Source organism: Hordeum vulgare, chromosome 1H (assembly GCF_904849725.1).
Source record: "Hordeum vulgare subsp. vulgare chromosome 1H, MorexV3_pseudomolecules_assembly, whole genome shotgun sequence".
NCBI lineage: Eukaryota > Viridiplantae > Streptophyta > Magnoliopsida > Poales > Poaceae > Hordeum > Hordeum vulgare.
In genome coordinates this window covers 515,860,153-515,932,241 of record NC_058518.1, presented here as the reverse complement: position 1 = coordinate 515,932,241, position 72,089 = coordinate 515,860,153, and the positions used below count along the sequence as shown (strand labels likewise).

The following is a 72,089-nucleotide window of genomic DNA, read 5'->3' as shown; positions in this document are numbered from 1 at the left end:
ATGATTGGGGCATGAATATAACATTGATTTAAGCCTCCCCCAAGCTTGAGTGATTCTTTATCTGTCACGAGGCCAAAAAGTATAAATATAATTCCGATCACGATGTACTAAATGCATAGGATAAAACTTTTGATGAAATTCCAATTTCAACCGATTGTAGTCCCATGATCCAGTATCATCACATAGCCTATACCATGTCAACGCCTTATCCTTCAAAGATAAAGGAAAGACCTTCTTCTTGACCTCATCCTCGGGCAAACCTGCAAGCTTAAAGAAACTAGAAACTTCATCTACATAGATTAAATGCAAGTCTGGATGTGATGTTCCATCTCCTGTAAAAGGATTAGCCAGCAGTTTCTCAAGCATACCCGAAGGAAATTCAAAGCAAATATTTTCAGTAGGTGCAGAAGATTTAGGAGCAACTCTTTGTGCTTCCGTTCAAGGTGAAGATACCCCGAAGAAGCCCCTCAAAGGATTAGTATCCATAGTGACAAGTGACAATAAATTTCAGCACACTATATGAATGTTTCCTTACCAAGTTCCACTTACCAAAGGCGCTTCACTCCCCGGCAACGGCGCCAGAAAAGAGTCTTGATGACCCACAAGTATAGGGGATCAATCGTAGTCCTTTCAATAAGTAAGAGTGTCGAACCCAACGAGGAGCAGAAGGATCTGACAAGTGGTTTTCAGCAAGGTAAAATCTGCAGGCACTGAAATTGTCGGTAGCAAGTGATTGTGTGGTGAGATGATTCGTAGCAAGCAACAAGTAACAAAAGTAGAAATGGTGTAGAAAAGTGGCCCAATCCATTTTGTAGCAAGGGAAAAGCCTGGAAAAAGTCTTATAGGAGGAAAAACGCTCCCGAGGACACACGGGAATTTCTGTCATGCTAGTTTTCATCATGTTCATATGATTCGCGTTCGTTACTTTGATAGTTTGATATGTGGGTGGACCGGCGCTTGGGTACTGCCATTACTTGGACAAGCATCCCACTTATGATTAACCCCTCTCGCAAGCATCCGCAACTACGAAAGAAGAATTAAGACAAAGTCTAACTATAGCATTAAACTAGTGGATCCAAATCAGCCCCTTACGAAGCAACGCATAAACTAGGGTTTAAACTTCTGTCACTCTAGCAACCCAACATCTACTTACTACTTCCCAATGCCTTCCTCTAGGCCCAAATAATGGTGAAGTGTTATGTAGTCGACGTTCACATAACACCACTAGAGGAAAAACAACATGCAACACATCAAAATAACGAACGAATACCAAATTCACATGACTACTATTGGCATGACTTATCCCATGTCCTCAGGAACCAAGGTAACTACTCACAAAGCATAATCATATTCATGACTAGAGAGGTAATGAGTAGCATCAAAGATCTGAACATAAACTCTTCCACAAAGTAATCCAACTAGCATCAACTAGAAAGAGTAATCAACACTACTAGCAACCTTACAAGTACCAATCGGAGTCGCGAGACGGAGATTGGTTACAGGTGATGAACTAGGGTTTGGAGATGAGATGGTGCTGGTGAAGACGTTGATGGTGACGAGTCCCCTACGATGAGAGGAGTGTTGGAGAACGTCGCATGGGAAACAAAAAATTTCCTACGCGCACGAAGACCTATCATGGTGATGTCCATCTACGAGAGGGGATTTCCGATCTACGTACCCTTGTAGATCGCACAACAGAAGTGTTAATAAACGCGGTTGATGTAGTGGAACGTCCTCACGTCCCTCGATCCACCCCGCGAACCGTCCCACGAACCGTCCCGTGATCCGTCCCACGATTCGCTCCGATCTAGTGCCAAACAAACGACACCTCCGTGTTCAGCACACGTACAGCTCGACGATGATCTCGGCCTTCTTGATCAACCAAGAGAGACGGAGAGGTAGATGAGTTATCCGACAGCATGACAGCGCTCCAGAGGTTGGTGGTGATCTAATCACAGCAGGGCTCCGCCCAAGCTCCGTAGAAACACGATCTAGAGGAAAAACCGTGGAGGTATGTGGTCGGGCTGCCGTGGAAAAGTTGTCTCAAATCAGCCCTAAAACCTCCGTATATATAGGTGGGAGGGGAGGGGCCCAAGGGGTTCGAACGAAGGGGGGAGGAGGAGTCCTCCTTCCAATCCTAGTCCAACTAGGATTGGAAGGTCGAGTCCTTCCCTTCCTTCCCACTTCCCTTTTTTTCTCTTTGATTTTCTTATCTCCCTCACAGGGGCCTCCTTGGGCTTGCCCACCAGCCCACTAATGGCTTGTGCGGCACCCCTAAGGCCTATGGGCTTCCCCGGGATGGGTTGCCCCCCCCCCCCGGTGAACATCCGGAACCCATTCGTCATTCCCGGTACATTACCGGTAACTCCGAAAACCTTTCGGTAATCAAATGAGGTCATCCTATATATCAATCTTTGTCTCTGGACCATTCTGGAAACCCTCGTGACGTTAGTGATCTCATCCGTAACCAACCATATAAGTCAAATACGCATAAAACAACGTCGAACCTTAAGTGTGCAGACCCTGCGGGTTCGAGAACTATGTAGACATGACCCGAGGGACTCCTCGGTCAATATCCAATAGCGGGACCTGGATGCCCATATTGGATCCTACATATTCTACGAAGATCTTATCGTTTGAACCTCAGTGCCAAGGATTCATATAATCCCGTATGTCATTCCCTTTGTCCTTCGGTATGTTACTTGCCCGAGATTCGATCGTCAGTATCTGCATACCTATTTCAATCTCGTTTACCGGCAAGTCTCTTTACTCGTTCCGTAATACAAGATCACGCAACTTACACTAAGTCACATTGCGTGCAAGGCTTGTGTGTGATGTTGTATTACCGAGTGGGCCCCGAGATACCTCTCCGTCATACGGAGTGACCAATCCCAGTCTTGATCCATACTAACTCAGAGGACACCTTCGGAGATACCTGTAGAGCATCTTTATAGCCACCCAGTTACGTTGTGACGTTTGATACACACAAAGTATTCCTCCGGTGTCATTGAGTCATATGATCTCATGGTCATAGGAATAAATACTTGACACGCAGAAAACAGTAGCAACAAAATGACACGATCAATATGCTACGTCTATCAGTTTGGGTCTAGTCCATCACATGATTCTCCCAATGATGTGATCCAGTTATCAAGCAACAACACCTTGTACATAGTCAGAAGACCCTGACTATCCTTGATCAGCTGGCTAGCCAACTAGAGGCTTGCTAGGGACAATGTTTTGTCTATGTATCCACACATGTATCTAAGTCTTCATTTAATACAATTATAGCATGGATAATAAACGATTATCATGAGCAAAGAAATATAATAATAACTAATTTATTATTGCCTCTAGGGCATATTTCCAACAGTCTCCCACTTGCACTAGAGTCAATAATCTAGTTCATATCACCATATGATTTTAACGAATCCAACACCCATATAGTTCTGGGGTTTGATCACGTCTTGCTCGTGAGAGAGGTTTTAGTCAATGGTTCTGAAACTTTCAGATCCGTGTGTTCTTTACAAATCTTTATGTCATCTTATAGATGCTGCTACTACGTGCTATTCGGAAATACTCCAAATATCTACTCTACTATACGAATCCATTTCACTACTCATAGTTATTCGGATTAGTGTCAAAGCTTGCATCGACGTAACCCTTTACGACGAACTCTTTTAACCACCTCCATAATCGAGAAAAATTCCTTAGTCCATTAGTTACTAAGGATAACTTTGACCGCTTCTAGTGATTCAATCATGTATTACTCTCTGTACCTCTCAACGGACTTTGAGGCAAGTCACACATCAGGTGCGGTACTCAGCATGGCATACTTTAGTGTCTACGGCTAAGGCATAGAAGACGACCTTCGTCTATTCTCTTTATTCTGCCGTGGTCGGGTTTTGAGTCTTACTCAAATCCACACCTTACAACACAGTCAGGAACTCCTTCTTTGCTGATCTATTTTGAACTCCTTCAATAACTTGTCAAGGCATGCATCTTGTCGAAACTTCTATTAAGCGTTTCGATCTATCTCCATAGATCTTGATGCTCAACGTTAAAGTAGCTCAATTCAGGTATTCCTTTGAAAAACTCCTTTCAAACAACCTTTTATGCTTTGCAGAAATTCTACATTACTTCTGATCCACTATATGTCAACCACATATACTTATCAGAAATTCTATAGTGCTCCCACTCACTTCTTTGGAAATACAAGTTTCTCATAAACCTTGTACAAACCCAAAATCTTTGATCATCTCATCAAAGTGTATATTCCAACTCCGAGATGCTTGCACCAGTCCATTGAAGGATCGTTGGAGCTTGCATACTTGTTAGCATCCTTAGGATTGACAAAACTTTCCGGTTGTATCACATACAACCTTTCCGTCGAGGAAAACAATGTTTTGACATCCTATGTGCAATATTTCATAAATAATGCAGCAACTGCTAACATAATTCCAACAGACTTTTAGCATCGCTATGAGTGAGAATGTCTCATCATAGTCAACTATTTGATCTTGTCGGAAACATCTTTGCGACAAGTCGAGCTTTTCTTAACAGTGACTTATCATCATCATCGTCTGTCTTCCTTACAAAGATCCATCTTTACTTAATAGTCTTACTACCATCAAGTTCTTCCAAAGTCTATACTTTGTTCTTACATATGGATTCTCTCTCGGATTTCATGGCCTCCAGCCATTTGTCGGAATCCGGGCCCACCATTGCTTCTCCATAACTCGTAGGTTCATTGTTGTTCAACAACATGACCTCCAAGACAGGGTTACCGTACCACTTTGTAGTAGTATGCGACCTTGTCGACCTACGAGGTTTGTAGTAACTTGATCCAATGCTTAATGATCACCACCATCAGCTTCCACTTCAATTAGTGTAGGCGCCATAGGACAATTTCCTGCGCCCTCTACACATTGGTTGAAGTGATGGTTCAATAACCTCATCAATTCCTACCACCCTCCCACTCAATTCTTTCGAGAGAAACCTTTCCTCAAGAAAGGATCCTTTTCTAGAAACAAACACTTTGCTTCCGGATCTGAGATAGGAGATGTATCCAACTGTTTTGGATATCCTATGAAGATGCTTTCTTCCGCTTTGGGTTCGAGCTTGTCAGATTGAAACCTTTTTCACATAAGCATCGCAACCCCAAACTTTTAAGAAACAACAGCTTAGATTTCTCCAAACCTCAGTCTATACTGTGTCATCTCAACGGAAATACGCGGTGCCCTATTTAAAGTGAATGTGGTTGTCTCTAATGCATAACCCATAAACGATAGTGGTAATTCGATAAGAGACATCATAGTATGCACCATATCAAATAGGGCGTGGCTATGACGTTCAGACACGTCATCACACTATGGTGTTCTAGGTGGCATGAACTACGAAACAATTTCCACATTGTGTTAACTGCGTACCAAAACTCGTAACTCAAATATTCATCTCTATGATCATATCGTAGACAGTTTATCCTCTTGTTACGACGAACTTCACTCTGAAACAGAATTGAACTTTTTCAATATTTCAGACTTTGTGATTCATAAAGTAAATACTCTTGTATCTACTCAAATCGTCAGTGAAGTAAGAACATAACGATATCCACTGCGTGCCTTAGCACTCATTGGACTGCACACATCAAAAATGTATTATTCCAACAAGTTACTCTCTTGTTTCATGTGGCATGTTTTGCATGTCTCAAGTGATTCAAAATCAAGCGAGTCCAAATGATCCATCTCTCATGGAGTTTCTTCATGCATTTATACCAACAGGTATGGTTTGCATGCCTCAAACGTTTCAAAAATGAGTGAGTACAAAGATCCATCAGCATGAAGCTTCTACATGCATTTTATACCATCATGACTCAAGTGGCAGTGCCACAACTAAGTGGTACTATCATTATTACTTTGTATCTTTTGGCACTAATATTATGAACATGTGTAACACTACGATCGAGATTCAATAAACCATTGAGGGTAATTATTCAAGCAAATAGAACAACTATTATTCTCTTTTAAATGAATAATCGTATTGCAATAAACACGATCCAATCATGTTCATGCTCAACGCAAACACCAAATAACAATTATTTAGGTTTTACCACCAATCCCGATGATAGAGGGAGCGTGCAACGTCTGATCACATCAACCTTGGAAACACTTCCAACACTTATCGTCACCTCGCCTTTAGCTAGTCTCCGTTTATACCGTAGCTTTCATTTCGTGTTACTAATCACTTAGCAACCGAACCGGTATCCAATACCCTCGCGCTACTAGGAGTACTAGTAAAGTACACATCAACATTATGTATATCAAATATACTTCTTTTGACTTTGCCAGCCTTCTTATCTACCAAGTATCTAGAGTTGCTCCATCTCAGTGACCATTCTCCTCATAACAGAAGCACTTAGTCTCGGGCTTGGGTTTAATCTTGGGTCTCTTCATTAGTGCAGCAACTGTTTTGCCGTTTTCACGAAGTATCCCTTCTGGCCCTTGCCTTTCTCGAAACTTAGTGGTTTTACTAACCATCAACTATTGATGCTCCTTCTTGATTTCTACTTTCGCAGTGTCAAACATCGCGAATTGCTCAAGGATCATTGTATTTATCCTTGATATGTTATAGTTCATCACGAAGCTCTCATAGCTTGGTGGCAGTGACTTTGGAGAACTATCACTATCTCATCTGGAAGATTAACTCCCACTTGATTCAAGCGATTGTCGTACTCAGACAATCTGAGCACACGCTCAACGATTGAGCTTTTCTCCTTTACTTCATGGACAAAAAATTTTGTCGGAGGTCTCATACCTCTTAACAAGGGCACAAGCATGAAATCACCATTTCATCTCTTTAAAACATCTCTTATGTTCCGTGACGTTTCAAAACGTCTTCGGCGCCTTGCTTCTAAGCCATTAAGTATTTTGCACCGAACTATCGCGTAGTCATCAGAAACGTGTATGTCGAATGTTCACAACATCCACAGACGACGCTTGAGGTGCAGCACACCGAGTGGTGCATTAAGGACATAAGCCTTCTAGGCAGCCACGAGGACAATCCTCAGTTTTACAGATTTAGTCCGCAAAGTTTGCTACTATCAACTTTCAACTAAATTTTCTCTAGGAACTATAAAACAGTAGAGCTATCGCGCAAGCTACATCGTAATTCGCAAAGACCATTAGACTATGTTCATGACAATTAGTTCAATTAATCATATTACTTAAGAACTCCCACTCAAAAAGTACATCTCTCTAGTCATTCGAGTGGTACATGATCCAAATCCACTATCTCAAGTTCGATCATCACGTCGGTCGAGAATAGTTTCAGTGGTAAGCATCTGTATGCTAATCGTATCAACTATACGATGCATGCTCGACCTTTCGGTCTCATGTGTTCCGAGGCCATGTCTGCACATGCTAGGCTCGTCAAGTTTAACCCGAGTGTTCCACGCGTGCAACTGTTTTGCAACCGTTGTATGTGAACATTGAGTCTATCACACCCGATCATCACGTGGTGTCTCGAAACGACGAACTGTCGCAACGGTGCACAGTCGGGGAGAGCACAATTTGAGCTTGAAATTTTAGTGAGAGATCACCTCATAATGCTACCGTCGTTCTAAGCATAATAAGGTGCATAAAGAATTAACATCATATGCAATTCATAAGTGACATGATATGGCCATCATCACGTGCTTCTTGATCTCCATCACCAAAGCACCGGCACGATCTTCTTTGTCACCGGCGTCACACCATGATCTCCATCAACGTGTCGCCATCGGGGTTGTCGTGCTACACATGCTATTACTACTAAAGCTACATCCTAGCAATATAGTAAACGCATCTGCAAGCACAAACGTTAGTTTAAAGACAACCCTATGGCTCCTGCCGGTTGCCGTACCATCGATGTGCAAGTCGATATTTAACTATTACAACATGATCATCTCATACATCCAATATATCACATCACATCGTTGGCCATATCATATCACAAGCATACCCTGTAAAAACAAGTTAGACGTCCTCTAATTGTTGTTGCATGTTTTATGTGGTGACCATGGGTATCTAGTAGGATCGCATCTTACTTACGCAAACACCACAACGGAGATATATGAATTGTTGTTTAACCTCATCCGAGGACCTCCTCGGTCAAATCCGATTCAACTAAAGTTGGAGAAACCGACACTCGCCAGTCATCTTTGAGCAACGGAGTTACTCGTAGCGATGAAACTAGTCTCTCGTAAGCTTACGAGTAATGTCGGTCCGAGCCGCTTCGATCCAACAATACCGCGGAATCAAGAAAAGACTAAGGAGGGTAGCAAATCGCACATCACCGCCCACAAAACCTTTTTTATTCTAGTCGAGATAACATCTACGCATGAACCTAGCTCATGATGCCACTGTTGGAGAACGTCGCATGGGAAATAAAAAATTTCCTACACGCACGAAGACCTATCATGGTGATGTCCATCTACGAAAGGGGATTTCCGATCTACGTACCCTTGTAGATCGCACAACAGAAGCGTTAATAAACGCGGTTGATGTAGTGGAACGTCCTCACGTCCCTTGATCCGCCCCGCGAACCGTCCCACACACCGTCCCGCGATCCGTCCCACGATCCGCTCTAATCTAGTGCCGAACGGACGGCACCTCCGCGTTCAGCACACGTACAACTCGACGATGATCTCGGCCTTCTTGATCCAGCAAGAGATACGGAGAGGTAGATGAGTTCTCCGGCAGCGTGACGGCGCTCCGGAGGTTGGTGGTGATCTAATCTCAGCAGGGCTCCGACCGAGCTCCGTAGAAACGCGATCCAGAGGAAAAACCGTGGAGGTATGTGGTCGAGCTGCCGTGGAAAAGTTGTCTCAAATCAGCCCTAAAACCTCCGTATATATAGGTGGGAGGGGAGGGGCCTTGGGGTTCGGCCGAAGGGGGGAGGAGGAGTCCTCCTTCCAATCATAGTCCAACTAGGATTGGAAGGTGGAGTCCTTCCCTTCCTTCCCACTTCCCTTTTTTCTCTCTTTGATTTTCTTATCTCCCTGCGCAGGGGCCTCCTTGGGCTTGCCCACCAGGCCACTAAGGGCTGGTGCGGCACCCCTAAGGCCTATGGGCTTCCCCGGGGATTGTTGCCCCCCCAGGTGAACATCCGGAACCCATTCGTCATTCCCGGTACATTCCCGGTAACTCCGAAAACCTTCATGTAATGAAATGAGGTCATCCTATATATCAATCTTCGTCTCCGGACCATTCCGGAAACCCTCGTGACATCAGTGATCTCATCCGGGACTCCGAACAACATTCGGTAACCAACCATATAACTCAAATACGCATAAAACAACGTCGAACCTTAAGTGTGCAGACCTTGCGGGTTCGAGAACTATGTAGACATGACCCGAGGGACTCCTCGGTCAATATCCAATAGCGGGACCTGGATGCCCATATTGGATCCTACATATTCTACGAAGATCTTATCGTTTGAACCTCAGTGCCAAGGATTCATATAATCCCGTATGTCATTCCCTTTGTCCTTCGGTATGTTACTTGCCCGAGATTCGATCGTCAGTATCCGCATACCTATTTCAATCTCGTTTACCGGCAAGTCTCTTTACTCGTTCCGTAATACAAGATCCCGCAACTTACACTAAGTCACATTGCTTGCAAGGCTTGTGTGTGATGTTGTATTACCGAGTGGGCCCCGAGATACCTCTCCGTCATACGGAGTGACAAATCCCAGTCTTGATCCATACTAACTCCACGGACACCTTCGGAGATACCTGTAGAGCATCTTTATAGCCACCCAGTTACGTTGTGACGCTTGATACACACAAAGTATTCCTCTGGTGTGGGTGAGTTATATGATCTCATGGTCATAGAAATAAATACTTGACACGCAGAAAACAGTAGCAACAAAAAGACACGATCAATATGCTATGTCTATCAGTTTGGGTCTAGTCCATCACATGATTCTCCCAATGATGTGATCCAGTTATCAAGCAACAACACCTTGTATATAGTCAGAAGACCCTGACTATCCTTGATCAGCTGGCTAGCCAACTAGAGGCTTGCTAGGGACAGTGTTTTGTCTATGTATCCACACATGTATCTAAGTCTTCATTCAATACAATTATAGCATGGATAATAAACGATTATCATGAACAAAGAAATATAATAATAACTAATTTATTATTGCCTCTAGGGCATATTTCCAACAAGGAGTGGTTGTGATGACGATGGCGACGATTTCCCCCTCCGGGAGGGAAGTTTCCCCAGCAGGATCGTCCTGCCGGAGCTCTAGATTGGTTCTGCTCAAGTTCCGCCCCGTGGCGGCGGCGAATCCACGAAAAAGCTCCTCCTTGATTTTTTTCTGGACGAAACCCTCCATATAGCAAAAGAGGGGGGCAAGTGGGCGAGCAGGGTGCCGACAAGCCCCCATGGCGCGACCTGGGGGGGTGGCCGCGTCGTGCAGGCTTGTGGCCACCCCCTGGCGCCCCTCTGGCGCTTCTTCGGCCCAGTATATTTATAAATCAGGAAAAAAATCCTCGTTGATTTTTACGGCGTTTGGAGGTGCGTAGAATAGGTATCTCAACTTTGCTCCACTTTCAGACCAGAATTCCAGTTGCCGGCATTCTCTCCCTTCATGTAAACCTTGCAAAATAAGAGAGAAAAGACATAAGAATTGTACCGCGAAGTGGAATAACAGCCCAAGAAGCGATAAATATCAACATGAAAACATGATGCAAAATGGACGTATCAGCGGCCAGGGGGTACCCCGCGCCCAGAGGTCGCCTGGGCGGCCCCTGGCCCCCCTCTGGCCCATCTTTGGTGATCTGGAAGCTTCCGGTACGCTGATTTTTTATGTATTTTTGTCGGGATCTTTCGGGCTTCGAAAAATTGGGTAAAAGGCCCTGCAAAATAGACATCAGCAGACAAAAACTAGCACTGGGTGCACTGAGTTAGTAGGTTAGTCCAAATATGTGTAAAATGATATAAAAGTGTAACAAAACATATAACAATGTCACCCAAAAGATCATGGAACAAGCAGAAATTATAAATATGTTTGGGACTTATCACCGACCTTCAAGGCCGGCTGGACCAAGCCATCTTGGAGCGCGACGCCTCGCAACAAAATCGATCAAGGTGAATGACGAAGATTTCAGTCGACACAAAGTTCTATCAAACTCAGAAGTATGTCCAATGTTAGTATGGCTCGACAAAATCCGCATCGACCCCTTCTTCCCTGGAACCCCGATCCATTCAGGGGCTAATGATGGGGGTATGTACCTAGGGTAGGGTCACATGCCTGATCTAAGTGTCCTGCCTAAGGGTACCTCATTATTAGCTGAAGGGTCATAAAGAAGATTCTGACTGGATGGCCATGGCACCTAAAAAGTCACTCGGTACAAAGTCACTCGAAAAGTATTTCCCTTCACTCGACAACCAACTTTCACTCCGAAGGTTCGAGTGGACACAAAATACCAGAAGCCACCTCCATGGAGGCCAACGGGCGTACGCTCAGCTAATGTTCATGAATAGTATTAATTACATACATACGTTATCAGTAACGTACACCTTATACCATATTGATCGAGCCCTTAGATGCTGAGGCCTTGATGAGGGGTAGCACACTCTATATAAGCCACCCTCCCCTCTGACACAAGGGTTCACACCCCCTGTAACATGCATTCCACACTACAAGAGCTCCCGAGCACTGAGACGTAGGGCTATTACCTCTAAGAGAGGGGGCCTGAACTCATACATCTTGTGTACAAGCTTGCCGTAGCTAGGACTCTGCCCTCTCCATTCGTACCCTACACCTCTATTGTCAGGTTTATTCCCACGAAGTAAGGCCTTAACTAATATAGTTTTCCCATCTATCAAAAGATTTTATCCTCTTGCAAACAACTTTTATCGAAGGCGAATACATTTTATAGTGTTGTCACTACCCATGAAAATATTTATGAGATGCAGCAAACTAATAAACTTGGGGTGATTTTGCATCCGCTCCTGGAGTACCTCCCAAGCTCTGCGTCGGCACTAGAGCGAACATCGTGGCAACGGCGGAGCCCGAGGACACAAGTCCCCACGAGAATGCCACCACCGCCACACCATTCTGGCTTGAACATGCCGGTTTTCAAATTCATCCGCAACCACAGGGCTAATCGCCACGCGAGATAAGGATCTAAAGATTCTTTATTTAGTGCAGCCATCGTCGTCGCCGAAGCCAAGACGATGAACAACCTAAAAACCTAAGCCACCAAGGCCTAAAATGATCCACACACAGAAATCCGGCGACCCCCCTCACCACCGGCGACCGAGGTCGTCGATAAAGGGGAGACATAGAATTTGTATTTTGAGTCGACCAATTTGGTACCAATAAATTGATTCTGTAAAATTTGGGTCGACCAATAAATAAAAAATTAATGATATTTCATCTTTGTGAGATTGTCAATTTGGTACCAAAGTTGTATTTTGAGTACCGAATTAGTGTAGCTACCATTCATGTCTCACCACAATCTGATTTTTTCTGGTTTTGAAACATATATTACGACACCAATAGAAAACATTTCTTTATAACTTGTACCTATTTTCATTGGCTTCGGAATATTAAAGTAATTTGGAATGGCAGCCAAAATCGACGACGGAGGAGACTCTCTTGACGGCTTGGCGAGACCGCCTCTTTTTTTTCCTCGCCATGAAGAAAGAAAAGCATACGGTCTTGTAGAAATTCACATTTGTTGTACGCTGGTAGGTAGATCACATATATATATAACTACATCACGTAAGTGGGAGGTTGGAGTGGGAGAAAATAAAACATTTTGTTTTGTGCCACATCGAACCGATGCTATTTTTTTCCGCTAAAAAAAAAGATGCTGTTTTTAGGAAAAAAGAATGTTTGAATTGCTTGTCACGTATTCCCTTCGTTTTAAAATTCTTGCCTTAGGTTCGTATAAAATAGATGTATCTAAATATTAAAACATGACTAGATACATTCATATATAGATAAATTTAAGACAAAGTATATCAAGTGGTTTGGACCGATGCTATTTTTAGGACAGAAGATGAAGGAAAACCGAAATGAGAGAAGGGAAAAGAGTCATGTCACGTGAGGGAGAGGGAGGATGACCTACGCGTGGGAGGGTGGGTACTTGTACATTGTGCCGTCATCCGTCCGTTTGGTTGGGTTGCCTGCCCATATACTCTACTACTAGTGTAGGATGGAAGCGACTCGACTGCTGGCCGGATGCCCCACGCGCAGTTGCCCGTTTTTCTTCTGTCCAGTCAAAAGCGCAAATGTCCATGCATGCATGCAGTGTAGGCCCTCGTGCTCCACCGCTCCACGCTCCCATCCCATTTTTGTTCTTTCTTAAAGCATCTCTCCTCATACCGCTCTCAAACAGAAATAACTATGTTGAGACGGAAATGCAACCAAACACACCCTACGGCTCATACGATGCACCCACGAGTTGCTGCGCGTACCGCCGCATGGGACGGACGAGATGCGGCGTCGTAACTTAGATTTTTCCAATTCTGTTTATATGAACCGGTGAAAAACAAACCGAATAAGAGCCTCATCCCCCGTCCGCATGTGGATCTATGATCTCTTCCACTTTAGACAACATAATTCCCTCCCTAGCAGGGATAAATTCCCTAGAAGCACTTGATGGAGTCCATGAATCTTCCCAAATATTTATTTGTGAGCCCGATCCAACCGGCCATATACACCCTCCCTTAAAAGATTGAATGCCAAAAACAACACTTTGCCAAATGTATGATTAACCTTTCTTTGGGTCAGACTTCAAGATATCACCATCGGGATAATATTTTGCACTTAACACACGCACACAAAGATATTCGAGCTATTGATTAGTCGTCAACACTACTTGGTTAACATACCAAGATTTAAACTTTGAAGGTCTCTAAAGCGCAACCTCCCCCCCCCCCTCTTCTTTGGTACACACAACTTCCATCATGAAAATGAGTACATATTCTTCTTTTCCTCCCCATAAACGCACCAGAAACCAGAGATTTAATTACTGATAGATTTACAAATTCTTTTGGTAGCTTGAAAACTGAAATGGGATAAGAAGGAATTTTACTGTTCTACCATTTTAGCAAAATATCCTTGCCTTGCCTAGAGGGATTTTTTTTTCCTTCCACCAGCAGAGGATTCGAGGGTTGCGCCCGGGTGCACCTGGCGGGGAAGGCGATGGTGGGAGCGACGGCTTGCAGAGGCACATGTTGAGACATACACTGGTAGAAAAATGACTAGCCATAACTTTTGTTGATGACGTGCAGGCCATCTCCTCCCTTCCACCCCCAAAGCAAGCGGGCTAAAACGAGATGCTTCCGGAACATAGTATGTTAGCCTAAAAAGGAAAAGGCTAAGTCCTATTTGGCACCCGCTACACCATTGCCTTCGTTATTGGTACAAACGGATGCAAAGAGAGATGCTTCTTCCTCTTCAAGTTGGAAGTGCAAGAAGAAATGCGGTAAATAGGAGTTCCATCTACCACGCACTCGCCCCACACTCCAGCTAACTTCAGCATCCATACTCAGCTAGGAGGAAGGTGCCGGAGACACTATGAACACACATGTACTTGGTTGACTTCACGTCCCGTCTCACAACCGGGTAAGATCAAATAAACAAACAGCTTGCTTGCCCAATCCCTATTGAGAGGATTTCTTGAGCTTGAACTTCCTTTTGTAGCTCCGCTCACAAGGACTTCTTTTCATCCGCAATGAAGCTTATACCACCACTTGGTCAGTAAGGCCTGATTCAAAAAAAGATCAATCACCCCCTTCCCCTCTCACACGCGTTTCTAACAAGCCAGCCCATATAAATCTCCTTCTAGCCGGTTTCTTTGTGTTTTTCTAGTGGTTTTCTATGTGCTTTGTTTGGCTGTTTTTTTGGTCGTGCTTTTTCCTTTTTCAGTTTTCCTTTTTCCTTTTTCTGTTAGTTATGTCATTTTCTTTGTTCTTTTACATTGTATTTGACTTTTTGCTTACATTTTAAACTTATGAACATTTCTACAAATTGGTGAACTCTGTTCAAATTCGTCAACATTTAAATTTGATGAACGTTTTTAATGCATGAACATTTTCACATCCATCAACCTTTTTGAAAACTGTAACCTTTTATCTTTTATGATTTTTTTGAATCTATGAAATCCGTAAAGATGTTTCAAATCCATGAACCTTTTTCAAACCCGTGAACATTTTTTAAAGTCATGAACATTTTTTCAAATCCGTGAACTTTTTTCAAATCAATGAACATTTTCAAAGCCGATTTTTTTCCAATCCATGATATTTTTTTCGAAGTCATGAACTTTATCAAATCCGATGAACGTTTCTGAAATCCGCAAACATTTTCAAACTTTCGAACTTTCTTTTCAAATTCATGACCCTTTTTTCAAACCTGCAAACTTATTTCAAGTCCATGAACTTTATTCGAATCAGTGAACATTATGAAATCGCATGAATGTTTTTCAAATTTGGGACTATTTTCAAACTCGCGAACGTTTTCTGAATTTGTGAACCTATTGTAAAAGCCGTGATTTTTTTTTCAAATCCAGGAAATTTATTCGAATCCATGAACTTTGTCAAATCCCATGAATATTTTCAGATCCTTCAACTTTTTAAAACTCGTGAACTTATTTTAAATTCAATAACCTTTTTTCAAACCCGCAAATTGTTTTCCAAATCTATGAACTTTATTTGAATCGAGGGTCCTTTTCAAATCCCATGAACATTTCGAAAATACATAAACTTTTTCAAGCTCGCATATATTTTTCAAATTCATGAACCTTTCTATAAACCCAAAAAAAAATTCAAATCTAGACCGGCCTCCAGGCGGACACGGGACGAGCTGGTTTTTAGTTTTGGGAATTAAAATCAAATAAACAAGATAGACAATGAAAAGATGTGGTGATGCTGGCATCATACTTAGATGTGATGTATTATCTGACATCAAGATGTGACATAGATTGACCCTTGTTTTAGCCTTGTAACTAGCAAGACAAGGGTGATAACAACCCTCTTACCAAGTTGGGTGCAAGTACTGTATTTGTTTGTGTATATGTACCGTCGGTGGCGAATCTAGCAGGGGGCTTCGACAGGCTCGAGCCCGCCCTCCAAAAATTAGAAAAGATAAATTGCTACTATTCTATATTTTTTTGGCCCCATTTGAACTAAAGAATTGAGAGTTTTTGATATTTTATACACACATTAAACTTTGAGCCCCCTTCATTTCTTCCAAGATTCGTCATTGTTTACTGTCTATCTTTCTAGTTTTCTAATTCCTACTCATTTGATTAAACCTGGTTTTTAACAGAGTGAAATACTTTGCTTCTATGCTATATCACCCATCCTCTGCATTGATCTGGATAAACTCATGAGCAATGCTGCACATGAACTTTGGAGCTTGTGGTAGAGAATGTAGCTACCTAGCTCTAGGGTTAGTCAATGCATGGCGGATCGATGTCCAGTCCATTGGAAATCACGTTGGTGACTTTTCACCGGGGAAAATCAAGTATATATTTTCCCATGTTTACAGAAAGAGTATTACATGTGGCCACCGGAGTAGAAGAAATCCAACCCATGAAACAATTATCAAACACTTGTTGGTAGCCGAATAATTTTGCCCCGGAAATTAAGGGACACATAGAGGCATAAATAAATTAACAGAAAGTAGCGGATTATAACTGAAAGAGCTACAAATAACATCAATCCCCATGCATATACTTGGCAGACTCTCTTGCTTTTTCTTGCGAATGGCGTCCGACCTTTAAAACATGACCTTGAAACAACATTAAAATAAATAAAAATATAATGCAGACATGAGCTAGCTAGCTGAACATTTTATATTGGGTTTCTTGACGACGGGATAATTAAAGCAAGCTAGATTATTTCCGTAAACCGTCCCTAATTACTTTTCCTGTTAATGACATCCTGAATTATAGGCCCGAGTATCTCAGGCCTCACTGGTTTGGGCACAAAGTCATCGGCACCGGCACTCATGAACGCCTCCATGGCGTTATCATCAGCGGACACCCCGACAATCTTCACACCGGTGGCTCCCATAGCACGGATCTTCTCTACTGCCTGTCAAGTAACATGTAGAAGAAAATATTGTGTCAATGAGGTGGCTATCCAATATACATGCGTCATGTTCAAGCTAAAAAAGGAAGTGAAAGAAATGGGAAATGAGCTAGTGATCGAGCATATATATATATATATATATATATATATATATATATATATATATATATATATAGTACCTCAGGACCGGTCATTATGGGCATGTCCTTATCACATACTACAACAATATCAAACTCGTTGCCCTCAAGGAACATATCAACAGCTTCTTTCCCATTCTTCGCCATGGTGATCTCGCAATGAAACTTCCGCAGCATCGCGGAGGCAACCATGCGTTCAACTGCCATATCATCAATAAGCAATGCCTTGAGGGAGGATGCCATGATCAGCTAGCTTATTAAAAGAGCTGCAACAAAAACATAATTTATAAAGAGATTAGTTATATTTGTGATCCACATGTTTCATCGATCTCAGCTGGTATATAGTAAAAGATTTGTTTTGCAAAATCATGCATGCATGCATAATAGACTTACTCCCTCCGTTCCTAAATATAAGACCTTTTAGAGATTGTACTATAAACTACATACAGATGTACATAGACATATTTTAGAATATAGATTCACTCATTTTGCTCCGTATGTAGTCTTCTAGTGAAATCTCTAAAAGGTCTTGTATTGTGGAACGGAGGGAGTAGATCAGAGGTATATATGCACATTTTCTTAATTAGGATTTACTAGTTTATTGAATCCTCTATCAGGCGAAGAGATGGATATTTCCCCCCTAGATTACATAGATGAGAATAAAAAGAACATGAAGAAAAAATCACAAACAATTTATTTGGATTGATGACAACAATGGAAGAGATTAATTGTTTAACACTTGGATGGATAATTTCTCCACACAAAAAAATAAAAATATCTGCAACATGCATGCGAGATCCATATGCATGGCTTCTGCCAACAATATCAGAGCACCTAAGTCTTTTTTTTTTTTAGGATAGTACGTAAGTCTTGTTGCATGACGCACACACGTACACTTTCTTAATCGGTATCTAGTAGTTTATAAAATGAGGGAACAAGAAAATGAAAACTGTAGATTGCATATGAGCCTATGAGGACAAAAGGAACATCAGGAAAAGAAAAGAAAAATATTTCCCCATGTGAGCCTACGGTGTATATATTTTGGATGTTAACATATCATGTAACAGAGAGATACACAGTACATAGATGGATAATTTCCCATGTTTTTATTTTTGCAACATGTGTAGCACCGAAAACAGCACGAGAGTTACGTACGGACAGACGAAGAAGAAGAAGAAGAAGAAGAAGCAAAGAAGACAAGAAAAGAAATGGCAAAAATAGATGCATATCTGTGCTGCATGGCTGTCCCAAAACTGTGCTGCATAGATGAAAACCGACCAAGATATGCACTAGTTTCAGATGTATATCGGCTTGTTGTATGCATGCATGGCGAGAACAAAAAGAAGGCAGAACAGAGGAATGAGAGTAGCTATGAACCTTGGAGCTAATTGTGGAGGATGTATATATATATATGTTTACATGCAATACAGAGCAGAGATACCGCGTATATATCTGGATCCCCACAACGGGATGGCACTTCATCTCGAGATCAAAATAGATCGCGTCAATTTATTCTTTGTTTAATTATGGCAGGAAAACCAGATGTATTTTGCCGCCGAGTATATGGAGGAGTATATTGCATCCAGTGTATGGAGGAGTAGTTAGATAATTCCATGGATTAACCAATTCGGCATTCCCTATATATGCATGGGCCTACTAATGAAAATCAATTTTTTGCGTTCCGTTTCTTTCTTACTCCAGGTGTTAATTGCTTACATGAATTGCTAGGTGTTAATTGCTTTTTTGTAGACAATTCGAGGTTTAAATTTGTTTAAACATATAGTCTTTTTGTTGGATGAACTAGAGGCCCCTCATTCCAAACATTCAAAAAAGATGTTTCTACAATAGTAATGCTCTTATAAGAGTTCTAAAGTAGTACTATATATATCAATTAGTGATGCTTACATGAATTTGAATCAATAATCTCAATGTGTTATCTAGGTCAGGTAAAAATGGATCCGCAAAATAGATAACTTTCAGAAAGATGGAAACTCACATCATCAAATCCTCTCCATGGTGTTCATCAAGCACCAATTCCGAAGGGCCAGATGGCTTCTTTCTTTCGGGATCTTAGATAATTTCTTTCTAGATCTTAGACCTTGCCGCCAAACATGCCATCGGCCATCCCACTTGAGGTGGGGAGCAATGATCGATTGCAAGAACAATCGGCGAAACAAAAGCAACGCTATGACATTGTTCGATACTCCAACTCGAGGCCATCATGGGTGGTGCCAAATTATTGAACAATATTTGGCATAGAGTTACAATGCCTTCAAACGATATGAGCTACCGCATTGTAGAGGTGCCATGGGCTAGCTAGCTATTGAAAATAATCTCAAGATGAATGGTGTATATTACGCGATGCGGCTTGGGTGGATGGGGTCAATTGGAGGTTGTGGCGACCCTAAATTTGGTCAATAGAAGCCCGTGAAGGACATGGGTCATCTGTGATGCAAAGGTGTCAAGAATCTCAAGATGATACATACATATATATATATATATATATATATATATATATATATATATATATATATATATATATATATATATATATATATATATATATATATATATATATATATATATATATATATATACTACGGAAGACCGGGTTGGGGTGGGGGTTGAGACCGCCCGAAAGGTGGCGGCGGGGGAAAATTAGTTTAACGAAATAATATCAGATGGATAGGAAAGAAAATTGAAGCATATATGGCATTCAATTGTAGCGAACCAGCTAACCCTTTGTCAGGCTGTGGAATGTGTAATCGTGGGGTATTACATAATTCTATGTTGTACTTAATTGCAATTTACGATAATAAGTTAGTGTTCTCGCGAGTAACAATTGGCCCAACCCAAACAATGTTGCTTATATGGCTACTGATGAAAATGGATTTGTATACGCAATTATTTGAGCCGCTTAGCCTTGAAATGCATCTTACTTTTGACAATTGTCGTGTGTGTGTTTGGTGGGGTGGGGTGGGGGTGGGGGTGAGGGGAGCTTGATCTAAATTTTCCCGATGTCACGTGTGGATCAACTTGGTCTTGAACAAGTGGTGCGGAAGTACACAAAGAACCTTTCTTAGTTTTGTACTTGTTGATTGTTAAATTTTAATTTGTGTAGATCCGGACAACGAAAATAAAGTGTGCTTTTAAAAAGGGCACTTGGTGCCATGAAATAAAACAAGCTACTAGTTGCGATCACAGAAAAATTGGTCCACTCCGACGAGAGGCTGAGGTACATAGGTCCTCTACGATGCACTGGTACATAGGCCCTCGAGGATGCAAAAGTACGTGATTTCAACTTGGTTTCATTGAATTATTGGTAATTTTTTAAGAACTTCCATTTCAGTACTTATTGGTCCACTGAAAGAGTCAAACAAGTAAGCAACAAGAGAGGTGAGGAAAATGCCTAAGTCTAGTTAGAGAGGTGGCAAATATACCAAATATTTGTGAAATATACAACACCCTTCCTTTTGGTTCGGATAACCAAAAAATGATTTTGAAGGTCTACAAAAAAGGGGCAGCCCGGTGCATGTAGCTCCAGCTTATGCAGGGTCAGGAGAAAGATCCAACCAATTTGGGTCTATAGTATGCAGCCTTTCCTTGCATTTGTGTAAAAAGTTGTTTCTAGGGCTTCAACCCGCGACTACATGAAGAGAACAAATAAGGCATTGTATCAAGAAAAGAATAATAATATAAAATATGGCCTTGAATAGAAAAATACAAAATCTCAAGTAATTACACGTAACACAAAAATGGACTAGGTTCATGATATGAAGCGACTACACCTATAAAACTTTAAGACGGAATAAATATGATCCTTGTTACTCCCTCCGTTTCGGTTTATAAGTCATCTTAGGTTGTGCACCGCAATCAAGACGGAGAGGAAAACAAGAAACGAGGTGAATTAATACGATTGCATGCAATGAATTGACCACTGCATGTCGTGCTAGTTAGTCTCAGGTCATTAAAAACAAACACGCCTCACGTTTTTTACTGGTTGATTCCTTTATTCAAGTAAAAAAAAAAAACGAGGTGAAAGTCAATACATCGTGCCTTAGTGTTTTGAGATTATTTGGTTTTCGTAAGATGACTTATAAACCGAGACGGAGGGAGTAGCATGTATACTTTCTTTTCCTACGAGGCGTTCGATAATTTTTACTTATACTCCCCATATATTCATTTTAAGCTGATTCAATGGATTTTTCCTCACATTGAATTAACATAAACTTTTATTCTAAAAACTCTCATACGTACGAGAAAAGGGAATGATCCATTGGACATAAATGATACAAGAATGGTAAAATTCTCTTTAAACGGAATTATAATCGATTGAATATCTCACATATGGAATCAATTTAAGACAAGATGTTTGTTCTAGGGAATCCCTAACAAATAAATCAAAACGAGAAAATATGTTTTAGGTGGCTTCACTAGGGCCACAATAGTGCGGTCGAAGAAATCTAAGCGAGAAAAGGTATATCATCCATATGCTTAACACGTCATTGGTGTTGTGGCACACCTGACCGGATACATATTTGTCACCGACATAGTCATGCACTATCGTGATCAACACAACTACCATAGGAAAAATGGTTTCCTTCATTGGTGTCCCAAGTATTGACCCCTTCATTAGGACATAATATGTCTAGCTCTTTCTTCACTAGCTGGATATGCATATTAATATCATTCCCTGATTGTGTCGGACCTTGAATTGGCATAATCATGCGTACATACTTCATCTTAAAGGTTATTGAATCCTTTTTGCACTTGAAGTAACTGTCGAACTCCCTGATGGAATTCATAATCCTGAGGAAGAGCTTCTGACTTATCCGATAACGGCGTCGAAACACTTTATCGTCATGCAACGGAGTGTTGGCGAAGTAGTCGGTGTAGAGCAAGCAATAACCTTCCAGTTGATGCCTTCAGCTGGTCCAACGCCGAGCCACCTCGCATCGCCTTTACATCGCTCGCGAATAGGCCGGCCAGAGCGGCGAGGACCATGAGGTGGTCTTCATCCTGGGTGTCGGTGTCGGCTTCCTCCTTCATTAACGCCGCGAACGACTCCTCGTCGTTGGAGTCCATCGCCTAGACAAATCGCCGAACACCTGGCGGGCGTGGTGGCCGGAGCGTCAGAAAAACCTGCGAAGAAGCAATGGGAGGCATGGGCGAAGCCGCGGAGTACCCTCCCTTCGTCGATGGGGAGATGACGATTGTAGGTAGGTGGTCGGCGTCGGGATCAAAATGACGACGAAAGATGTAGTGCGCGATGAGCGAATCTAAAGGAGGAAAAACTGTTTTTCCACCTGACAAGGGAGCCGACGCGCGTTTTTCCTTACGCCGACGCCCCGAGCGCGCTGGGTTTGGCCAGAGACCGCCGGGGCCAATTTCGCTCCTAGCCGATGAAAAACGGGTTCCTCAAGGCGCATTTGGGTGTTTTTCCCCTTTGCCGAAAGAAAAATATGATCTAGGAGGGCTCTTGGGGACGCGGCCCAAGCCCAAAGCCCAAAGCCGGGCGCGAGCACCGAGACGGACCCACCGATTCCATTTTTTTTCTCCTCCAAATTCCCCACCCCGTCCCGTCCCGCCGAACAGCCCCAAACCCCAAAGCCCTACCCGCCGCCGCCGCCGCCGCCGCCGGCCATGGCGCCCGCCCGGGCCGCCAAGCGCCCCAAGCTCGAGCCCTCCGCCTCCGCCTCCGGCGCGCAGCATCAGCATCGGCGGGGCGACGACGACTACGTGCCGGGCAACATCGTGGAGATCGAGCTCTGCAACTTCATGACGTACGACCGCCTCGTCTGCCGCCCCGGCCCGCGCCTCAACCTCGTCGTCGGCCCCAACGGCTCCGGCAAGAGCTCCCTCGTCTGCGCCATCGCGCTCGCCCTCGCCGCCGACCCCTCCATCCTCGGCAGGGCGTCCAGCGTCGGGGCCTTCGTGAAGCGCGGCGAGGAGTCGGGGCACGTCCGCCTCTCCCTCCGCTCCCAGTCACAACAGGCCAGCGACATCCACATCACCCGCAAGATCGATACCAACAATAAGTCTGAGTGGCTACTCGACGGTCTCTACCTACTACAAACCCATTCCATTCACATATATACTCTTGCTCAACGACAACTTTTGACAGATTCTTGTTTCTTTCATTCAGGCGCCACTGTCCCCAAGAAGGATATCATCGACGTCATCAAGAAGTTCAACATCCAAATCAACAACCTCACTCAGGTAGGTCTGTGTGTCATGTCATCCTCTCTTCTTCACTGTCTACCTATACCCCAATGACGATTTGTCTCGATTTAGTTCTTGCCGCAAGATCGAGTGTGTGAGTTCGCAAAGCTCACCCCCATCCAGCTGCTAGAAGAGACCGAGAAGGCCGTGGGCGATCCCAACTTACCTGTTCAGCATCGCCAGCTTATAGAACGGAGCAGGGAGCTCAGGAATATTGAAGTGGTAAACATCAATCCTTCTATGTTTTACCTGTTCAACATCTGAAGCTTCTCTGGCTTCATCGTACACACCGTCTCTTACATACCAGCTCGATTGACCACCGACCTTGTGTCGAATTTCAGGCTGTAAAGCAAAAGGAGCAGACCTTGAACAACCTCAAGGCCCTCAACGCCGAACAAGAAAAAGATGTCCAACGTGTCCGCCAAAGAGATAAGCTCCTCAAGAAGGTCCGTTGTATTCTTTCTCTGTGATGAATGACATCCATATAGTAATTTAATATACCATGACATTCTCATAATACTGTTTGTTGGTTCATTTTGCCACAGGCTGAGCTCATGAAGAAGAAGCTCCCATGGCTCAAATATGATGCCAAGAAGTTGGAATTCAAGAACGTGCTGGAGGAGGAGAAAATCTACAAGAAGAAAATGGATGATGCAACCAAGATCTGGCTAGATGCAAAAGCCCCTATCGAGTATGCACCACAGCCAATATGATTCAGCTCACGCACTAAATTCCTTCAATTGCCAATCACTTTATACATGTTTCTGCAAGTCCCTAGTAGTATATGGTTCGGTGTTTGCCCCCTTTTCAAGACCTTTTTCATTCAAAGTTTCAAACACACACTGTTTTGTTGATCCTTCACTTTTCAACTAATATTCCTTGAAATAGTATTCATTCATACAAAAAAACTTAGCTGGAACTCTATTTCTGGTTACATCGGTGATAGATAGCATAACGCTTAATTTTGACATTTCATTTCTGATTCCATAAAGTTTCTGCTGCGCGATGTAACCTCGTGTGTCTGCTTGAGACACCCAAGTTTGAGGTTTCGGTTTCTAATGGAATACGCATCTTCTTTCTTTACCCTGTTTATTATGTAGAGGGTTCAAGAAAGAGAAAACGACCATTACTTCAAGTATGAAGAAGATAAACAACCAAATAAATCAAAATACAAACAAGCGTCGCGAGGTTACAGATGACGAGATTCAGCTGGTGCGTAACCCCCCCCCCCCACACACACACACACTTACACATTTTTTTTCCACGCTCAAATCAGTTCTTGAGTGCAGTTTGGTCTGTGTCAATCCTTGACGCATTTCGTTGCTTCAGAGTGCGCGATTGAAAACAACGTTTGATGACATAGAGGAACTGAAAAGGCATGAAAAAAATCAGCAACAGAAGATCTCAAAGGCTAAGGAAGCTCTTGCTGCTGCTGAAAGGGAACTTCAAGATCTACAACCATTTGAACCACCTAGAGCTGAAATGGTTAGTTTTGTCACTCTAGTTTCCACGATCATTTGCTTTCCATGATTCCATCTGTACAGTTCTGTTGGCATCTATAACCAACTGGTATCCTGTCTACACCCGTGGCTAAGTTATTTATTTTTTGCACAGGCACAACTAACGGTTGATATTGGACACAAAATTTGTGGCATAAACGAGGTGAAATTCAGACGGAAAGAGAAGGAGCAGCAGTTATCACAAGAGAGAGAAAATCTGAGGAAGTGTTCTGATAGGTATCCAGCTTGTCAACTAGCATCTACACTATTAGTGACATGGCTACCTAATGCACGTTTACTACAGGTTGATGCAAATGGAAAGTAAGAACAATAAGCTACTCCAAGCATTGCAAAGAGCTGGCGCTGAAAGAATCAATGAAGCATACTATTGGGTGCAGAACAACAAAAACATGTTCAGGGGAGAAGTGTATGGGCCTGTTCTCCTTGAGGTTTGTTTTGTTAGTTGTATGCCTACCAACTGCTTCTTTCTCTGCATCCAAGATTCTTATCATGCTACTTTCTTTCGCTGATTTCAGGTCAATGTTCATAGTAAAACTCACGCTGGTTACTTGGAAAGCCACGTTCCAAACTATATATGGAGGGTACTAATACTATGATAATTTTTCCTGTTTAGTTGCTAAATCCTGGTGTGCGTGCTACTTATTGTTTTCCTTTGCCTTCGCATTTCCACTGAATATGCCCCCTCAATTCATAATGTGTTCGGCTAGCATACCTAGGAGGCACAAAATTGAAGTAATACTTGACAGTACTTGGAATAGTCCTATACTCCTATGATATCGAATGTTACTTGCATTTTGTGCCTGCTAGGTAGTCATATATTATGAACTGGAGGTAGTATAAAGCAAGGAGCCTTTGATCGAACCGATGCAGGTTTCTCACATGTCCTGTGAACGATTAATGTGCAGAGTAGACTGATTGTCCAGTTACTGAAGATGATTAGTGTCCAATAAGACGACATGCCTGGAAACTTTTTCGAGATATTATTCCTTTCCTTGCTGTCTGTATTTCTTTTGCGGATCTTGTCAATTATCTTATTGATTTCCATGTGAAAGCATTATATCTGCAACAAATTAACTGCCATTTCGTTGTGTGTGCCAGTCATTCATTACACAGAATGCTTCCGACCGTGACCTCTTGGTTAGACAACTGAAGCAATATGGTACTCCTATTCTGAACTACACAGGGGGCAATAGCATCATGTGTGAGCCATTGAACATTACCCCGGAGGTCAGCACCTATATGCCAATCAAAGTTACTCCCTCCGTCCCGTAATGTAAGACGTTTTTTGACTCTAGTGTACTGTCAAAAACGTCTTACATTATGGGATGGAGGGGCATCGATGTTTATTACTTGTTGTTTCTCTCATGTTTGTATTATGAGAGCTATTTTGTTTTGAAATCTTTGCGCGTGTTACAACGTGTGCATTAAGACTTAAAGCTAGGTCCTCTCTTTCATCATTTCTACCCTTTTCTCTAATTGTTTATGCATGAACAATTCACTTCACCACACAAATCATCATCTCTCATCTTAGGTAGACACTTAATGTGACTATGTGAGGACATCATACTAAAGTAATTGTCTTTGACTTCATCAATATTGGATCTTTCTTTATCGTTCTGCCCAGTTAAAATGTGCTCAGCAAAAATAAAGCCGAGGGGTTAAAATTTCAGTGTCTGTTAATTTCATTTTGACAGATGAAGCAACTTGGGATCACATCAAGACTCGATCAAGAATTTGAGGCTCCTCCTGCTGTAAAAAATGTTTTGATTACTCAGGCTTTAGTGGATCAATCGGTATAACACTGCTTGTATCCGGTTCATGAATCTGCACCAAGTTGCACTGGTTATGGCTTTAAATAAATTTTCTTCTTTTCTATGTCCATGCAGTATATAGGTACAAATCAAGCGGATAAAAGCGCAGATGATGTGGTAAAGTTAGGTATTAATGACCTTTGGACTCCACGTAACCATTATCGATGGAGCAGATCAAGATATGGTGGCCATTTGTCAGCAAATGTAGATTCAATCTACCCGTCACGCCTCTTCATGTGCGGTATGTGTTATGATTTCAGGTTTGATAAGTTATTCAATTATATGGTTCACATATGTCTAACGCTTGTCAGCTTTTCTTCCAGACGTGAATGTTAGTGACATTGAAATGCTTCGATCTGAAAAGGATCAGCATGCAAAAAATGTTGAAGGCATGGAGGAAGCCTTAAAAGAGCTCCAGAAAGATCAAAGAAAATTAGAAGATGAAGAGGCAGAATTCCGCAAGAGAAAGGTTTTTTCAAATATTTTAATGTCATTCACTAAATTATATTCAAGTATATCTCAGTTGTTTCTGATAATGGTTATCTTTTGATTGTCATATTATCAGGAAGCGATTACTGATAAGGTGAGGATTGAAAAGAAGAAGCGAGAAGACATTCAAAGGCGTGTTGGTATGTTACTTCTCCCCCTGTTCTTCTCCATATAGCCTGTATAATATGTTGTTCTTCTATCTAGATTTGAAAAGAAGAACTCTGGAGGACATGGCAAAAGAGGAAGATGTGGAATCCAGCACAAGAAGGCTTACTGATCAGCTAGCTAAGTTAAATGATGATCGATTTCGATCATTGCTAAAACTCAAGGTTAGTACCTCATAAGCTAGCTACCGGTATTTCGTTTATCTTGATCATCATCAAAGACTATGTTCTTACTTCAACTTGATTTTCATCCTAGAATTTACTTGTTGAAGCTGTTGCTCTCAAATGGAGTTATACAGAAAAGAACATGGCTTCTATTGAGCTTGATACGAAGGTATGCTTCTCACTAAAGCAGTTACATCTGCAAAATTGAGGTTCTTAGATAGGATGGCCTTAGAAGCTGTATTTTACATCATATACATTGTACCTAGCAGGCTAGTACACATACATAAATAAATTATACTGTTGGAAACTTTGCAGTTTACACCCAATTAATCACTACCATTGTAGAATGTTTCTGTAAGATAATGGTTCGTGCTAGTAGTTTGGTGCAACTTCCATCAACAGTGCACAAACCAGAAATAATGGCATAGCTAAATGTCTCTGAACAAGCATAATTTTGTTTGTATCTCATAGATATGGGAGATGGAAAAGGATGTGAAGAAACACGAAAAGGATGTTGCTAGCGCTGCCAAAGACTATGAAAACCGTGAGTTGTTGTTACAATCAATTTCATATCTGTTTTTAACATGTATATTGAAAATATTGTTAGTTGGTACTTGGTAGTCGACAAAGTATTAATGGGTAGAGCGAGTAGGCTGTTCTTTCTTCCCCTTTTGCATTAAGATTTTGCAATGCTATGATATCGCTGGGTCTACAGTTTGTGTGCACACGTTTTATGTAATACACACCATCCAATCCATGTTGCATATTCATTGTTACAAAATATCAGTGAATAATTTATATCGAGTCATTTTATTTTTCAGCATGATGTTGTGTGTTACTGCCCAATGCAATATGTTGCTGCTTCACTGTTTGCTGATCGAAATATTGATTCTACAGTTTCTACTGTTATCAGTATATGTCTATATATCATACACCGCAAACATGTACAAATAGGGAGAATCTCATTATTTACAATAAGAATGTTATTTTACAAAACAATCTTCAAGATTGCTTGCTGCCAGCGGGATAGACCCATGATGTTCTAAAAAGGCTTGGCCTCAGATAAAAACGTTGTGGATCTAGCCCACTGGCAGCTAGTCTGTCCTGGAGTTTGTAACTGAAGTCAAATATCAAGACGTCATTATCTATCCAGTCAGTTAGTCAAAAATATGAATCTCTTAAAGAAGATTTGTACTTTACTTTCCAAGTTTCTTGGTATTCCTTGTTAGCTAAGCCGGCTATATAGCAGGGCCTTCTGTTATATGTCTTATCAAAGCACAAACAATTACTTTGTCTATCGCTCTTGCCGGTCAACTTACCTACTTTGTAGTATTTGGCACCATGACGGGTGGCTGCCTTCAGTATTCACCCAAGATCAAGTTCACCATACCTATAATCTTGGAAAGTCAGTTTCTACCCCAAAGATAGCTTGTTCTGCCAAACCAAACTATTGTAATTGCAACCCAGTCCTTGAAATCCAGCAGTGCATTTGGAGCTTCACTGAGAAGTTATACTTGCAAACACATTTGTTGAATATCTCTGGGCCTTCAAACAGTCAATATTTTATCTTGACACTTGTTGCAGTTGATCAGCTGAAGCAGGGTTGCTTGGCCAATTTATCTTTTTGAAATAGATCTCAGCTGAATAGTTGATATTCCTCGACATTGATTGATGAATAGTTTAGCACATGGTGTCTTGTTGTTTCATAATGGTTGTTTTTTAAATTTACCATCAGGCCAAAGAATCACTCAAGAGCACAGGCAGGCGGTGAATAAGGCAAAACAGCATGCAGAGTCAGTATCTATTATCACGGACAACCTTGAAAAAGAGTTTGAGAAGGTATACCCTGAACTATTTTAATAAACTCTGCTTAAAAAATATTGTAGTATTTCATCTTTTCGCAGTGAAAGTTCAACATATAAGAACTCAAATGTATAAATGATGCAAATGTGACATTTGGAATCTGCAATACCCTATGTGTTGGTGCTTTCTTGTACCAGATAAACAACTTGTTGTCTTAACCCCCAGTTTTTGATGGTTCCATCGCCTTTCTAATTGCAGATGCCTACAACAATAGAAGAGTTGGAACTTGCAATACAAGATACTGAATCAGAAGCAAATTCTATGCTATTTCTCAATCAAAACGTTTTGCAGGAGTATCAAAACCGGAAACGCGAGGTACAGAAATCTACCTACTCAGTGGCAGAGCCAGCAAGGGACCAGTCTGTAGCACTTTAGCTACAGTCACCAAAGGAGATGGGCCTCACGTTCATTGATTTTTGGTTATCATTAGCAGCTATCTTTGTCCTAATAAAGTAGCATAGATAAAGGGAGATTGGAACCTGGAAGCATTTCAGAGCTTGAGCTGATAGAATCACGCCATAGAAAATCTCTTCATGTGCCAAATTTGCATGTTCCTTTGAGCTACTCATGAGTATTCTACTTGCCTACTTCTACATGGATTATTGCTGACATAGACTTATCTCAATTGTATAGATTGAATCGATATCAACAAAACTGGAAGATGATAAAGCAGAATGTGAGAGGTGCTGCTCTGAAATAGAAACTACAAAGGTTCAAACATTTCATCTGATGACCTATATTGCCATCATTTCTCAACCTTTTGTGATATTGTCGCTCCTGAGTCCTGACTTGACTTTGCTGATTTTGTAGGGTAAATGGCTTCCAACTCTCCGAAGTCTTGTTTTAAAAATAAATGACACCTTTAGTCGCAACTTCCAAGAAATGGCTGTTGCTGGAGAAGTTTCACTTGGTATGTATGTCTGATCTGTTTTATGTCATTATTTGCACAATTCTGTGCAACGCTAAGTGCTGTACCGAAATTTCCTGGCAGATGAGCATGGTCTTGATTTTAGTCAATACGGTATTCTTATAAAGGTGAAGTTTAGGTAAGTTTCTATTTCCCAACTAAGTGCACTGTTTTATTATTTCTTGAAATTTGGCAAATAATAACTGCTACCATTTCACTTTGCTCAAAATTGTACTATTTCTTGATGCCTGATGGCAACCACACCAGTTAGTGCATATGTCTAGTTTACTTAAACCTGGAGCGGGATGGGGTAGGCACGATTAGTCGTATCAGATAATTATCAGGCTTTTTTTTACTGCAAAGAGTTGATTGTGTTTAAGCATAATCCTTTGATAAGCACTCTTGAGTTCTATTTATTACTACCTCTGTCCCCAAATAGGCGGACATATAAATTCAGTCAAAAAGTCGTTGCTTTCTAATTTGACCAAGTTAATATACAAAAATATTAAGACAAACAATATCAAATCAATGTCAGTATATCCAGCATTAGATATATGTTCAGAGTCTATTTATTCAATTTCGTAGGTGTTGATATTTTCTCCTATATATTTGGTCAAACTAAAGAAGAATTGACTTTTTTATTGGATTTATACGCCATTTATCTGGGGACGGAGGGAGTAAGAAGTAAAATGTTGCAACAGACTTTAGCCAAGTTAACGCGTGGTCCTTGTGTTACTGTTAACATTTAGTTCAACTAGGATATAAGCAATCTATCAGGTGTTGTTTCAGAGAACAATGTTATTTATTTGCCTGGTCTTATAAGATTTTTCTGTTCATTACTCATTTCCATGTTGTCTATCTGTGTTCGCTACTATCATATCATGTAGCTTAAGAAAGGCTCCTACTTTTCTTCTTTTGTGTAAACTGAAGTGTGAGTATTCTTTTGGTCAGGCAAACTGGTCAGCTGCAGGTGCTAAGTGCTCATCACCAATCTGGAGGGGTAAAGGATAAACGCTGTCTCAGATGTATTGTGCTTGCAACTTTTTTTTTCCTCTGCTGTGTGTTCTTATAGTTGCTATTTATTTCCATGTGATTTGTAGGAGCGTTCAGTTTCTACCATCCTGTATCTTGTATCGCTCCAAGACCTTACTAACTGCCCATTTCGGGTGGTTGATGAGATAAATCAAGGCAAGCAGATACCTGCTTATGCTTTTGTTTTACCATGTGCAGTGCTTTTGTTTCAACATTGTTAGAGCTGCATGAATGAATGAATGATGCATGCAGTAGCTTACTTGTCCTCCCCCTGCAAAAATAATAATAATGCAGGAATGGACCCCATAAACGAGAGGAAGATGTTCCAGCAGCTTGTGAGGGCCGCGAGCCAACTCAACACACCACAGTAAGTGTTGCAGTTTGACCTTGGATCTGCTGGCGTGTGCTTTCCTTGTAACTAACCTGGTCGGTCGGTCGGTTTGTTCATTGAATGTGGGTGTAGGTGCTTCCTGCTGACACCCAAGTTGCTGCCTGATTTGGAATATAGCGACGCGTGCAGCATCTTGAACATCATGAACGGTCCCTGGATTGAGAAACCAGCCCATGGTAATGTAGTTTTTATATTGGATAGTTGACTTGGTTCATGCCATTTTGGAAGCTGACGACTGCATTTGGAATGCAGCTTGGCGCGCGGGAGATAATTGGAGAACGGTCACGGGCATGGCTGGGAGCGGGAATTGACCCTCCTCTCCTCTCCTCTCCTCTCCTCTCGTGATCATCCACAACTACCACTTGGAAGCTGGCCGCTGCTTTAGGGATGTAAATATAGCTAGGTAGCTGGGTTTAGTAGGCGTGGAGCGGATAGTGGACTAGCTGATTGCATAGCTTTATTATTATTATTATCCACAATCGGAGTGGTTGCAAACTAGTAGGAGTATTAAGTTAGTAATTCAGTTGAGTATATTTATCAGCAGTTAGTATTTGGGTGTGAATAGTTAAGTAGTGGGGGGCAGAGCAGGTAAGGATGATGTGAAGACTAACTATTATCTATCCTTTTGATTGACAATCAACTAGTTTGAGTTTGACTATTCCTTGTTGTGCACTAGTATAGCATTAGATTGCAAAGGATATGAGCCAAGCCAAGCTAGGACTACTAGTGATGATGGTCGCTATTTCTCTGTTGGTCATGACGAACTGGGTATGCTCTTGTGTCTGTTTTGTTTATTAAATTAAATACAAATACAAATATAAACAGGCATACTGACAGCTACGTACTTGGGACTATTTTATTTTTACACAGACCTAAATATGAGAGTAGAAGAGAGAGTAGTTGTGTGCTACGTCTTGTTAGCTAGTGACAAGCTATTTAATTAATTTAGATGTGTTATTATCCCATTTCATCGAACCTAGTTACTAGAGTATATACTTATAGGCTTATAGCTGACCTGACCTCTCACTCGGTCGGCAGTAATTCAAAGCAAAGATGATGTTTGCTTTGATGCCTCAGAGCAGCCTTTAGTTTTAGTTTTTGTCTTGTGCTGGATGGATGATGGATCCTTTCTTTCTTTCTTTCTTGTAGCTTGATACATATATATATATATTTGCACATCCACATTGGTTTGGTTTGGTTTGGTTGACCTCACCATTATGCTATCCAATTCAAGTACAAACGGATAAATAAATAAATATTTAATGTGGCGGCCGGGGATGTATATTCTATCTGTCAGCATATCTATCTACTTAGGAGTAATATCTGGTGTATCATGCCTGCCTGCATTATTCATGTCCAGCCAGCCATTGATCAAGCTCCAACTTCCACGGTGGTTGAGCAAGTTGATTTTTCTTTTTTGCTTGCTTGTTTGAATTAGCAAAAAAAAGGTTGAATTATTTGATCGTCTAAGCAATAAACTAGTACACATCCTATTTGTAATCTTGCTGTTTGTGCATACATACATGCTAACTCTAGCAGCCAACCACATGCATGCCAGCGGACTAGCCAGACTCACATTCACATCACATGTTGGCCGGTCTAATATAATATAATATAATTAATTTTCATAGTCATGGCTCAGAGGTGAGAGGCCCTGCCCCTGCCATGCATCCAAATAATATGCATTCATGTAACATGCGGCAAACCTGGCTAGCAATTATTGCATCAATTTTCTTCTTTTCAATTGGATAATTTTGCTTATTAGTAGGACTACTTCATTGAGCAATGCTACACGTACAGGAGTTTTACGAGCTGAGCTAAGATGAAATGTATTGATTGGTGATCAAGATGAAGTGGGCCCCACCACAAAAATCAGGGGAGGAGATTAGTGAGAATAAAGACCAGTCTGTAAAATTCTTGTAAAAAGTTCCCGTACGTGTAGCATTTTTGCTACTTCATTTCTACACGGTCAGGCTCACCTAGTAGTAAATATTAGTGCATCATCATCTTCAACTCAAATTACTTACTTTTAGCGGCAAAGGTAATAGTTTCAATGGTGAGAAGAAATAGGATTACAACCAACCAACCAACCAAATACATACATGATGATCAATCTTGTTGAAGATGTTGTGTTTGAAAATGCATGATGATCGTGATCGGCCGGGTTGCCATCACTAGCATTAATCTTTCTTCCTCTCTTTTTTGTTTTTGTTTATAATTACATATAAATATACTCCTACATTACATTACAGACGGAGACGGAGACGGTCGGCGGCGTTGACGTCCTCCTCTTTGCTCCTGGCGGCGAACCACCGCGCCGTCCGCCGTGCGATGGGCACCCACCGCTGCCTCGCCCTCTCCTCCTCCTCCGTCGCTGCTACCCTCGGCAGTCTCACGATCTCCGACATGGACCGCACGCCCGACGACACCAGCTGCCTCGACGACGACCAAGGCCCCTCCACTTGCTCTTGCACTTGCAGCAGCCGCTTCCTCTCAATCTCAATCTCAATCTCAATGTCACCGCCGTCATGATCGTTGTCTCGGATGCCGCGCTCCTCCGGCGGCTCCTCTCCAACGAATATGATGTCGTCGTCGGGATAAGGGAAGCGGCCGGTGGAGATGGAGCGCAGCATCTCGGTGTCGAGCGCGATGAGGTCCGCCGAGTTGAGGTCGCTCCACCGGCTCTTGAACACGCTGTCCGACACCACGATGCGGTGCCGGTGCCGGTCCAGCTCCACATTACTCTTACAACAAGAATCATCATCACCCAAGAAGCGCGCCGACGGCACGCGCTCCACGAAGATGCCGGCGAGGAGGTCGCGCCCCGACGACGACGGCGCGGCGGGTGCGTCGTCGCCTGCGCCGAAGACGAAGCGCGCGCTGGCGGCGGCGTACTTGAGTCCGAGGTCGGCGTCGTCGGGGTGGACGCGGGCGCGGCACAGCGGGCAGCTGGCGCTGGAGTGCAGCCAGCGGTCGACGCAGTCGAGGTGGAAGGCGTGGCGGCAGCGCGGGAGCAGGCGGAGCAGGTCGGCGTCGTCGAACCGGGCCAGGCACACCGCGCACTCCAGCCCCTGCCGCGCCCCTCGAAGCGCAGCGAACCGGAAGAAGGGCAGCGACTCGATCACCGCCTTGCCCACGCCGCCGCTCGCCTCCGCCTCCGCGGCCTCTGCCGTTGCAGGCGCGCGGGACGGGCTGGCGGTGGTGGTCGCCGGCAGGAGGGGGGTGTTGGCGGGGTGGCAGAACTTGGCGTACATGAGGAGGAGGAAGGTGAGGGAGAAGATCATGGTGAAGATGCCCACCACGATGGCCACGCTCGGCCGGAACGACACCCTCACGCCCGCCCCCGGCGGAGTCTCCTCCGCCGCCGGCTGCGCGTGTGCCCGGGCCGCGATCGTCCCACATACCAGCAGGAGCAGCAGGGTTTTCGCCATGCCCACGTACGGTACGGTACGGTACGTCGGCGGCGAGGAGATGATCGATCGTCGTCCAGGTCGATCAGTGCTGCTGTCGGTGTGACCGCGCCATGGATGGATGAGCTATATATGGGAGTGGAACCGAACGACGACGACGACGACGATGATGATGCGGTAGAGAGGAAGACGATCGAGAGAGGAAGAAGGGAAGAAGTAGTGGGGTTCGGTTTGGTTGCTTGTCTTGTTGCCTCTGTGCCTACGTATGCAACATTGCCTCTGTGCCACTGACTTCCATTCCTCCACATGTCAATATGTCATGTCACTTGTCTTTTCTTTCCATCTTTTTATTTCCACATTGAAAGTCTTCTCCTCCTCCTCCTTCTTCTTCTTCTTCTTCTTCTTCGGACGGCCCGGTCATGTGCAAGGGCGGCCACCACGATATATGATTTGGTGTTGCCTGTCATTTTTCTTCTTCTATTTTTTTTTATCATGACAGGTACCTATCGATGTTGTATGTATGTAGGGTTGAAATTTTGTTCTACAATGCTATAATTTTCTTCTTCTGATAAACGTAGGTTTTATTGACTTTTGACACCTCATCGAGGCGATGTAACCATAAAGCCTTTACACTTGGTCAGTGCATAACAATCTGCACACAACTCTTACTGACTCACACAAATATTTCAACCACACATGCCGGGTAAAAAATCCACTTTCTCTGTTTAATTATACACAAAGCCATTATGAAATATACATCTAGGGCGTGTTTGCCGCTCGTTGCAGCTGAGCTTGGCTAGCATCGGAGGTTGTTTGAGCAAATGCAACCTTTAAACCAACGCCTGCACATTGTTTGGTTGCTCCCATCGAGTTCTCTCGCATTAGAGAAGCAACCTTGGCATAGCATGCGATCGTGTATCGAGCTTTGCCGTTATCTTCGCCATAGTCAGTCCATGGACGCCACACATCTTTCTCAAGATGGCCCATCGGAATTCGCTCCCACATCCAAATGGAAAGGGCCCAGACACATCCACACATTTCTTCCGTCCTTTGGGTTGCGTCATCAAGCTACGAAACATGTATTGATGATAAGATGACATAATTTAAAGCACATTCGCCCATAAAAAGTAGTGAGATATTCTCACCGAACGGTATAGGTAGGCGAGGTCGACGGACCCCGAGCTGTATACTACATCCCAGTCCTTTAGAAAGTCGAGATACATCCATAGGGCATTTCCCCTGACTCCCTGAGCAGTCTGGAAACACGACCTCTGTGAGAAGAACCCACAAATAAGCCCTCAATTGGTAGGGCCGTAATCATCCCCCAATCCTCGAGGGTCACTGTCATCTCCCCACACAAGAGATGGAAACTGTACGTCTCGGGCCGCCGTAGGTCCAACAAAGCCATGAGAGCTGAGTGGACGAGTGTCGGCGGCTTACGCTTGAATTGCAGGACAAAATCCAACAGACGGGCTCTCGTGAAGTATGACGCATAGCGCTCGTCGTACTGCATCTTAACGATCTTTGTGTGACCCCTCATCCACATTGACCGGAGCATATGTCAAAATGAAGACTCAAATAATTAGTAACTTATTTTCATCAATTCTAAAGCTTTCGTTCAATGGTAATTACCACTCCGTTCTTTATGGAACGGGCACGATGATCCTTGCCGACTCAGGGTCAAGCATGATATACTTAGTGTCGATGTTGTCCGGAAGAGGCGGCCTCCTAGATAAAATTGCATAAACATAAGCATAAGCATACCTACAATATCATAAGTATAATTCAACAAAAAGTTGTAAATATAATTCATTCATTCATTTGTAAACATGATTCATGAGCATGATTCATTCATTCATTTTTCATAAGATTTTTTAAACATTATTCATTGCTTTCTTCAATTTGTATTCTTTATAAATAGCTTAAGCAATATTTCTCCAACATCCACTATATGCATATGGTTGATTCATATCACCAACATGCATCGCATCAAAACAAACCTAGGAGTTCATTCCTTCAATATGCATCATATCAACATTTTTTTACATGAACTAGGGTTCATCATGAAAATACATACAATTTCTCCAACAAGTAACCACATGTTCATATTCAACCCCATAGAACATTTAGAATCAAACTAAAACAAACCTAGGATCATTTTTTTTAAATCTAGTTCAAAAATAGGGTAGATTTGAAGCAAATAATGCATCGAATCGGAAGCTATTTGACTAAAACTAATTGAAGGGATCAGAGGAGCTTACTTTTCTCGTTTCGAGGCCATCTCGATCCGCAAAAACGATGAGCAAACGAAAGATATCCGAGTGAGGGGTGGAGGGGATGAGAGAGGGAGGGAGTTTCTGTTCTTGCGGCAGGGTGGGGAGGAGATGGGGAGGGCGAACCGACGCCCCGACCCTACCGTCGAACCGTGTGGCGATAGGGTTTCAAAGGTTACTACCGAAGGCTGTGGCTGTAGGGTTTCAAAGCTTACCGTCGGACGGCTGTGACGGTAAGGTTTGAAAGCTTACTGCCGGACCCTGTGACTGTAGGGTTTCAAAGCTTACCGCCGGACCCTGTGACGGTAGGGGCGAGCCGTCAGTTGGTTGTTAATGTAGATTAGTCATGTACCGTCAGAAACCTTGGCGGTGTGCTATGTAACCTTACCATCGAAGACCTTGACGGTAGGGAAAAGGATCAAGTCGCGTAAAAAGTTATAACCGGGGTCAGGTCGGGCTAAATTTAGGCAAAAGGGTTAAAACATGAAATTTTGGCCGAGGGGGGAAAGGGAAATCCCAAAACGCCATGCGCGTGGCGTCATTGTCATTATAATATCCGCCTTCACTCTCCCTCCCCTCTCCCTGATCTGAATTTCCCCTTCCCTTTCCTCTTCTGCTTCCTTGAGCTGGGAGCTGCTTCAGCCATGTCCTCCTTCTCCAGGTTCGAGGTCTGTAATCACCTTCCTTCCTTCCTTCTCTCAATTTCTCTATCTGATGTAAGTACCTACCTACCTACTTCATCATATCATCTGACTGATACTAGATGCTAGTTAGAGATCGAAACCAATAGAATCTGACCTCACCTCAATTCCTTAATTGCGAGCTCAATTACTAGCTACCACTAACCCCCGGCGGCGGCCCGGCCCCTACTAGTAGATTCTTTCCAACGAATCAAGCTTGCTTCAAACAGCAGCCATCCATGGGATGGGATGGGATGTGATTCTTGTTGCTTGGCGTGCAGGGTAGTAAAGGAGGAGGCGGGAGATCCATATCGCTGGCTGCCTCCAGGGCCAAGCTCGCCGCGGCCACCGCCACAGCCAAGAAAGCTACTACGGCCGCCCGGGGCAAGGGCAAGGCCAAGGGCAAGGCGGCCAAGAAGGTCTTCTCCCTCACCGGCCAGAAGTTCGAAACACCAGAGGAGGTACCACTCTACTCTATTCTAGTCAAATTCATGCGTCTCAAATTCATCTGATTCCCAAACTTTTGCAATCAATTTGGCTGCCAGAGGGAGCCCCTCAGGATCTTCTACGAATCGCTCTCCAAGCAGATCCCATCCAGCGAGATGGCCCAATTCTGGTCGGTACCCACCCCACCCCACCTCTGCTCTGCTCCATCAATTACTCGCCACTTACTTACTATGCACTAGCCTGATCGATCGATCGATTGAGAAATCTCTTAATGTCAGTCAAATCCTAGCTAGCTCCTATCCTAGTACGTACAAGCTGCAAGCCAATATGAAGAGGAACATCTCAATCACTTGTAGCTAGCTAATTACTACTTGAGCATTCAGAAACAACTTCACTCTGAAACTCTCAATCACACTTCTCCCTGACAGACAGACAGACACTTACTTCACCAAAATGTATCCTGTTCCAAATTTACTCTGAAACTGCTGCCAAGTACTCCAATATGTTACACTGCCACTCCATTTAGGCCTGACGGACGGGGTTACAGAATCAGCTAGTCTACTACACCAATATGTTACACCACCACACCATTCCACTGCAATGTATGCATGTATGTATGGATGTATGTATGTATGTATGTGATCCTTACCTGACAGACACAACATACACACATCTTGCAGGTTAATGGAGCATGGGCTGCTATCTCCGGAAAGAGCAAAGCAAGCCTACGACAGGAAGCTCAAACGGCAGCAGCAGATCAAATCAGGGACCCCGATTAAGGCGTCCAATTCCACCACCGTCACCAAATTCAACAACAACAACAACAACAACAACAACAACAACAACAAACCTGCGGAGAGCTCGAAGAAACCGGCGGTTGTTCCTTCTTCCACATCCCGAAGCAGCACGGATCATTCCGCCGCCAAGGCCAAGAGAAGAGTAGACTACAGCGACGACGACGACGACAAAGAATTCATTGTCAAGCTCAAGAGACCCAATTTCAGCTCCAATTCCAAATCCAGGGGTGGCTGAACTCCTCCTCAACTTGATGAATGGGTCTGTCTGTTTGTTTCTTTCCGGCTAGCACATATCCTACTACATGGATCAAGCAATACCGTCTCAGATTCAGATCACTAACTCAACTCTTTTTTACTTTTCACCCTACAAGTACAACAATGAATTGCCTCTTCTGACTACATATATTTGTGTATGTGTTGTGTATTTGAGTTGAGAGAGAACAAAGACATTACCTTTGTGTAAGCAATGCCTAGTGAAAATAATGAATGAATAAATAAACACATTCAGTAAGTTCGTATGAATATATTGTGTATGTTTCTTCTCCCATGAGGAAGACGGAATGTTTTTTCTTTTGGATAAAGGACGTTTTTTTTATTTAAAAACTCTAGCATCAAGCTGATAGAAAGCACACCAACTGACATCCACGCTCTGCATGATTAGCACGCACACAAGCACAACCTGATAAAAAATAAAAGACATATAGGTAACAATAAAGCCATATAAGACCAGGTAACAATAAATCCATATAAGACCGAAACTATGCCTATGTCAAGGAAGATGGTGGTCCTATTCAAAGATTATGCCGCTATCCATGCTGCATAAAACCTTCTTGGCCACCCTTTCCAACAACATACACACCATCGTGAACAACGGTTTGAACTCCGCCTTGTGTAGTGTATGCCACTTATGTAGCCCATGCGTACATCGTTTATAACCTTCATGATGGAAAGAGTTTTGTCATTAAAATCAAAATCATTCTACATAGCCAAAGGGATTCCCATCCTTATTAGCATACTAAGTTTTTCTAAGTATTTTGTCTAGCCAGTGATCATATATATTGGAAAAACTTATGGGCGGAGACACGACTTGGTTAAACGGGGGAGACGCCCCCCCCCCCCCCCCCGCGCCGTGTCCTGTGAGGCGACTCGGGGGCAACCCTAGCGTCACCACCGTGCTTCCACCTCTTTCTCCCTTCCCCCCGCCGCTGCTAGAGGGGCGCTTGGCGTCGGTGCAGGCCCTGATGAAGGTGACAACAGGGATCTAGCGCCTCCTCCTCGGATGGAGGGCTGCGGGTGGCGCGCGGCGTCGCGGGTGCTGGTGGGCGACCTTTCATGGCTGCGCGGGCAGCATGGAGGTCGTGGTCGATGGTGTGGCGGCGGCTCCTCGCAGTTGAAAGCACAATTGCTCCCTATGGTGGTTTTGATAATTGATCATAACATATGCATCATTGGACTAATGATCTTATCCAAGTATATTTCAGAAAAGTTTAAAAGATGCATTGGCTAAAGGTTTATGTGGAGATGCCCCTTGATGCAAGGAAGGAATAAGATTGACTCAACCTTCAAGCAAGAAGACTCTTCATTTTATGTTTGTGAGAAATCACTTTGAGTCCATAGGAAAGCCAATACTATTAAAAAGGGATGAGGTATTAAAATGAATTGGTTGCTCAAGTGCGCAGAGATAGCCACCAAAAAATACTCAGCCATTCTCCCACATAACACTTCTGTCCCAAGCCAAATATCCAAAACCGGTGCCACAAAGTTTCCAAATTCGGCCCTACGTACTGATTTTCATCCCAGATAGAAACCTAGCCAAACCCTACCATTTCGGTACAACTGATTCTGCACCGGTGCTACCGAGTTTAGGTGACGAACCTTCTGTTACCCCGATACATAAAATCGGAATTTCCGAGTTTGAGTCTAGATGACCCACAAGTATAGGGGATCAATCGTAGTCCTTTCGATAAGTAAGAGTGTCGAACCCAACGAGGAGCAGAAGGATCAGACAAGTGGTTTTCAGCAAGGAAGTATCTGCAAGCACTGAAATTATCGGTAACAAGTGATTGTGTGGTGAGATGATTCATAGCAAGCAACAAGTAACAAAAGTAGCAACGGTGCAGCAAAGTGGCCCAATCCCTTTTGTAGCAAGGGACAAGCCTGGACAAAGTCTTATAGCAGGAAAAACGCTCCCGAGGACACCCGAGAATTTCTGTCATGCCAGTTTTCATCATGTTCATATGATTCACGTTCGTTACTTTGATAGTTTGATATGTGGGTGGACCGGCGCTTGGGTACTGCCCTTACTTGGACAAGCATCCCACTTATGATTAACCCCTCTCGCAAGCATCCGCAACTACGAAAGAAGAATTAAGACAAAGTCTAACCATAGCATTAAACTAGTGGATCCAAATCAGCCCCTTACGAAGCAACGCATAAACTAGGGTTTAAACTTCTGTCACTCAACCAACCCATCATCTACTTACTACTTCCCAATGCCTTCCTCTAGGCCCAAATAATGGTGAAGTTTTATGTAGTCGACGTTCACATAACAACACTAGAGGAAAAACAACATACAACACATCAAATTACCGAACGAATACCAAATTCACATGACTACTATTAGCATGACTTATCCCATGTCCTCAGGAACAAAAATAACTACTCACAAAGCATAATCGTATTCATGACCAGAGAGGTAATGAGTAGCATCAAGGATCTGAACATAAACTCTTCCACCAAGTAATCCAACTAGCATCAACTACAAAGAGTAATTAACACTACTAGCAACCTTACAAGTACCATTCGGGGTCGCGAGACGGAGATTGGTTACAAGTGATGAACTAGAGTTTGGAGATGAGATGGCGCTGATGAATATGTTGACGGTGATGAGTCCCCTCCGATGAGAGGAGTGTTAATGATGACGATGGCGATGATTTCCCCCCCGGGAGGGAAGTTTCCCCGGCAGGATCGTCCTGCCGGAGCTCTAGATTGGTTCTGCTCAAGTTCCGCCTCGTGGCGGCGGCGAATCCACGAAAAAGCCTCCTCTTGATTTTTTCCCGGACGAAACCCTTCATATAGAAGAAGAGGGGGGCAAGTGGGCCAGCAGGGTGCCCACAAGCCCCCTAGGCGCGACCGGGGGGGGGGGGTGGCCGCGCCTAGCAGGCTTGTGGCCAACCCATGGCGCCCCTCTGGCACTTCTTCGGCCCAGTCTTTTTTATAAATCTGGAAAAAATCCTCGTTGATTTTTACGGCGTTTGGAGTTGCGCAGAATAGGTATCTCAAACTTGCTCCACTTTCAAGCCAGAATTCCAGCTGCCGGTATTCTCCCTCTTCACGTAAACCTTGCAAAATAAGAGAGAAAAGGCATAAGAATTGTACCGTGAAGTGAAATAACAGCCCAAGAAGCGATAAATATCAACATGAAAACATGATGCAAAATGGACGTATCAGGAAGCCGTGGTGGAATAGACAAGGCCGCTTCTTCATGAACCCCTTGTGGGTGGAGCCCTCCGTGGACTCTCGCAGCCGTTACCCTCCATGGGTTAAAGTCTCCACTAACATGGACGTACGATAGCACCACCTATCGGAACCATGCCAAAAATTGCCGTGTCAACCTCTTGCGTTTGATCTTCCTACCTTATCCCTTTACCTTGCACTTGCATGTTTTACATTCCGCTACTATACTCTTACATGTGCATGTGTAGGGTGTACTTGACTTGCCTTAATTGCTAAAACTTGCCCACAACTAAAATTGAGAAAAGGCTAAGTTTTTATTGGTCAAGTAGCCTAATCACCCCCCTCTAGACATACGTTTGATCCTACAACAGTCCGTCGGGCCCCATGGAGAAGCTTCGCTGCCGGTCCGATCTGCTCCGATCCATGCCGGTGTCAGTTTGTGGCGGCCACGGTCGCCATCTCGTGGTGCCGGTTGGCCGGATCTGGCGGTTGGGTGATGATCTGGCGGAAACCCTTGGCCCGGCGTGGCACCCCCCAAAGTCGATGCCTTTGGCGCCGATCCTCTTCCTCGAGGCTTTGGGGTGGACCCTCCTCCTCCGCCTCCTGTTGAGCTCTGGTGAAAGCCGATTCTCCCCTGGTCCGGTCATCGATGGCACCTCAGTAGTGTTGGAAATATGCCCTAGAGGCAATAATAAAATGGTAATTATTATATTTCCTTGTTCATGATAATTGTCTATTGTTCATGCTATAATTGTATTAATCGGAAACCGTAATACATGTGTGAATACATAGACCACGCCATGTCCCTAGTGAGCCTCTAGTTGACTAGCTCGTTAATCAATGGATGGTCATGGTTTCCTGACCATGGACATTGGATGTCGTTGATAATGGGATCCTAATGATGTGATGGACAAGACCCAATCCTAAGCATAGCACAAGATCGTGTAGTTCGTGTGCTAGAGCTTTTCTCATGTCAAGTATCATTTCCTTAGACCATGAGATTATGCAACTCTCGGATACCGTAGGAATGCTTTGGGTGTATCAAACGTCATAACGTAACTGGGTGACTATAAAGGTGCACTACAGGTATCTCCGAAAGTGTCTGTTGGATTGGTACGAATCGATACTGGAATTTGTCATTCCGTGTGATGGAGAGGAATCTCTATCTGTTTGTTTCTTTCCGGCTAGCACATATCCTACTACATGGATCAAGCAATACCGTCTCAGATTGAGATCACTAACTCAACCCTTTTTTACTTTTCACCCTACAAGTACAACAATGAATTGCCTCTTCTGACTACATATATTTGTGTATGTGTTGTGTATTTGAGTTGAGAGAGAACATGGACATTACCTTTGTGTAAGCAATGCCTAGTGAAAATAATGAATGAATAAATAAACACATTCAGTAAGTTCGTATGCATATATTGTGTATGTTTCTTCTCCCATGAGGAAGAGGGAGTGTTTTTTCTTTTGGATAAAAGACGTTTTTTTAAACTCGTAATGTAGCATCAAGCTGATAGAAAGCACACCAAGTGACATCCACGCTCTGCATGATTAGCACGCACACAAGCACAACCTGATAAAAAATAAAAGAAATATAGGTAACAATAAAGCCATATAAGACCAGGTAACAATAAATCCATATAAGACTGAAACTATGCCTATGTCGAGGAAGATGATGGTCCTATTCAAAGATTATGCCGCTATCCATGCTGCATAAAACCTTCTTGGCCACCCTCTCCAACAACATACACACCATCGTGAACAACGGTTTGAACTCCGCTTAGTGTAGTGTATGCCACTTATGTAGCCCATGTATAACCTTCATGATGGAAAGAGTTTTGTCATTAAAATCAAAATCATTCTACATAGCCAAAGGGATTCCTATCCTTATTAGCATACTAAGTTTTTCTAAGTATTTTGTCTAGCTAGTGATCATATATATTGGAAAAAATTATGGGTGGAGACACGACTTGGTTAAACGGGGGAGACGCCCCCCCCGCGTCGTGTCCTTTGAGGCGACTCGGGGGCAACCCTAGCGTCACTACCGTGCTTCCCCCTCTTTCTCCTTTCCCCCCACCGCGGCTAGAGGGGCGCTTGGCGTCGGTGCGGGCCCTGATGAAGGTGACAACAGGGATCTAGTGCCTCCTTCTCGGATGGAGGGCTGCGGGTGGCGCGCGGCGTCGCGGGTGTTGGTGGGCGACCTTTCATGGCTGCGCGGGCAGCATGGAGGTCGTGGTCGATGGTGTGGCGGCGGCTCCCCGTAGTTTAAAGCACAATTGCTCCCTAAGGTGGTTTTGATAATTGATCATAACATATGCATCATTGAACTAATGATCTTATCCAAGTATATTTCAAAAAAGTTCAAAAGATGCATTGGCTAAAGGTTTATGTGGAGAAGGCCCTTGATGCAAGGAAGGAATAAGATTGACTCAAGCTTCAAGCAAGAAGACTCTTCATTTTATGTTTGTGAGAAATCAGTTTGAGTCCATAGGAAAGCCAATACTATTAAAAAGGGATGAGGTATTAAAATGAATTGGTTGCTCAAGTGCGTAGAGATAGCCACCAAAAATACTCAGCCATTCTCCCACATAACACTTCTGTCCCAAGCCAAATATCCAAAACCGGTGCCACCAAGTTTCCAAATTCGGCCCTACGTACCGATTTTCATCCCAGACAGAAACCTAGCCAAACCCTACCATTTTGGGACAACTGATTCTGCATCAGTGCTACCGAGTTTAGGTGACCAACCTTCTGTTGCCTCGGTACATAAATTCAGAATTTCCGAGTTTGAGTATCGGCGTCACCGAGTTGTGTCATCTGATCGTTAGCCACCTTTTCGGTTCTACCGAGTTGTGTATATCGGTTCCACCGAGATTCAAAAGTTGCTACCTTTGGAGCAAGTTGGTACTACCGAGTTTAACTTCGTTGTCACCGAGTTGGTCATTTTAGGTGTAAGAGTTGGATTTTGAGTGCTGCCTATATATACTCCTCCACCTACCTCTCATTCTACAGGAAGCACTCAGAACACACACTTCATTGCCAAATCCATTTTTTTAGAGAGAGCCACCTACTCATGTGTTGAGATCAAGAAATTTCAATCCTACCATTTGAAACTTGATCACTAGCCTCCCTAAGTTGCTTTCCACCAAATCAATCTCTCCTACCCATGCCAAATCTGTGAGAGAGTGATTGAGTGTTGAGGAGACTATCTTTTGAAGCACAAGAGCAAGGATTTCATCGTTCTACCGCATCTATTACCTTTTGGAGGTTGGTGCCTCCTAGATTTGTTAGGTGTCGCTTGGGAGCCTCCTACTTCGTGTTGTGGAGTCGAACCAATATGTTTGTAAGGGCAAGGAGATCGCATACTTCGTGAAGATGTAACATGAGTGAGGCCAGTCCTTCGTGAACGGAAGCCGCGGTGGAATAGACAAGGCCGCTTATTCATGAACCCCTTGTGGATGGAGCCCTCCGTGGACTCTCGCAGCCGTTACCCTCCATGGGTTGAAGTCTACACTAACATGGACGTACGATAGCGCCACCTATCGGAACTATGTCAAAAATTGTCGTGTCAACCTCTTGCGTTTGATCTTCCTACCTTATCCCTTTACTTTGCACTTGCATGTTTTACATTCCGCTGCTATACTCTTACATGTGCATGTGTAGGGTGTACTTGACTTGCCATAATTGCTAAAACTTGCCCACAACTAAAATTGGGAAAAGGCTAAGTTTTTATTGGTCAAGTAGCCTAATCACCCCCTTTAGACATACTTTTGATCCTACAACAGTCCGTCGGGTCCCATGGAGAAGCTTCGCTGTCGGTCCGATCTGCTCTGATCCACGCCGGTGTCAGTTCGTGGCGGCCACGGTCGCCATCTCGTGGTGCTGGTTGGCCGGATCTGGCGGTTGGGTGATGATCTGGCGGAAACCCTTGGCCCGGCGTGGCACCTGTTGGGGAACGACGCAAGGGAAACAAAATTTTTCCTACGCGCACGAAGACCTATCATGGTGATGTCCATCTACGAGAGGGGATGAGTGATCTACGTACCCTTGTAGATCGTACAACAGAAGCGTTAGTGAACACGGTTGATGTAGTGGAACGTCCTCACGTCCCTCGATCCGCCCCGCGAACAATCCCGCGATCAGTCCCACGATCTAGTACCGAACGGACGGCACCTCCGCGTTCAGCACACGTACAGCTCGACGATGATCTCGGCCTTCTTGATCCAGGAAGAGAGACGGAGAGGTAGAAGAGTTTTCCGGCAGCGTGAAGGCGCTCCGGAGGTTGGTGATGACCTTGTCTCAGCAGGGCTCCGCCCGAGCTCCGCAGAAACACGATCTAGAGGAAAAACTATGGAGGTATGTGGTCGGGCAGCCGTGAGAAAGTCGTCTCAAATCTGCCCTAAAAGCCCCATATATATAGGAGGAGGGAGGGGGACCTTGCCTTGGGGTCCAAGGGATCCCCAAGGGGTCGGCCGAGCCAGGGGGGAGGACTCTCCCCCCCAAACCGAGTCCTACTTGGTTTGGTGGGAGGGAGTCCTTCCCCCTTCCCACTTCCTCCTTTTTTTTCTCTTTCCTTTGATTTTTTCTTCCTTGGCGCATAGGGGATTGGTGGGCTGTCCCACCAGCCCACTAAGGACTGGTGTGACCCCCCCAAATACCTATGGGCTTCCCCGGAGTGGGTTGCCCCCCTCCGGTGAACTCCCGGAACCCATTCGTCATTCCCGGTACATTCCCGGTAACTCCGAAAACCTTCCGGTAATCAAATGAGGTCATCCTATATATCAATCTTCGTTTCCGGACCATTCCGGAAACCCTCGTGACGTCCGTGATCTCATCCGTGACTCCGAACAACATTCGGTAACCAACCATATAACTCAAATACGCATAAAACAACGTCGAACCTTAAGTGTGCAGACCCTGCGGGTTCGAGAACTATGTAGACATGACCCGAGAGACTCCTCGGTCAATATCCAATAGCGGGACCTGGATGCCCATATTGGATCCTACATATTCTACGAAGATCTTATCGTTTGAACCTCAGTGCCAAGGATTCGTATAATCCCGTATGTCATTCCCTTTGTCCTTCGGTATGTTACTTGCCCGAGATTCGATCGTCAGTATCCGCATACCTATTTCAATCTCGTTTACCGGCAAGTTTCTTTACTCGTTCCGTAATACAAGATCCCGCAACTTACACTAAGTTACATTGCTTGCAAGGCTTGTGTGTGATGTTGTATTACCGAGTGGGCCCCGAGATACCTCTCCGTTATACGGAGTGACAAATCCCAGTCTTGATCCATACTAACTCAACTAACACCTTCGGAAATACCTGTAGAGCATCTTTATAGTCACCTAGTTACGTTGCGACGTTTGATACACACAAAGCATTCCTCCGGTGTCAGTGAGTCATATGATCTCATGGTCATAGGAATAAATACTTGACACGCAGAAAACAGTAGCAACAAAATGACACGATCAACATGCTACGTCTATTAGTTTGGGTCTAGTCCATCACGTGATTCTCCCAATGACGTGGTCCATTTATCAAGCAACAACACCTTGTTCATAATCAGAAGACACTGACTATCATTGATCAACTGGCTAGCCAACTAGAGGCATGCTAGGGACGGTGTTTTGTCTATGTATCCACACATGTAAATGAGTCTTCATTCAATACAATTATAGCATGGATAATAAACTATTATCTTGATACAGGAATTATAATAATAACTATACATTTATTATTGCCTCTAGGGCATAATTCCAACAATCTCATGGTCATTGGAACCAATACTTGACACGCAGAAAACAGTAGCAACAAAATGACACGATCAACATGCTACGTCTATTAGTTTGGGTCTAGTCCATCACATGATTCTCCTAATGATGTGATCCCGTTATCAAGTGACAACACTTGCCTATGGCGAGGAAACCTTGACCATCTTTGATCAACGAGCTAGTCAACTAGAGGCTTACTAGGGACAGTGTTTTGTCTATGTATCCACACAAGTATTGTGTTTCCAATCAATACAATTATAGCATGGATAATAAACGATTATCATGAACTAAGAAATATAATAATTACTAATTTATTATTGCCTCTAGGGCATATTTCCAACAGTCTCCCACTTGCACTAGAGTCAATAATCTAGTTCACATCACCATGTGATTCCAATGAATCCAACACCCATATAGTTATGGGGTCTGATCACGTCTTGTTCGTGAGAGAGGTTTTAGTCAACGGTTCTGAAACTTTCAGATCCGTGCGTTCTTTACAAATCTTTATGTCATCTTATAGATGCTGCTACTACGTGCTATTCGGAAATGATCCAAATATCTACTCTACTATACGAATCCGTTTCACTACTCATAGTTATTCGGATTAGTGTCAAAGCTTGCATCGACGTAACCTTTTACGACGAACTCTTTAACCACCTCCATAATCGAGAAAAAATTCCTTAGTCCATTAGTTACTGAGGATAAATTTTGACCGCTGCTAGTGATTAAATCATGGATCACTCTTTGTACCTCTCAACAGACTTTGAGTCAAGGCACACATCAGGTGCGGTACACAACATGGTAGACTTTAGATTCTACAGCTAAGGCATAGAAGACGACCTTCGTCTATTCTCTTTATTCTGCCGTGGTCGGGTTTTGAGTCTTATCCAAATTCATACCTTACAACGCAACCAAGAACTCCTTTTTTGTTGATCTATTTTGAACTCTTTCAAAAACTTGTCAAGGCATGCATCTTGTTGAAACTTCCATTAAGCGGTTTTTGATCTATCTCCATAGATCTTTGATGCTCAACGTTCAAGTAGCTCAATCCAGGTATTCCTTTGAAAAAATCCTTTCAAACAACCTTGTATGCTTTACAGAAATTCTACATTACTTCTGATCCACAATATTTCAACCACATATACTTATCAGAAATTCTATAGTGCTCCCACTCACTTCTTTGGAAATACAAGTTTCTCATAAACTTTGTACAAACCCAAAATCTTTGATCATCTCATCAAAGTGTATATTCCAACTCCGAGATACTTGCACCAGTCCATTGAAGGATCACTGGAGCTTGCATACTTGCTAGTATCTTCAGGATCGACAAAACCTTCTGGTTGTATCACATACAATGTTTTCTCAAGGAAACCATCGATAAAACAATGTTTTGACATCCTACGTGCAATATTTCATAAATAATGCATCAACAACTAACATAATTCTAACAGACCTTTAGCATCGCTACGAGTGAGAAAGTCTCATCATAGTCAAATGTTTGATCTTGTCGAAAACATCTTTGCGACAAGTCGAGCCTTTGTTAATAGTGACTTATCACCATCATCGTCTGTCTTCTTTTAAAGATCCATCTTTACTCAATAGTCTTATGACCATCAAGTAGTTCTTTCAAAGTCTACACTTTGTTTTCATACATGGATCCTCTCTCGGATTTCATGGCTTCCACCATTTGTCGGAATCTGGGCCCACCATCGCTTTCTCCATAACTCGTAGGTTCACTGTTGCTCAACAACATGACCTCCAAGACACGGTTACCGTACTACTCTGCAGCAGTACGCGACCTTGTCGACCTACGAGGTTTGTAGTAACTTGATTCGAAGCTCAATGATCACCATCATCAGTTTCCACTTCAATTGGTGTAGGCGCCACAGGAACAACTTCCTGCGCCCTGCTACACACTGGTTGAAGTGATGGTTCAATAACCTCATCAAGTTCTACTACCCTCCCACTCAATTCTTTCGAGAGAAACCTTTCCTCGAGAAAGGATCCGTTTCTAGAAAGAAACACTTTGCTTTCGGATCTGAGATAGGAGATATACCCAACTGTTTTGGATATCATATGAAGATGCATTTATCCGCTTTTGGTTCGAGCTTATCAGACTGAAACTTTTTCACATAAGTGTCGAAGCCCCAAACTTTCAAGAAACGACAGTTTAGATTTCTCTAAACATCAGTCTATACTGTGTCATCTCAACGGAAATACGCGGTGCCCTATTTAAAGTGAGTGCGGTTGTCTCTAATGTATAACCCATAATAGATAGTGGTAATTCGATAAGAGACATCATAGTATGCACCATACCAAATAGTGCGTGGCTATGATGTTCACACACATCATCACACTATGATGTTCCAGGTGGCATGAACTGCGAAACAATTTCCACATTGTCTCAACTACGTACCAAAACTCGTAACTCAGATATTCATTTCTATGATCATATCATAGACAGTTTATCCTCTTGTTACGACGAACTTCACTCTGAAATAGAATTGAACCTTTCAATATTTCAGACTTGTGATTCATTAAGTAAATACTCTTGTATCTGCTCAAATCGTCATTGAAGTAAGAACATAATGATATCCACTGCGTGCCTCAGCACCCATTGGATTGCATACATCAAAATGTATCACTTCCAACAAGTTACTATCTTGTTTCATCTCAATGAAAACAAGGCCTTGATCATGGGGTATGATTTGCATGTCACTAGTGATTCAAAATCAAGTGAGTATAAAGATCTATCAGCATGGAGCCTCTTCATGCAATTTACACCAACATGACTCAAGCGGCAGTGCCACAAGTAAGTGGTACTATCATCATTACCTCATATCTTTTGGCACCAATATCATGAACATGTGTAACACTACGATCGAGATTCAATAAACCATTGAAGGTGAACATTCGAGAAAATAGAGTAACCATTATTCTCCTTAAATGAATAATCTTATTGCAATAAACACGATCCAATCATGTTCATGCTTAACGCAATCACCAAATAACAATTATTTAGGTTTAACACCAATCCCGATGGTAGAGGGAGCGTGCGACGTTTGATCATATCAACCTTGGAAACACTTCCAACATGTATCGTCACCTCGCCTTTAGCTAGTCTCTGTTTATGCCGTAGCTTTCATTTCGTGTTACTAATCACTTAGCAACCGAACCGGTATCCAATACCCTCATGCTACTAGGAGTACTAGTAAAGTACACATCAACATCATGTATATCAAATACACTTCTTTCGACTTTTGCCAGCTTTCTTATCTACCAAGTATCTAGAGTTGCTCCGCCTCAGTGACTGTTCCCCTCATTACAGAAGCACTTAGTCTCGGGTTTGGGTTTAATCTTGGGTCTCTTCATTAGTGCAACAACTGTTTTGCCGTTTCACGAAGTATCCCTTCTAGCCCTTGCCTTTCTTGAAACTTAGTGGTTTTACAAACCATCAACTATTGACGCTCCTTCTTGATTTCTACTTTCGCAGTGTCAAACATCGCGAATCGCTCAAGGATCATTGTATCTATCCTTGATATGTTATAGTTCATCACGAAGCTCTCACAGCTTGGTGGCAGTGACTTTGGAGAACCATCACTATCTCATCTGGAAGATTAACTCCCACTTGATTCAAGTGATTGTCGTACTCAGACAATCTGAGCACACGCTCAACGATTGAGCTTTTCTCCTTTAGTTTGTGGACAAAGAATCTTGTCGGAGGTCTCGTACCTCTTAACAAGGGCACAAGCATGAAATCACAATTTCATCTCTTTAGAACATCACTTATGTTCCGTGACGTTTTACAACGTTTTCGGCGCCTTGCTTCTAAGCCATTAAGTATTTTTGCACTGAACTATCGTGTAGTCATCAGAAACATGTATGTCGGATATTCATAGCATCCACAGACGACGCTCGAGGTGCAGCACACCGAGTGGTGCATTAAGGACATAAGCCTTCTGCGTAGCAACGAGGACAATCCTCGGTTTTACAGACTCGGTCTGCAAAGTTTGCTACTATCAATTTTCAACTAAATTTTCTCTAGGAACATATAAAAACAGTAGAGCTATAGCGCAAGCTACATCGTAATTCGCAAAGACCATTAGACTATGTTCATGACAATTAGTTCAATTAATCATATTACTTAAGAACTCCCACTCAAAAAGTACATCTCTCTAGTCATTTGAGTGGTACATGATCCAAATCCACTATCTCAAGTCCGATCATCACGTGAGTCGAGAATAGTTTCAGTGGTAAGCATCTCTATGCTAATCATATCAACTATACGATTCATGCTTGACCTTTCGGTCTCATGTGTTCCGAGGCCATGTCTGCACATGCTAGGCTCGTCAAGCTTAACCCGAGTGTTCCGCGTGCGTAACTGTTTTGCACCCGTTGTATGTGAACGTTGAGTCTATCACACCCGATCATCACGTGGTGTCTCGAAACGACGAACTGTAGCAATGGTGCACAGTCGGGGAGAACAGAATTTCGTCTTGAAATTTTAGTGAGAGATCACCTCATAATGCTACCGTCGTTCTAAGCAAAATAAGGTGCATAAAAGGATTAACATCACATGCAATTCATAAGTGACATGATATGGCCATCATCACGTGCTTCTTGATCTCCATCACCAAAACACCGACACGATCTTCTTGTCACCGGCGCCACACCATGATCTCCATCAACGTGTCGCCATCGGGGTTGTCGTGCTACTCATGCTATTACTACTAAAGCTACATCCTAGCAAAATAGTAAACGCATCTGCAAGCACAAACGTTAGTTATAAAGACAACCCTATGGCTCCTGCCGGTTGCCGTACCATCGACGTGCAAGTCGATATTTTCTATTACAACATGATCATCTCATACATCCAATATATCACATCACATCGTTGGCCATATCACATCACAAGCATACCCTGCAAAAACAAGTTAGACGTCCTCTAATTTTGTTGTTGCATGTTTTACGTGGTGACCATGGGTATCTAGTAGGATCGTATCTTACTTACGCAAACACCACAACGGAGATATATGAGTTGCTATTTAACCTCATCCAAGGACCTCCTCGGTCAAATCCGATTCAACTAAAGTTGGAGAAACTGACACCCGCCAGTCATCTTTGAGCAACGGAGTTACTCGTAGCGATGAAACCAGTCTCTCGTAAGCGTACGAGTAATGTCGGTCCGAGCCGCTTCGATCCAACAATACCGTGGAATCAAGAAAAGACTAAGGAGGTCAGCAAAACGCACATCACCGCCCACAAAAACTTTTATGTTCTACTCGAGAAGACATCTACGCATGAAACTAGCTCATGATGCCACTGTTGGGGAACGTCGCATGGGAAACTAAAAATTTCCTACGCGCACGAAGACCTATCATGGCGATGTCCATCTACGAGAGGGGATTTCCGATCTACGTACCCTTGTAGATCGCACAGCAGAAGCGTTAAGAAACGCGGTTGATGTAGTGGAACGTCCTCACGTCCCTCGATCCGCCCTATGAACCATCCCACGAACCGTCCTGCGATCCGTCCCACGATCCGCTCCGATCTAGTGCCGAACGGACGGCACCTCCGCGTTCAGCACACGTACAGCTCGACGATGATCTCGGCCTTCTTGATCCAGCAAGAGAGACGGAGAGGTAGATGAGTTCTCCGGCAGCGTGACGGCGCTCCGGAGGTTGGTGGTGATCTAATCTCAGCAGGGCTCCGCCCGAGCTCCGCAGAAACGCGATCTAGAGGAAAAACCGTGGAGGTATGTGGTCGGGCTGCCGTGGCAAAAGTTGTCTCAAATCAGCCCCAATACCTCCGTATATATAGGTGGGAGGGAGGGGACCTTGCCTTGGGGCTCAAGGAGCCCCAAGGGGGTCGGCCGAGTCCAAGGGGGAAGGCTCCCCCCCAAACCGAGTTGGACTTGGTTTGGTGGGTGGGAGTCCATCCCTTCCTTCCCACCTCCCTTTTTTCTCTTTGATTTTTCTTTGTATGGCGCATAGGGCCCTTTTGGGCTGTCCCACCAGCCCACTAAGGGATGGTGCGCCATCCTTATGGCCTATGGGCTTCCCCGGGGTGGGTTGCCCCCCCGGTGAACTCCCGGAACCCATTCGTCATTCCCGGTACATTCCGGGTAACTCCGAAAACCTTCCGGTAATCAAATGAGGTCATCCTATATATCAATATTCGTTTCCGGACTATTCCGAAAACCCTAGTGACGTCCGTGATCTCATCCGGGACTCCGAACAACATTCGGTAACCAACCATATAACTCAAATACGCATAAAACAACGTCGAACCTTAAGTGTGCAGACCCTGCGGGTTCGAGAACTATGTAGACATGAGCCGAGAGACTCCTCGGTCAATATCCAATAGCGGGACCTGGATGCCCATATTGGATCCTACATATTCTGCGAAGATCTTATCGTTTGAACCTCAGTGCCAAGGATTAATATAATCCCGTATGTCATTCCCTTTGTCCTTCGGTATGTTACTTGCCCGAGATTCGATCGTCAGTATCCGCATACCTATTTCAATCTCGTTTACCGGCAAGTCTCTTTACTCGTTCTGTAATACAAGATCCCGCAACTTACACTAAGTCACATTGCTTGCAAGGCTTGTGTGTGATGTTGTATTACCGAGTGGGTCCTGAGATACCTCTCCGTCACACGGAGTGACAAATCCCAGTATCGATCCATACTAACTCAACGAACACCTTCGGAGATACCTGTAGAGCATCTTTATAGTCACCCAGTCACGTTGCGACGTTTGATACACACAAAGCATTCCTCCAGTGTCCGTGAGTTATATGATCTCATGGTCATAGGAACAAATACTTGACACGCAGAAAACAGTAGCAACAAAATGACACGATCAACATGCTACGTCTATTAGTTTGGGTATAGTCCATCACATGATTCTCCTAATGATGTGATCCCGTTATCAAGTGACAACACTTGCCTATGGCCAGGAAACCTTGACCATCTTTGATCAACGAGCTAGTCAACTAGAGGCTTACTAGGGACAGTGTTTTGTCTATGTATCCACACAAGTATTGTGTTTCCAATCAATACAATTATAGCATGGATAATAAACGATTATCATGAACTAAGAAATATAATAATAACTAATTTATTATTGCCTCTAGGGCATATTTCCAACAAATATGTCAACCACATATACTTATCAGAAATTCTATAGTGCTCCCACTCACTTCTTTGGAAATACAAGTTTCTCATAAACCTTGTACAAACCCAAAGTCTTTGATCATCTCATCAAAGTGTATATTCCAACTCCGAGATGCTTGCACCAGTCCATTGAAGGATCACTGGAGCTTGCATACTTGCTAGTATCTTTAGGATCGACAAAACCTTCTGGTTGTATCACATACAATGTTTGCTCAAGGAAACTGTCGAGAAAACAATGTTTTGACATCCTACGTGCAATATTTCATAAATAATGCATCAACAACTAACATAATTCTAACAGACCTTTAGCATCGCTACGAGTGAGAAAGTCTCATCATAGTCAACTGTTTGATCTTGTCGAAAACATCTTTGCGACATGTCGAGCTTTTCTTAATAGTGACTTATCACCATCATCGTCTGTCTTCTTTTAAAGATCCATCTTTACTCAATAGTCTTATGACCATCAAGTAGTTCTTTCAAAGTCTACACTTTGTTTTCATACATGGATCCTCTCTCGGATTTCATGGATTCCAGCCATTTGTCGGAATCTGGGCCCACCATCGCTTTCTCCATAACTCGTAGGTTCACTGTTGCTCAACAACATGACCTCCAAGACAGGGTTACCGTACCACTCTGTAGTAGTATGCGACCTTGTCAACCTACGAGGCTTTTAGTAACTTGATCCGATGCTTGATGATCACCATCATCAGCTTTCACTTCAATTGGTGTAGGCGCCACAGGAACAACTTCCTGCGCCCTGCTACACACTGGTTGAAGTGATGGTTCAATAACCTCATCAAGTTCTACTACCCTCCCACTCAATTCTTTCGAGAGAAACCTTTCCTCGAGAAAGGATCCGTTTCTAGAAAGAAACACTTTGCTTTCGGATCTGAGATAGGAGATGTACCCAACTGTTTTGGATATCATATGAAGATGCATTTATCCGCTTTTGGTTCGAGCTTATCAGACTGAAACTTTTTCACATAAGTGTCGAAGCCCCAAACTTTCAAGAAACGACAGTTTAGATTTCTCTAAACATCAGTCTATACTGTGTCATCTCAACGGAAATACGTGGTGCCCTATTTAAAGTGAATGCGGTTGTCTCTAATGCATAACCCATAAATGATAGTGGTAATTCGATAAGAGACATCATAGTATGCACCATACCAAATAGTGCGTGGCTATGACGTTCAGACACATCATCACACTATGATGTTCGAGGTGGCATGAACTGCGAAACAATTTCCACATTGTCTTAACTGCGTACCAAAACTCGTAACTCAGATATTCATTTCTATGATCATATCGTAGACAGTTTATCCTCTTGTTACGACGAACTTCACTCTGAAACAGAATTGAACTTTTCAATATTTCAGACTTTGTGATTCATTAAGTAAATACTCCTGTATCTACTCAAATCGTCAGTGAAGTAGGAACATAATGATATCCACTGCGTGCCTCAGCACCCATTGGACTGCATACATCAAAATGTATCACTTCCAACAAGGTACTATCTTATTTCATCTCAATGAAAACAAGGCCTTGCTCATGTAGTATGATTTACATGTCACTAGCGATTCAAAATCAAGTGAGTATAAAGATCCATCAGCATGGAGCCTCTTCATGCAATTTATACCAACATGACTCAAGCGGCAGTGCCACAAGTAAGTGGTACTATCATCATTATCTCGTATCTTTTGGCACCAATATCATGAACATGTGTAACACTATGATCGAGATTCAATAAACCATTGAAGGTGATTATTCAAGAAATTAGAGTAACCATTATTCTCTTTAAATGAATAATCGTATTGCAATAAACATGATCCAATCATGTTCATGCTTAACACAAGCACCAAATAACAATTATTTAGGTTTAACACCAATCCCGATGGTAGAGGGAGCGTGCGACGTTTGATCATATCAACCTTGGAAACACTTCCAACACGTATCGTCACCTCGCCTTTAGCTAGTCTCCATTTATGCCGTAGCTTTCATTTCGTGTTACTAATCACTCAGCAACCGAACCGGTATCCAATACCCTCATGCTACTAGGAGTACTAGTAAAGTACACATCAACATCATGTATATCAAATATACTTCATTCGACTTTTGCCAGCCTTCTTATCTACCAAGTATCTAGAGTTGCTCCGCCTCAGTGACTATTCCTCTCATTACAGAAGCACTTAGTCTCAGGTTTGGGTTTAATCTTGGGTCTCTTCATTAGTGCAGCAACTGTTTTTGCCGTTTCACGAAGTGTCCCTTCTAGCCCTTGCCTTTCTCGAAACTTAGTGGTTTTACTAACCATCAACTATTGATGCTCCTTCTTGATTTCTACTTTCGTAGTGTCAAACATTGCGAATCACTCAAGGATCATTGTATCTATTCTTGATATGTTATAGTTCATCACGAAGCTCTTACAGCTTGGTGGCAGTGACTTTGGAGAACCATCACTATCTCATCTGGAAGATTAACTCCCACTTGATTCAAGTGATTGTCGTACTAAGACAATCTAAGCACACGCTCAACGATTGAGCTTTTCTCCTTTACTTTGTGGACAAAGAATCTTGTCGGAGGTCTCGTACCTCTTAACAAGGGCACAAGCATGAAATCACAATTTCATCTTCTTTAGAACATCACTTATGTTCTGCGATGTTTCAAAACGTCTTCGGCGCCTTGCTTCTAAGCCATTAAGTATTTTGCATTGAACTATCGTGTAGTCATCAGAAACGTGTATGTCGGATGTTCACAGCATCCACAGACGACGCTCGAGGTGCAGCACACCGAGTGGTGCATTAAGGACATAAGCCTTCTGCGCAGCAACGAGGACAATCCTCGGTTTTACAGACTCAGTCTGCAAAGTTTGCTACTATCAACTTTCAACTAAATTTTCTCTAGGAACATATAAAAACAGTAGAGCTATAGCGCAAGCTACATCGTAATTCGCAAAGACCATTAGACTATGTTCATGACAATTAGTTCAATTAATCATATTACTTAAGAACTCCCACTCAAAAAGTACATCTCTCTAGTCATTTGAGTGGTACATGATCCGAATCCACTATCTCAAGTCCGATCATCACGTGAGTCGAGAATAGTTTCAGTGGTAAGCATCTCTATGCTAATCATATCAACTATACGATTCATGCTCGACCTTTCGGTCTCATGTGTTCCGAGGCCATGTCTGCACATGCTAGGCTTGTCAAGCTGAACCCGAGTGTTCCGCGTGTGCAACTGTTTTGCACCCGTTGTATGTGAACGTTGAGTCTATCACACCCAATCATCACGTGGTGTCTCGAAACGACGAACTGTCGCAACGGTGCACAATCGGGGACAACACAATTTCGTCTTGAAATTTTAGTGAGAGATCACCTCATAATGCTACCGTCGTTCTAAGCAAGATAAGGTGCATAAAAGGATTAACATCACATGCAATTCATAAGTGACATGATATGGCCATCATCACGTGCTCCTTGATCTCCATCACCAAAGCACCTGCACGATCTTGTTGTCACCGGCGTCAGACCATGATCTCCATCATCATGATCTCCATCAACGTGTCGCCATCGGGGTTGTCGTGCTACTCATGCTATTACTACTAAAACTACATCCTAGCAAAATAGTAAACGCATCTGTAAGCACAAACGTTAGTTTAAAAACAACCCTATGGCTCCTGCCGGTTGCCGTACCATCGACGTGCAAGTCGATATTAACTATTACAACATGATCATCTCATACATCCAATATATCACATCACATCGTTGGCCATATCACATCACAAGCATACCCTGCAAAAACAAGTTAGACGTCCTCTAATTTTGTTGTTGCATGTTTTACGTGGTGACCATGGGTATCTAGTAGGATCGCATCTTACTTACGCAAACACCACAACCGAGATATATGATTTGCTATTTAACCTCATCCAAGGACCTCCTCGGTCAATTCCGATTGAACTAAAGTTGGAGAAACTGACACCCGCCAGTCATCTTTGAGCAACGGAGTTACTCGTAGCGATGAAACCAGTCTCTCGTAAGCGTACGAGTAATGTCGGTCCGAGCCGCTTCGATCCAACAATACCGCGGAATCAAGAAAAGACTAAGGAGGGCAGCAAAACGCACATCACCGTCCACAAAAACTTTTGTGTTCTACTCGAGAAGACATCTACGCATGAACCTGGCTCATGATGCCACCGTTGGGGAACGACGCAAGGGAAACAAAAATTTTCCTACACGCACGAAGACCTATCATGGTGATGTCCATCTATGAGAGGGGATGAGTGATCGTACAGCAGAATCGTTAGTGAACGCGGTTGATGTAGTGGAACGTCCTCACGTCCCTCGATCCGCCCCGCGAACAATCCCGCGAGCAGTCCCACGATCTAGTACCGAACGGACGACACCTCCGCGTTCAGCACACGTACAGCTCGACGATGATCTCGGCCTTCTTGATCCAGCAAGAGAGACGGAGAGGTAGAAGAGTTTTCCGGCAGCGTGATGGCGCTCCGGAGGTTGGTTATGACCTTGTCTCAGCAGGGCTCCGCCCGAGCTCCGCAGAAACGCGATCTAGAGGAAAAACCGTGGAGGTATGTGGTCGGGCTGCCGTGGAAAAGTCATCTCAAATCTGCCCCAATACCTCTGTATATATAGGTGGGAGGGAGGGGACCTTGCCTTGGGGCTCAAGGAGCCCCAAGGGGGTTGGCCGAGTCCAAGGGGGGAAGGCTCCCCCCCCAAACCGAGTTGGACTTGGTTTGGTGGGTGGGAGTCCTTCCCTTCCTTCCCACCTCCCTTTTTTTTCTTTCTCTTTGATTTTCTTTTGTATGGCGCATAGGGCCCTTTTGGGCTGTCCCACCAGCCCACTAAGGGCTGGTGCGCCACCCTCATGGCCTATGGGCTTCCCCGGGGTGGGTTGCCCCCCCCCCCCGGTGAACTTCCGGAACCCATTCGTCATTCCCGGTACATTCCCGGTAACTCCGAAAACTTTCCGGTAATCAAATGAGGTCATCCTATATATCAATCTTCGTTTCCGGACCATTCCGGAAACCCTCGTGACGTCCGTGATCTCATCCGGGACTCCGAACAACATTCGGTAACCAACCATATAACTCAAATACGCATAAAACAACGTCGAACCTTAAGTGTGCAGACCCTGCGGGTTCGAGAACTATGTAGACATGACCCGAGAGACTCCTCGGTCAATATCCAATAGCGGGACCTGGATGCCCATATTGGATCCTACATATTCTACGAAGATCTTATCGTTTGAACCTCAGTGCCAAGGATTCATATAATCCCGTATGTCATTCCCTTTGTCCTTCGGTATGTTACTTGCCCGAGATTCGATCGTCAGTATCCGCATACCTATTTCAATCTCGTTTACCGGCAAGTCTCTTTACTCGTTCCATACTACAAGATCCCGTAACTTACACTAAGTCACATTGCTTGCAAGGCTTGTGTGTGATGTTGTATTACCGAGTGGGCCCCGAGATACCTCTCCGTCACACGGAGTGACAAATCCCAGTCTTGATCCATACTAACTCAACGAACACCTTCAGAGATACCTGTAGAGCATCTTTATAGTCACCCAGTTACGTTGTGATGTTTGATACACACAAAGCATTCCTACGGTGTCCGTGAGTTATATGATCTCATGGTCATAGGAACAAATACTTGACACGCAGAAAACAGTAGCAACAAAATGACACGATCAACATGCTACTTCTATTAGTTTGGGTCTAGTCCATCACATGATTCTCCTAATGATGTGATCCCGTTATCAAGTGACAACACTTGCCTATGGCCAGGAAACCTTGACCATCTTTGATCAACGAGCTAGTCAACTAGAGGCTTACTAGGGACAATGTTTTGTCTATGTATCCACACAAGTATTGTGTTTCCAATCAATACAATTATAGCATGGATAATAAACGATTATCATGAACTAAGAAATATAATAATAACTAATTTATTATTGCCTCTAGGGCATATTTCCAACAGCATCCCCCAAAGTTGATGCCTTTGGCGCCTATCCCCTTCCTCGAGGCTTTGGGGTGGACCCTCCTCCTCCGCCTCTTGTTGAGATCCGGTGAAGCCGATTCTCCCATGGTCCGGTCATTGATGGCACCTCAGTGGTGTTGGAAATATACCCTAGAATGGTAATTATTATATTTCCTTGTTCATGATAATTGTCTATTGTTCATGCTATAATTGTATTAACTATTAACCGGAAACCGTAATACATGTGTGAATACATAGACCACACCATGTCCCTAGTTAGCCTCTAGTTGACTAGCTCGTTGATCAATGGATGGTCATGGTTTCCTGACCATGGACATTGGATGTCGTTGATAATGGGATCACATCATTAGAAGAATAATGTGATGGACAAGACCCAATTCTAAGCATAGTACAAGATCGTGTAGTTTGTGTGTAAGAGATATTCTAATGTCAAGTATCATTTCGTTAGACCATGAGATTGTGCAACTCCCGGATATCGTAGGAATGTTTTGGGTGTATCAAATGTCATAACGTAACTGGGTGACTATAAAGGTGCACTATAGGTATATCCGAAAGTGTGTGTTGGGTTGGTACGAATCGATACTGGAATTTGTCACTTCGTGTGACGGAGAGGTATCTCTGGGCCCACTCGGTAATACATCATCATAATGAGCTCAATGTGACCAAGGAGTTAGCCACGGGATCATGTGTTATAGAACAAGTAAAGAGACTTGTCGGTAACGAGATTGAACAAAGTATAGGGATACCGACGATCGAATCTCGGGCAAGTAACATACCAATGGACAAAGGGAATTGTATACGGGATTAATTGAATCCCCGACATAGTGGTTCATCCGATAAGATCATCGTGGAACATGTGGGAGACAATATGGGTATCCATATCCAGCTATTGGTTATTGGGCGGAGAGGTGTCTCGGTCATTGTCTGCATGGTTCCCGAACCCGTAGGGTCTACACACTTAAGGTTCGGCGAGGCTAGAGTTGTAATGCGAATTGTATGTGGTTACCGAAAGTTGCTCGGAGTATCGGATAAGATCTCGGACGTGACGAAGAGTTCTGAAATAGTCCGGAGGTGAAGATTTATATATGGGAAGTCCAGTTTCGGTCACCGGAAAGGTTTTGGAGTTTATCGGTATTGTACCGGGACCACCGGAAGGGTACTGGGGGTCCACCGGGAGGGGACACCTGTCTCGGAGGTATAGATATTTTTATATCAGATTATAGATATTTTTATAAATTAAAAGCGTGTGGTACTCTTTTCTCCCGTAGCAAAGCAAGGGCCCTTTTGCTAGATAATCTGTACCTACTAATAAAGGAAATATGTATTCTTAGTCCATCATGCTATTTTATAGAAAATCCCCTGATGTTTCGGACATTAAACCTGCAGTACATATCAAATGTTTTTTAAAATACTCATATCTTTTAAACAATAACTTCAAATTTAACATGTTATATTTGAAATTGGATTAGAAAAATATGTAGAATCTGAATATGATGTTATTTTACCTATTAATTAGTTAAAAATACTGCCTAAGGTGCAATCTTAATCAATAATGCATTACTCGTTTTTCTTTCATACATGTACTAATCCGGATTGGGATGAACACCTCATCAAAGTCAGGATTGAAGTTCACTTGTTCGTTTCTTTGTACGTATTTACTCTACATGCGAGTCATGTTGAAATAGAAGACCTGTGGAATCTTGAACTGCGCTTTTGTAGGTTAAGACCATCTTTGATTGGGAAGCACCTATAAATTCACATCTTATGGACAAGAGCATGTGGCAAAGTTTAAATTCCCGGCTATTGCGGCGCTATTTGCTGGCAATAGCAGACAAACAAGCTTGGGGCCACGGGCTACCACTTTTCGCGCTATGGAAACTGAACCGCAAAACACCGCCAATAGCTAGCTTTAACTGTTATTTTCTGAATTTTTTTGCGCCGCTATTACGAATTTGGGCCACAGGGAGTACGTGAATTCTGGGCCTTTTTAGCATCATCGCACAGAAGCCCAAAAAGGGAGCTATAAAAGCAGAGCGCCAACCCTAAGAAGGCGAAACATCAGCTCCTCCTCTCCGATCACATCTATATCTATGGTGACGGCAGCACGACGGTGAGCCTGCATCCTGCAACCATCGGATGCGAAGAAGAACGGAAGGACCATGTCTTAGCCACAACTAGAGATTCAAGGAGGCAAGTTTCAATCGTCTTTCCATCGGTTCATCTTCTAGTATCTCAATTACTATCTCATCTACTCGCATCTGCATTGGTTCATCTGCAAATAGATTGTTCCAAGTAGAGGGATGCTAGCAGTCCCCGACAACGACACTAGAAAAATGTTGTTGACGTGTTCCTGACTTGATGCCTCCACGGCAACAGAGCCAGAAAAGAACTGCTCCCAGTTGCTCAACAATTAGCAATTGTCTTGCAATGGCCCACCAGCGCGTGGGTTCGCGACAGTTTTCGAGGGTAGAGTATCCAACCCAAATTTGTTGGATCACCCGACAGGAAGTGAAAGAATATTCTCAAGTATTAGCAGTTGAATGCGTCAGATTCAACCACACCTGAAAGATTAGTATCTGCAAGCAAAGTATCAACAACAAAGTAGTATGATAACAACGGTGCCAGAAACGATGTGTTGACGGCAGGCTATTCCTAACTGTTGTATCAATGGCGCCAGAAGTTGCCCGTGGACGGGAAATATTCTTTCCCGTCAACATCGCGAGAAAAAGTAATGTAGCAGGTAGCAGCAGTGTAACGAGTAACAACAGTGGCAAGGAACAGCAGTAGTGACAACAAGTAGCAACAGTAGGGAGTAACAGCAGTAGCAAGTAGCAGCAGAGCAAAGCAAGTAACAGCAGCAGCAACAGTAGTAACAACAGCAGACCAAAACAAGTAACATCAGCAGTGGGACAAACTCGTAGGCAATGGGTCGGTGATTTGTCGGATGATATTCATCATGCAACGGTTATAACACGGAGGGATATGTGGCTAGCTCCCGTTCGTCAATGTGACGTAGGCATGCATTCCGTGTGTAGTCATACGTGCTTAGGGAAAAGAACTTGCATGACATCTATTGTCCATCCCTCCCGTGGCAGCGGGGTCCAAAAAGATACTACGGGATATTAAGGTTCTCCTTTTAATAAAGAACCGAAACAACACATTAGCATTTGGTGAACACATGAACTCCTCAAACTATGGTCATCACCGGGAGTGGTTCCGGTTATTGTCACTCCGGGGTTGCCGGATCATAAGACATAGTAGGTAGCTACAACTTGCAAGATCGGATCTAAAACACACATATATTGGTGACAACATAATAATTTCATATCTGAAATCATGGCACTTGGGCCCTAGTGACAAGCATTAAGCATGGCAAAGTAGTAGCAACATCAATCTCAGAACATAGTGGATACTAGGGATCAATCCCCGTCAAAACTAACTCGATTACATGATAGATCTCATCGTACTCATCACCGCCCAGCGAGCCTACGAATAGATTACTCACGAACGATGAAGAGCTTCATGGAATTGGAGAGGGAAGAAGGTTAATGATGACGATGGCGACGATTTCCCCTCTCCGGAGCCCAAAACGGACTGCAGATCTGCCCTCCAGATGAAGAACAGGATGTGGCGGCGCCTCCATATCGCAAACGCGATGAAATCTTCTCTCCTTATATTTTCTGGGACGAAAGGGAATAAATAGCGCTGGAATTGGGGGCGACAGAGCCACGTGGGCCCCACAAGCTTGGTAGCCGCCACCAGGGGGGCTACAGGGCTTGTGGTCCACTGGCCCATCCCCTCTGGTGGATCTTTGCGCAAGTATTTTTCATATTTTTCAGAAATATTCTCCGCAAATTTTCAGGACGTTCCGAGAACTTTCATTTCTACACAAAAACAACACCATGGCAATTCTGCTGAAAACAACGTTAGTCTGGGTTAGTTCCATTCAAATCATGCAAACTAGAGTCCAAAACAAGGGAAAAAGAGTTTGGAAAAGTAGATACAATGGAGACGTATCAACTCCCCCAAGCTTAAAACCTTGCTTGTCCTCAAGCAACTCAGTTGACAAACTGAAAGAGAAAGAAAAACTTTGACAAACTCTTTTTGATCTTGTTGTTGCAACTATGTCTAACTCATAACAGAATTTCAGCAAGATCACAAGTTAACCACATAAGCAAGTGACACAAAGGTCTCACGGTAAACTAATATCAATGGCATAATCAGCTAGCGAGCAAATAAAATGAGTTTCAGATACCAACAATTCAATCAAAACAAGCATGAAGCAATATGAATAGGTGGTATCTCGCTAGCTCTTTCTGAGACCGCAAAACATAAATGCAGAGCACTTTCACAGATCAAGGGCTGAATAAACATTGTAATTCATAGCAAAGAAGATCCAGTCATAGTCATACTCAATATCAATCAAAATCAAAGCATAAAAATGACAGAGGTGCTCTCTAATTGGTGCTTATACAAGAGGAGGATGACTCAATAGGAAAATAAATAGACAGGCCCTTAGCATAGGGAAGCATTGATTTGCAGAGGTGCCAGAGCTCAAGCTTTGAAAACAGAGATAATAATTTTGGGTGGCTTGCTTTCATTGTCAACACAATGACCAAGAGTTCTCAATATCTTCCATGATACTCATGCTATAGGCGGTTCCCAAACAGAAAAGTAAAGTTTTAACTCCCCCACCACCAATCAATCACACTCCACGGCTAGCCGAATCCTTGGGTACCGTCCATACTAACATCAATCCGGGGGGAGTCTTGTTTTACAGTTATGTTTTCGATTTAAGCGTGGAACTGGGCATTCCAATTACCGGCCCCTTTCTCGTGAATGACAGTGAATAAACACATGTCGAGGATAACACGCCTAACATGGAAGATATCAATAGCCCCCTGTCACCACATGAGCGGTTCGGGCATGCAAAACATATTATTTCTTGAAGGTTTAGAGAATGGCACATGCAAATTTACTTGGAACGGCAGGTAGATACCGCAAATAGGTAGGTATGGTGGACTCTCATGGAAAAAACTTTTGGGTTTATGGAAGTGGATGCACAAGCAGTATTCCGCTTAGTACAGGTGAAGGCTAGCAAAAGACTGGGAAGCAACCAACTAGAGAGCGACAACAGTCATCAAGATGCAATGAGTTTGACTAACATGGAGTGCAAGCATCAACAGGATATAAATCACCATGAACACGAACATCATAGAGGCTATGTTGATTTTGTTTCAACTACATGCATGAACATGTGCCAAGTCAAGCCACTTGAATCATTCAAAGTAGAATACCATCCTATCATACTACATCATAGTCATCACAAAATCTATGTTGGCATTCAAGACAAACCATTATAAGCTCTCAGCTAATTAAGCATGGCATCAGAAACTATGATCTCTAAGTTGTCATTGCAAACATGGTTCTCTCACAACAAAGCTGAATCTGGGACGACAAGCTAGTCATATTTACAAAAACAAAATGGAGAGAGTTCATACCAGCTTTTCCAGTCTCACTCACTTCATCATATATCATCATTATTACCTTTCACTTGCACGATCGAACGATGTGAACAATAATAAGAGTGCTCGTGCATTGGACTAAGCTGAATCTGTAGGCAAACACAAAGGAGAAGACAAATTAATATGGCTCTTTGAAAGCTAAACAGGTATGCATGCAAGAGCCACTAAACATTGTAACCAATATCTTCTACCTTGACCCAAAGAAAAAGGAAACTATTTACACGGGAAAACTCCCAACAAGCAAAAGAAGAAAAGGAAAATCTTTTTGGGTTTTCTCAAAAGGACACAAAACAAGAAAACAAGAAAACAAAAATAAACTAGCATGGATAATACAGTGGCAAAGTGTAAACACCGACTTAACAAAGTGAAATCATAAGCATGAATGTAAGGTCGGTGAGAACACGTACTCCCCCAAGCTTAGGCTTTTGGCCTAGCTTGGTCTACTCCCATGGATGATCCAAGGCGGGAAATAACCAGCTCCGGGATAGTCCGGAGCGGACTGTGGATGCCACTGCTGTGTGAGCTCCTCTGGCTCTCACTGATAAACTGGCGTCTGGTACTCGACTGGCGGCTCGGGCACGGGCACCTGTGGTTGGGTGAAGCCCCAATATGCGTAGATGTCCGAGGGCATAATAGTGTACCTGCCTGCATGAAGATCAAACAAAGAAGGAGCAGGCAAAGTAATAGTCTCTCGAGTACCCTGACTAAATACCAGGTTATATATCATCCGTCTACTAGCATCTCTATCCAGAAAATCATGGCGAACCATGCTGTCATAATCCATATATTTCTCAGGAAGAAGCATCTCTCCTTCCTCCCCCAGTCTAACGGGTATCTCAAAGTGTCTGGCAAGATGGGTAGCATAGCTACCTCCATAGACGACACCCTTGGAACGGTTTGTGTTCAACCGCTGAGCTACTATAGCACCTAGGCTATAAGTCTTATCATTATAAAGGCCTTCGCGCAAAACCGCAAGGTCTGGAGAACTAAGTGATCCAGCCTCCCCACGACCAATCAAACATTTTCCCACAAATAATGAGAAGTACCGAAGCACAGGAAAATGTATGCTAGCAATTCTAGCGCGAGACACTCCTCTCTCCTCTCCAACAGCAATAGTACCTATGAAATCCTCCAAGTCCCGTGGACGAGGGTCATGAATATCCCCAACATAAGGTAATTTGCATACATTGCAAAAATCCTGTAGTGTCATGCACTGGGGGATGTCGTATAACATCAACTCAACCATGGGAGGATTCTTCCTCGGATAAAAGTTGAAGCTTTGAACGAAAATATTGGTGAGGAGGAGGTATTGTGAGCACTTATCTTCAACGAACGCGGTAAGACCTGTGTTCTCCACCAAGTAATAAAAGTCTTCATAAAGCCCAGCGGCGCACAAAAATTCATCACTTGGCCACTCGCATGCTCAAACTTCTGTGACTCGAGGAACCACGTACTTGGGGTGGTTCTTCTCATCCTCCTTGGGGTTACGACTTGAAGAGCCTCTCAAGAACCTCCTCATCTTTTCCTTTTTCTAAATCTGAAAAATTCTGAAATTTTAGAGACTTCGAAAGAAAAGTGAGTAAGGATTAACCCAACTCGTAGCAACTACTCCTACTAGTGCCTAGAGACCGTATCACGCTCTAAAACTACTTGGGACCAGCTAAAATCAACATTTCAAGCTCAAGAACACGGTCACCAAGGTAGCAAGAATACGCGAAGGATAAAGCACTAGAGCAAAAACTAATTGGACCAATGGAGGAGTCACTTACCAAGGAGTAATTTCCCCAAAACAGTTCGGAGAATGGTGCTTTGAGCAAGGAGATCGAAAATCTCAGCCAAAAGAGCAAGAACACGGGTTTGAGCTGCGAAACGATTTTTTCTGGAGGTAGAAGAAGAGGATGGGAGCTGGAATGAGTGGAGGGGTCCCTATGGGCCCCACAAGCTCACCAGGGGGGCTACAGGGCTTGTGGCCCACTGGTGTGGCCCCCAGGCCAGCTCTCAGTCCCAGTATTTTTCAAAAAATCTAGAAAAAATCATACTAGATTTTCAGGACCATCGGAGAACTTTTATTTTTGGGGTATTTTTCTCCGGGACGCTAAAACAGAAAGCAGGAAGAACTAAACTAAATCTATCATTTTTCTTCTAAGCAACAGAAAGTGAAAGCTTAAAATAGAGGTATGTGACTCTTTGATTCATCCATTTCATGGTCATCGAAAGAAATCCGTCAATGGGGTTGATCAAATCCTCATGACAAAACCTTGTCGAATCGCAAAAGAGAACGGAGAATTTTCGAATAGCCACTAAGTCACCTCAATGGGGATATGAATCTCCCCAACAAGCAAATCATACTTCATCTTAACACGAGGAATAGGGCATTCAAAGCTCCCAATAAGAATCGATGAAGTTTTTTCGATAGCATTGATGCAATGTACTTGATATCGTTTCTTCGGAAAGTGCACTGTATGCTCATTACCGTTGACATGGAAAGTCACATTGCCTTTGTTGCAATCTATAACAGCCCCTACAATGTTTAGAAAGGGTCTTCCGAGGATGACAGCCATGGCATCGTCCTCGGGAATATCCAAGCTAACAAAGTCTGTTAAGATAGTGGTGTTAGAAACCACAACATGCACATCCTCGCAAATGCCGATAGGGAAAGCAGTTGATTTGTCGGCCATTTGCAAAGAAATTTCAGTGGGTGTCAACTTATCCAATTCAAGTCTACGATAAAGAGAGAGCGGCATAACACTAACACCGGCTCCAAGGTCACATAAGGCAGTTCTTACGTGGTTTCCTTTAATGAAGCAAGGTATAGTGGGCACTCCGGGATCACCAAGTTTTTTAGGAGTTCCACATTTGAAAGTGTAATTGGCAAGCATGGTGGAGATCTCAAGATCTGGTATCTTCCGTTTATTAGTCACGGTATCTTTCATGTACTTGGCATACAGAGACATTTTGTGCATATCAATTAACCACATCTGTAGAAAGACGGGTCTTATCATCTCAACGAAGCGCTCAAAATCCTCACCATCCTTTTTCTTGGATGGCTTAGGAGGAAAGGGCATGGGTCTCTGAACCCATGGCTCCCTTTCTTTACCATGCTTCCTAGCAGCGGAGTCATTCTTATCGTATCTCTTAGGTTGTGGGTTATCAGGATTAACCGTAGGTTCAATCTCCACATCCTTATCATTGCTAGGTTGAGCCTCATTATGAACATCGCTGTCCATATTGTCACCAGGTTCATGTTCATCACCATATTGTGTTTCTGCATCAGACGCAGAAATATCAATGGTTCTTCAGGGGTGACAATATTTGGTGAACTGACATGTAGGTTTCTACCATCCTTCTTCTTCTTAGGATGACTGGGTGTATCAGCATTAATTCCTTGAGAATCTTGATCAATTCTCTTAGGATGGCCTTCAGGATACAAAGGTTCTTGAGTCATTTTGCCTCCTCTAGTAATGACTCTGACAGAGTTGTCATTTAATTCATTGAGCAAGTCATTCTGAGCTTTAAGTACTTGTTCTACCTGAGTAGTAATCATAGAGGCATGTTTACTCAGAAGCTTCAGATCATTGACATTTCTGTCTACACAAGCACTTAAATGACTAAGCATACGAGTACTTAGTTCCAAATGTCTGCTAACATAATCATTGAAACTCTGTTGTTTGGCAACAAAGTTGTCAAATTCATCAAAGCATAGGCTAGCAGGTTTGTCAAAAGGAATATCATTCTCATCAAACCTACGCAGAGAATTCACCTCTACTACTTGTATCGGTTATCGATACCATGGATCTCTTCGATAGGTGGTAGATTTTTGACATCTTCGAATCTAATGCCTTTCTCTTGCATAGATTTCTTGGCTTCTTGCATATCTTCGGGACTGAGGAATAGAATACCTCTTTTCTTAGGAGTTGGCTTAGGAGGTGGTTCGGGAATAGTCCAAGCATTATCGTTGATCAATATGTTATTCAGTAGAATCTGAGCTTGTTCTATAGTTCGTTCCCTAAAAACACAACCGTCACAACTATCTAGCCGGTCTCTAGAAGCATCGGTAAGTCCGTTATAGAAGATATCAAGTATCTCGTTCTTCTTAAGAGGGTGATCAGGCAAAACATTTTGTAGCTGGATGAGCCTCCCCCAAGCTTGTGAGAGACTCTCTTCTTTGAGTTGAGCAAAGTTGTATATTTGCTGCAAGGCAGCTTGCTTCTTATGGGCAGGGAAATATTTCTCACAAAAGTAATAAACCATATTCTGGGGACTACTCACACATCCAGGAGCAAGAGAATCGAACCAGGCTTTAGCATCATCCTTTAGAGAGAAAGGAAACAACTTAAGGATATAGTAGTAGCGGATCTTCTCCTCACTAGTGAAAAGGGTGGCTATATCGTGTAGTTTGGTAAGATGGGCTACGACCGTCTCAGACTCATAACCGTGGAAAGGATCAGATTTGACTAGAGAGATTATCTCAGGGTCGATAGAGAATTCAAAATCCTTATCGGTGATAAAGATAGGTGAAGTGGCAAACTTCGGGTCGTATTTCATCCTAGCTTTCAGAGATTTTTCCTTCCACTTGAGAAGTAATTACTCAGCGTCATAGGCATCCTTACACGCAAGAAAATCCTCAGCTATCTCTCCCTCCATAACATAACCCTCAGGTATATCAGGCAATCCATATCTAGGAGAGCTAGATCTAGCAGGAGCAAAAGCAGGTTCTATATCAATAGT

General features: G+C 43.3%; 4 protein-coding genes across 5 annotated transcripts; 2 read left to right on the top strand and 2 right to left on the bottom strand.

Annotated features, from left to right (window-relative positions):
• Positions 1–16,919: 16,919 nt before the first annotated feature.
• Positions 16,920–17,476, bottom strand: LOC123422057 (two-component response regulator ORR42-like). The gene is made up of 2 exons (XM_045107651.1): positions 17,276–17,476; positions 16,920–17,099 (listed from the first exon to the last, which is right to left on the bottom strand). Exons 1-2 carry the CDS (start codon positions 17,474–17,476, stop codon positions 16,920–16,922), a joined length of 381 nt encoding a protein of 126 aa, XP_044963586.1.
• A 5,398-nt stretch (positions 17,477–22,874) lies between these two features.
• Positions 22,875–32,455, top strand: LOC123452891 (structural maintenance of chromosomes protein 5). Its single transcript, XM_045129626.1, has 28 exons — positions 22,875–23,291; positions 23,379–23,452; positions 23,528–23,677; positions 23,797–23,901; positions 24,001–24,146; positions 24,556–24,667; positions 24,785–24,940; positions 25,070–25,191; positions 25,259–25,403; positions 25,491–25,556; positions 26,074–26,202; positions 26,670–26,768; positions 26,862–27,027; positions 27,110–27,255; positions 27,352–27,415; positions 27,480–27,604; positions 27,696–27,773; positions 28,076–28,148; positions 29,340–29,443; positions 29,666–29,782; positions 30,101–30,178; positions 30,278–30,377; positions 30,459–30,513; positions 31,326–31,374; positions 31,475–31,562; positions 31,701–31,773; positions 31,870–31,973; positions 32,050–32,455. Exons 1-28 carry the CDS (start codon positions 22,877–22,879, stop codon positions 32,106–32,108), a joined length of 3,198 nt encoding a protein of 1,065 aa, XP_044985561.1. The 5' UTR covers positions 22,875–22,876; the 3' UTR covers positions 32,109–32,455.
• A 1,505-nt stretch (positions 32,456–33,960) lies between these two features.
• LOC123422042 (putative RING-H2 finger protein ATL12) lies at positions 33,961–35,571 on the bottom strand. Its single transcript, XM_045107648.1, has one exon. It carries the CDS (start codon positions 35,226–35,228, stop codon positions 34,044–34,046), a length of 1,185 nt encoding a protein of 394 aa, XP_044963583.1. The 5' UTR covers positions 35,229–35,571; the 3' UTR covers positions 33,961–34,043.
• A 2,465-nt stretch (positions 35,572–38,036) lies between these two features.
• Positions 38,037–44,272, top strand: LOC123452875 (serine/threonine-protein phosphatase 2A regulatory subunit psrA-like). 2 transcript variants are annotated; one of them, XM_045129614.1, is made up of 5 exons: positions 38,037–38,148; positions 38,442–38,621; positions 38,706–38,776; positions 39,288–39,669; positions 44,027–44,272. In XM_045129614.1, exons 1-4 carry the CDS (start codon positions 38,125–38,127, stop codon positions 39,637–39,639), a joined length of 627 nt encoding a protein of 208 aa, XP_044985549.1. In that variant the 5' UTR covers positions 38,037–38,124; the 3' UTR covers positions 39,640–39,669; positions 44,027–44,272. The 2 variants fall into 2 exon arrangements, with proteins under 2 accessions (XP_044985549.1, XP_044985541.1); XM_045129606.1 differs by lacking the exon at positions 44,027–44,272 and having other exon boundaries at positions 39,288–39,926.
• Positions 44,273–72,089: the final 27,817 nt, after the last annotated feature.

Excerpts from the sequence above, each read along its gene's own strand:
- LOC123422057 (XM_045107651.1), bottom strand. The coding sequence starts at position 17,476 with ATGGCATCCTCCCTCAAGGCATTGCTTATTGATGATATGGCAGTTGAA. Across the intron at positions 17,100-17,275 it reads CCATAATGACCGGTCCTGAG|GCAGTAGAGAAGATCCGTGC; the intron begins GTACTATATATA and ends GTTACTTGACAG.
- LOC123452891 (XM_045129626.1), top strand. The coding sequence starts at position 22,877 with ATGGCGCCCGCCCGGGCCGCCAAGCGCCCCAAGCTCGAGCCCTCCGCC. Across the intron at positions 24,147-24,555 it reads GATGCAAAAGCCCCTATCGA|AGGGTTCAAGAAAGAGAAAA; the intron begins GTATGCACCACA and ends TTTATTATGTAG. Across the intron at positions 29,783-30,100 it reads ATCAAAACCGGAAACGCGAG|ATTGAATCGATATCAACAAA; the intron begins GTACAGAAATCT and ends TCAATTGTATAG.
- LOC123422042 (XM_045107648.1), bottom strand. The coding sequence starts at position 35,228 with ATGGCGAAAACCCTGCTGCTCCTGCTGGTATGTGGGACGATCGCGGCC.
- LOC123452875 (XM_045129614.1), top strand. The coding sequence starts at position 38,125 with ATGTCCTCCTTCTCCAGGTTCGAG. Across the intron at positions 38,149-38,441 it reads CCTCCTTCTCCAGGTTCGAG|GGTAGTAAAGGAGGAGGCGG; the intron begins GTCTGTAATCAC and ends CTTGGCGTGCAG. Across the intron at positions 38,777-39,287 it reads AGCGAGATGGCCCAATTCTG|GTTAATGGAGCATGGGCTGC; the intron begins GTCGGTACCCAC and ends CACATCTTGCAG.